Raw genomic sequence first — 72,089 nt, forward strand, 5'->3', positions numbered from 1 at the left:
ATAGCTTCACCTTAATGTGTTAATAATTATGCTATTTGAACGGCATTTGATCGTCGTGCTTTTCGATTTGAAAAGAACGCAATTAATTATCACCTGAAACATGTCTCTAGAGTTTCACTTAGTCTAGTCGATAAATCCATTGTCCGCGACTTCTCTTTGTAACGGACTTCTCTTTTTTCACAAAGAAAGTGTTGATAATGTACAACTTGTAGTGTATCTTTCTAATAGTTTTAGATCATCCGGGAATTAATTGTAAGCATATAACAAGTTGATCTTACCAACATCTATAAATAAATGTGTTATTAACAATATTTTTTTGGAATATTTAACAAAGCTTCCATTGTTATACTGGAGTCATCCTATGTGTACAAGGGGCTACTTCCTTTCCTTGCCGGGGTTTCGGATTTATTTGTTGTAGTTATTATTATTTTATTTTTTTATACGGAAACTTCCAAGGTACGCATCCGTGTATACACCGTCGTATACTTCTGTCATTTATGATCAACAAAAAAACACGCTTCTCTGTCAACAAATCATAGAACTTTGGGTTGTTGTTTTTTTTACATGGAAATCAAAATGATCAATTCCTCATCTCGTCGCATTAAACTGACGGTATATACATGCTTTGATTACTAGTTTTTGTTCAAACTTTTATTCAAATAATTATGAACCTGTTTGAATGGCCTGAAATATTACAAATTTCAAGTTTATTTGATTCCATATTATGTTAAGCTTCATGACTTTGAAGTGAACTGTCATCAAACTTAAACGGGATTGTTTATCACCTGTATACACCTTAACAGGTATATTTATGTAAGCACTTTAACAGGTGAATCTGACTAAAGTGTCGCTTAGTGCCTCGGTAGCGCAGTAGGTAGCGCGTCAGTCTCATAATCAATGATCACAGAGCGATCTGAAGGTCGTGAGTTCGATCCTCACCCGAGGCATACTTTTGTATTGTTTACTTCGTTGCAGGGCATAGATCATAACACTTCCAAATATCTGCATCCCTCCTCCACCTGAAGCTATAGATTGCAAGCATAGGGAAACTTTCTAATTATGCCCAATAGCCTTAAAATTGACATCTTTTATTAAGTTATGCCATAACGCAATAACAGAAAAGAAATGATATCCTAATGTTTTATTAATCTCGCATTTCACAACAAAGGCAAAATCAATTAATGTAATTGGCATGACATATAAGAACTGCTACATACGGTTATATTTCATAAGATTGAATCAGCATTGCAAAGTTGGTCATTATTTGTTAAGGGCTTGAATCGGCATCATTTTCCATGTCTTAAACAAAACATCGAAGAAATTCTAAATGTGTAGAAGTTGGAAATGAATTATAAGCAGAGGCCATGCAAACGTCTAATTTAGGTAAAATAAGGTATTTCCGTTGGTCGTAAAGTTGCAATACTTGTTATAACCATGAGCTATATATGCTTAGTTGAAACAAATCGGTTCTGATCAGTTCGGACAGTTTATGCACAGTCAATTGTAAGCACAGCCCCAAAGTCCGGGCAACAGCGGGGACTTTGACTTTCAGCCAGCCAAACCCAGGTTTAATCCCTGGCCTGCGGAGACGAACTGCTGCTAAAATCCCCGCCTAATGCCCCCGCACCCTAGGGACCCTAGGTAAAGCCCATTCCCTGGTATTTTTTGCGCTAAGAGAAAAAACACAGCATTCAACCGGCACTGCGGGGCCACCTGGAAGTAGACCTGGAAGGTAAAAACACGGCACATTTCCTCGGCTATGCCCGGTATACCCCCCGGACCTTGAGGGCGATTTTACAAATGACTGGTGCATTAAAAGCTACAAACATTTTAAACATTTTTATTTAATGTACACTTGTGTGCAATTGTGATTCCTGATGATCCAACAGAATTCTTAAGTACTGTGAAATCATTAATGTTCGTGGGCATGAAATTTCGTGGTTTGCCGAAAAAAACCAATTTCGTGGGTACTTAAATTCGTGGATTTTCATTTTTGAAAAAAAAAAATCGAAGATGCGATCGTCCTAGATCGTCTGCATAATATCCACGCGCTGGCCCGTGATTTCCGTCTTCTACGTCACTCGGTTTATGACACTCGCTAATGTGGTACGACATGCCAATTAGTGCATATACCCATGTCACTTATCGATTTAATTGGGAATAAAGGTAATAAAAGAAGATGTACCCTGATCATAAGTACAGATAGGGGAAGCCGTTTAATGCCAATTAAGAATTTTGCAAACTGTGAAAACACCGAAAAGGTGCGTATATTGTCACGTTCGGTGCTTAGTAACCTTCAATGTACTAGTAATCGATTAATTATTTCATTAAATAAAAAAATCGAGTACAGACACTCATCACGCACATCTTGTAAACTTGGAGATTTTCATTAACAGCACACGTTTAAACACGTGCTTATAACTGTCATTTGCTGCATAAAACACATTTAATTGATTTGGTTCATTATTTGTTAAAGGCAGTTATAATATATTAACAGAGTAATTATCGTAAGTTATACAGTGATACAGGTTTTAACACTGTATACTGCGACCTCTGTAAATAATACATGTATACTAGAGTATGTACGTAACAAGGCAATTGAAAAAGTGAATAAAGGGTTTATATTTCGTGGGATCTTGAATTCGTGGATCACCTAACCCACGAAAACCACGAACATTAATGCCCCACGAACATTAATGATTTCACAGTTTAAATATATGTTCTCAACTATGCTTGAGAAGAAAGTCTTATCAACTTATGGTTAGTCACTCTCGTTTGTCCGATAATGTTCGAAACATGATTTTAGCTTTTTGGTAAATCAAGTTTTCGGAGTAAAGCCACATGTCCTTCTTGGTGAATACAAATCAACTACACATTGGCGGGAAGTCGAATCCAGGCCGCATTTAAGTGAGTTGCGGATTGCAAGCTTTACATGCGGAAGGGCACGAGTTCGTTGCACGGCAGCGTCATACCAACTGACGTTAAATTGTTTGGCATCAGAAGCTTCCCTGCCTGTCTCTCGGCAAAGGGAGTCGAACTGGGATAAATGTATTTACATGGGTGAGATTGAGCGTGCATTAGATAGTGTAAGCGGCGAGTAAACTGGTGTTTCAGTGAATCCGTGTTTTACTGCTACTAGGCGTTAACTCCATCGTTTATTGAGAAAGCTATTTTGATGCGTGTGTGCTCTGGGTTCAAACAATGATACAATGTATTCTTTTAAGTGAAGCTTAATTTGCCAGAAAAAGTTTATCAAATGACATTTCTCTTTTTTTGTATGTTTGCAGAGTATACAACTCTCCAAATACCACGGTCACTTTATTTCCTATTTTATGGTTTAAATAATGCTTTTATATAAAGTAAAAATAATATTTCTTTAAACGTGTAATTTATTCATATAACTGTTGGTTTGTACATTGTGCGCATGTTAGAATTCAGGAAAAACCTACAAATAACACGTTTTCATAAACACGGTAAAATGAAACTTTATACGTTCGTTGTCATAGTAAAGTAGGATAAGGAAAACTATTTCATTGTTGTATTCATGATATCAAAGATCTGCCTTTATTTATCACCAGGAAAAAAGATAAGTACAACAAAACAGCAATTGTATTACTTGTATCTGATCAATAGAAAGGTAATATAAGTCGTTTTGACAAAGGTTGTGGTAACGGGCAAACTTCCCTGGCATAGTTTGATTGTAGCAGACTTTTGAAAAAATTGATTATACTATACCTTAATGTAACTCTGCGTCAAAAAAACTTAAAACATATATTTTCTTGTAACAAGATAAATAACGTTATATCCAAACACTTTCTTGAATTGTCTCTGAATGGCTGTTTGAAACTGGTTGACTAAGTTTAAGATATTCGTCACAAAATGTTGTAGTATTTCATCAGTTCGTTCGTTTATTGGTTTGAATACCATTTAGTTTATCTAAACATTAGAATACCGCTTACACCGGTGCGATGTTAGGGCTTGACTGTGTTACACTGAACATAACATTGCTCTCGTTGAAAAGACTGGATCATACAGAGGCTGATTTTGTTTACAATTTGATAGATTATTCATAGCAACTGTTCCTTCGAACGATATTTCGCTAGCAATGTTTTTATAGCTTCTATGCTCAGTAACTCAATGGAGTTTATATGGTGCTTTATGAAATGTAAGGAAATAGAACGTATACATTTGTATAATCAAAACGAAACTAATAGTGTGTGACAAATATAATCCTGCTTTAAATAGCATTTATTTAAATATAGTGACCAAGTTAGAGTATACAAAAACTATTGACTAACAAACAAGCACATGGAGAAATATTAAAATAGACACAAGAAAAATGTATAATGGTACGTATGTAGTTCAGATACAATTGATAAGACCACCTCAGCTTATATGATATATCGCGTCTGTAAATTGAAAACAGATATTGAGGTCACACCCTTAAAGTCGTTATCAATAATGCAAAGACTATCGGGGTTTTGAAATGGTTGAACGCATGCGTCGCGAGTCCGGTGTATAAGAGGCATGGAGTTAATAATGCACTCCCAAATAATACAACTGTTTAAATATACCAAAAATGATGAATAAATGTAAAACAACATGGTTCTTATGAAAGACAGCGAGCTAGATCTGAAAGAAATGTGTGGAAAACACGGTTCTCTATCTAATGAGACGATATTAGATCACAGTAAATATTTTAGCACAAACCAATCTTTTAATATTTTTGCGTTTTCAGCAGTGTTAAATTCACGGTTACAATCTTGTTATCAGTAAAAAAGTCCATAAATGAATTATTTATTAAATTGTTAAAGATTTATCACTTCACATATAGGTTTGTTATACATATGTTTTAATTTTGAATATTTTAAAGATAAGTGTCATTCCTAGCGGATCAAAGGTACAAAAACCAAACCTTGATATATCTGACGTTCCTGTTTGGCTCCGGTGTGTACGAGGCGCGAACTTAAAGATAGGTGTCATTCCTAGAGGATCCCAGGTATAAGAATCCAACCTTGATATTACAGACGTTCCTGTTTGGCTCCGGTGTATACGAGGACCGAACTTAAAGATAGGTGTCATTCCTAGCGGATCCCAGGTATAAGAATCCAACATTGATATATCTGACGTTCCTGTTTGGCTCCGGTGTGTACGAGGCGCGAACTTGAAGATAAGTACATTCCTAGTAGATCCCAGATACAGAATAAACTTTGATATATCTGACGTTCCTGTTTGGCTCCGGTGTTAACAAGGCGCGAACTTAAAGATAAGTGTCATTCCTAAAAGATCCCAGGTATAAGAATACAACCTTGATATTACCGACGTTCCTGTTTGGCTCCGGTGTTTATAAGGCGAACGCTTAAAGATAAGCGTCATTCCTAGCGGATCCCAGGTATAAGAATCAAACCTTGATATATCTAACGTATCTGTTTTGTTCCGGTGTTTACAACGAGCGAGTTTAAAGGTAAGTGTCATTCCTAGCGGACCCCAGGTATAAGAATCCATCCTTGAAACATCTGACGTTCCTGTTTGGCTCCGGTGTTTACAAGGAGCGAACTTAAAGATAAGTGTCATTCCTAGCGGATCCCAGGTATAAAAATCTATCCATGATATATCTGACGTTCCAGTTTGGCTCCGGTGTTTACAAGGAGCGAACTTAAAGATAAGTGTCATTCCTAGCGGATCCCAGGTATAAGAATCCATCCTTGATAAATCTGACGTTTCTGTTTTGCTCCGGTGTGTACAAGGCGCGAACTTAAAGATAAGTGTCATTCCTAGCGGATCCCAGGTATAAGAATCCATCCTTGATAAATCTGACGTTTCTGTTTTGCTCCGGTGTGTACAAGGAGCGAACTTAAAGATAAGTGTCATTCCTAGCGGATCCCAGGTATAAGAATCCATCCTTGATAAATCTGACGTTTCTGTTTGGCTCCAGTGTGTACAAGGCGCGAACTTAAAGATAAGTGTCATTCCTAGCGGATCCCAGGTATAAGAATCCAACATTGATATATCTAACGTTTCTGTTTTGCTCCGGTGTTTACAAGGAGTGAACTTAAAGATAAGTGTAATTCCTATCGGATCCCAGGTATAAGAATCCAACATTGATATATCTGACGTTCCTCTTTGGCTTCGGTGTTTAGAATGTGCGAACTTTAAGATAAATGTCATTCAAAGCGGATCCCAGGTATAAGAATTCAGCCTTGATACTTCTGGCGTTCCTTTTTGGCTCCGGGGTATACAAGGTAGTCTGAAGATAAGTATGATTCATGTCGCCACTTTCAATGGATGAACATAGGAACAGAAGTAATCACCAGGTGGCTGATCTTACATTGTTTAAACGTAAAGGTGAATTTAGTTTAACAAAAGAAGTCACATTTCGAATAAGGAGAACATAACAAAGAAACAGGTTTATTTTGTAGATAAAAAACAATGTCTCGGCAAGTAAACATATAGTTTTATATTGTATGTGTTTCTCTCCTCACGATGTTTATCAAGCTGATAACAGTAACAGTGGTCCTTTGTTGTCTTCGAATGTCAAATGAAACCCACAAGCAGAACTTGTCATAAAGCTTCTTTGTCAGTCGTGTCCATTCCTGTTTAAACATTGTACCACTTACAAAATATAGGAAAAAGTTGAAAGTGAAGTTACAATACAACAGGAGCACACATATAGTCTCGTACAAATTTATTCTTGCTTTATCTCTTGGAGACTGTACCGCGATGTTTGGTTTAAGCACAGCGAATATTGTGAAAGGCAAGGTTGTTATCATAAAAAACCCAGACACTACTAAAAGCATTTTCGTTGTGGACTTTTTCCTGTTACCTATAACACTAGGTAGGTTAGAGACGGGATTCACTCTACGCATGTGTCGTCTTTTAATAACAATAGTTGCAACTATGTTAATATTTCCTACAATTATGATAATTACAGGAATAATATTCAGTACTACCAAAATGAGCAGGTTCCAAGTAACTTCATAAAAACTGTCAAAGGCATCGATTGTAACGCAGCGATGATAAACGTCTATGACTTTGCTATCGTTTCCATACTTGAATCGTGTTTCTAGATGTCTTCCAAACAAATAATGAGACGAAAACAACAGGCACGCTGCTAATAGAATACAAGAGGCAATGATTGCTTTTTTGGTGGAAAGTGTTGTCCTTGCAATGATGGGCGACTTGGTAAGAAACAGTCTTTCTGCGGTCATAAACACAAGGAGCCAAACGGAATATCCACCTGAAGCATGGACTATCAAGTATCGAACCTTGCAACTAAAGTTGGACAAATCCTCCATGCGTGTACCACTGATTTCCAGCTTAACCTCTGGGAAGGTTGAAGACCACAAGAAGACGATATCTGTAACAGCTAAAGATAACAAATAAACGCTGGTTGAGAATTTTCGTATTTTTGGCCGGGAGAGGACGATGATATTCAAGATGTTACCAGATGTTCCAACCGCAATCTGAATAACTGGAACAATCAACCACAGCCAATGATTAATGTGGCATTCAATGAAGTTGTACGGCTCGCACCAGTTCCCCATGTTTTTGTTGTTGTGGTCTCGTATCCTGATTGTGATTATTGTCCCGAGCGTGACGTTGAGTGTTGAAGTTCAGAACAGATTCGTCGGCGCATACCCTTTTCGCATTTAGCTGTCTAACATTATTTTCAAGATTGTCCTTAATTCAGATGCTACCATAAAAAGTATGTTGCATCGAAACACACACTTTTTTTAAACATACCACATTTATATACAACAACTTACCTACGAGTTTCAAAAACTAGAATTGTAATTATAAAACTGCTTGTCTATATCCTTTGATAATTCATTGGCCACAATCAGATGATATTTTGCTTTGATATCTTGTGATACGACCAATTCCTGAAGTAATCAGCTTAACTATATGTCATATTCTCGTTACAAAAATGTTACCATGTCATTTGTTTTTGATAAACCAGAGTCAGATGAACTGATAATTCCTAATAATTATATTCATTAACTATGAAAATATTTATAATGATTGTATAACATTTTGTTTATCCGTGTCATTTTCACCTTTCTCCTAGGTCTCATCACTGATAGCATTTCTACCTTTCAGGAATTGTTGGCTCGTTTAGTTAATTAAAACATTTTTCATACAAATTGTTCAGTTTTATGGGTATAACCCTTTTCTTTTCTTTGACCGCGTCACAACACTCTATTTCGTTAATAACGCAAAATCGGTGGCACTGTTTGTCCTTTCTAATTTTCAATTTCTGTTCTTTTTTCAAATACAACATTTCTCATATTTTCTCAACAGTTTTACATGTTAGTTCAAGTTCTTTATAATATATGTCCGCTTAACCATTCACGTAATTTTGTCACTATTGTTGTTCTAATGACCGCTATGTGGATGTAAAATGCTGAACGTTAATGCTTATATAGTGACAAAGAAGCGTTTATATATAAAACCAATACCAGCTCTATCGGAAAACTATACCTGCATGGTGACAACTAAGAAACTGGCTGAGTTCCACAAGTAAACTGCTAGTATTAAATTGAAGGTTAGACCTTCTACCATTAGACCGGCTAAACTACAAACACTTCCGGGTCAAAGGCAATCTTTCTATGCAACTAAAAAAGGCGCCAAAAATATCATCGACATAAGACATCACCACGCAACCAATTACTTTTCGACCGATCCTAATAAAAACATAATAACACTTGACTCTTTATAATACGGAAGGTCTGGATGCATGCGGCAAAATGTATATACCATTGGATATATTATTTACAATTTTTCCTTTTACTAGTTCGCACAAACAAAAGCATTGACTAGTTGTTTCTTATTGACTGCAGCATCAATAAGGTAGCTTAGTTAAGAAGTTCATGGGTTTATCTTTGTTGTTTTGCATATTTGAATGATAGTAACTATTGGATAATTATTCATCAATCAGTATACAAGGTGGTTGACTTTAACCTAACCCCCAAAAATTCCATCATAATTTACGATATATTCTTCGTTGGAACTCTTAATACATGCAAGCTGTATTTATGTTTGAGTAGGATTGGTGTAGTTTGATTGAATCCACCGCATTAACAAGCTTAGGTGCTTAATTGTTACATTTATGTAGATATAAGTTACCCTGAATATTGTTTAAACGTCTAAACTAGGCTAGCAAACGATCTAGAAGCTTTAATCGCCTTTACAGTGTTTTAGCCTCGCGTTCGCCATGCATGTAGGTATTTAGATCATTAATGGAGTTAAATTTCGGTTTCTAATTAAAGGAAATTACTTATGAACACATGGTTCTCCTTGATCTTTACCCAAATATATCATTGATATGAAGATGGTCGTCCGGCCGTCCATACTATTTGCTAGAAATAACTTGCCTAGCCGAACAAAAAACAAAAACATTTTTTGGGAAAATCTCTATTCAACGTTCAATAATGTACGTTGATTTTTACTTATTTGAATCAATGACACATATTACCATTACTCGTTTTTAATGTTAAAATTCCGCAAACTAGAGTTTTCATTGACACTCTCACGGGCGGCTTCAGGATTTAACGCGAGAGGGAGCGTAACTTGGGGGCGTAACTTGGGAACTTGCGCCCTTCCTTGAAATATGTAAAAACAGGTTGAAAGTGTTGGCGGGAGGGGGTTGGGGAGTACTCCATCAAGACGATTTTTAACACTTTCTAGTCCGAAATGGTGCATTTTGGGCATTGGTTTTACTATTGTTATCTTATATTGAAATAAAAGTAGACTTTGACGATTTCACTCCACACCCCTGGACCCGCTAGTGACTCTGATGTCAGGTCGACTTGTGCACATTATGCATCTAAGTCAGTTCCTTCGTTAAGTCACGTTCCTAATTAAAGTAACGCATTGAACATATAACTTAAAAAACTCAATAATTTCTAAAATTCATTACCTTCATTTACCCTTAGCTTTGGCAGCTGACTTATCTGATTGAAGGCTGTCAACAAATTCCTAGGGAAAATGATGTGTGACGCCGCCTGTTAAAGGGCACACAATGTGAAAAAATCACAATTTCAATTTTTAACAATACCCGAAGCAGGACAACCTTGGGAGCGTTTCAGCGGAAAGAAAGTCAGAATATCTCAACTCTTGGCGTTGCTAAAGAAATTTTCGCTAAGGTTTTTTACATGAAAACTAGCATGAAAAAATGGCAAAACCAAGGTTTTTATACACAAAAAAATAGATGATGTTTCAGATTTTTTCCGAATAATTTTCAAACAAGGGCATTCATTTTGAAGTTTTGCAATACTGATTATGAATTGTATTGGCGGTGTTGATGCGTTGTACGTGGGATGGCGTGTTTGAGGTTATTGGACAGGGCTTGTTTAACCACATGATTTGACACTTGTGTCATAAATGGAGAGCTAGATTGAAGCCTGGTTTTAAGCGTCGATGAACGAGTTGCCCCGGTCTACCGGTACCATGCCGAACAGCAGCCACGCCGCGACCGTCACATGCGGCCATTCAACAAACATGCCTGGGTAGGGAAACAATCTCCGGTTAGGGATCGTGTATGTTTTGCATCTTCACACAAATATCGCGTATTTATCATAGGAAGGAGTAAACCACTTTGCCTCCACAGTACAAAATAGATTGAAAGAGGAACAATATACTGTAGGTTGATGCAAAAGAAACTCTTTTTTAATTTTAATGTTAATTATGTTAAACTCATTCGCCTTTAATGATCAAAACAAAAAAGTAATATAGTTTGTGTACAGATAAAAATATATAAGCCTTTGTAAATAGAGTTTCTTAATAGCTACGTGGCCACAAAATCATCATCATCATCACATAAACATCATCATCATCATCATCATCATCATCATCATCATCATCATCATCATCACCACCACCACCACAACATCATCATCATCATCTTCATCATCATCATCATCATCATCATCATCATCATCATCATCATCACATTAACATCATCATCATCATCATCATCATCATCGTCATCGTCGTCGTCGTCGTCGTCGTCGTCGTCGTCATCATCATCGTCATCGTCGTCATCGTCGTCGTCGTCGCTGTCATCATCATCATCATCATCATCATCATCATCATCATCATATGACATCATCACCATTATCATCATCATCATCATTGTCATAACCACCACCACAACCATCGTCTTCAGCTTTCCCCTTATAAGTCTTACTAACTCGGCGGGCGACCAAAGGTTATGCCTGAATTATTTTCAATAAACTGATTAAGATGGGGTAATATTTGGCATTCACATTAATTATGGACGGGTTACCTTAACTTCAATGTTTTATTAAATTACAGCTATAAATACTTTGCAAATTAAAGTTCTTTTTGTAAACCACTGCACTCAAAATCATGCAACCAACAGAGCTAATGACGCTTTTTCAGGCATTGAATTTCAATATTATTTTGTTTAATTATGTAAGTTTATATAGCGTTACAAAGTGAATAAGAGCATTCACATTATCAGAGGGCAATGACTTAACAAATACAGCACACATATTTATGTTTCCTGTGCACTGCACGTCTCCACAATGAGATCAATAAAAAATAACTATGAAAATTAACAAAGGACATTAACTTTAACATTAACAAATACTGTACCCAGAGTTATGGCTCTTTTACACTGCACTTATCCTCAATGAGATATATCTGTATATCAAGTTTGAAATTAATACCTTAGAGTCTGATACCCCAGATATGATCCGGAAAACATATAAGTATGAACATTAACCAAGGGCAATAACTGAAAAGTACTGCACCAAGAGTTATGGTTCCCATGAACTGCTTTTCTTTTCAATAAGATATATCTGTATATGAAGTTTAAAGCAAATACCTTAAAGGCCTTTTTTATTGTATTCCGGACAAAAAATGTGAAAGTTAACAAAGAGCAATAACAAAAATAAATACTGCACCAAGAGTTATGGACCTTCTCCTTAATGAGATATATCTGTAAATGAAGTCTGAAGTTAATTCCTTAAAAGGCCTTTCAAGTAAGGTTATGGCCAAAAACGTATGAAAAATCAACAAAAGGCAATCGCTAAAGATAACTGCCCCCAGTATGGTGGATTCTGTGCACTGCACATATCCTCACTGAAATCTATCTGTATTTGAGGTTTGAGGTCAATACCTTAAAGGCTTCTTGAGTATAGAATAGAACAGTTTATTCGGATTTAAACATACAGTTCAGTTCATCATCCATCAACATGGTTAGACATATATTCAATAGTCAATGTACCAATCAGTGTATAACATCTAGGACGCACTACAAACATATCAAATATATGATATTATTAAGGAGAACATTTATCATAGAAAATGTTATACTTGTATCATTTTTTTACAAATATTCAATTTTCAGACATAAAGCATAGTTTTACGTCCTACTTTTATGAAACATACAAAATACAAATAAAACAGCATTGAGTTAACAAATTAGTTCGAATTCCACTCTTTATGAAAGTCATTTATTTCATTATTAGTGTCTGATTAATTGTGTTAATACACTCACAAATTTTATCATGTTAGGTAATTCAATAAAGTATAAATGTAAGTATCGCTTGCGTATAACATTAAAGTGATTACATAAGCACAAGAAGTGAAACTCATGTCAACAGTAGCACTTTAGTAGTCAACAGTATTTTAGATTTCTGTCAATGCGATTTCTTCCATACCATGTGATGTTAAAAAATGTAAACCGAGTTTTCTATTTTACTTCATTTAATTTCTTCTCATCTAACTGAGCCAGCAGATCCAACAGGTGATCTATCTCCGCCGCCGTATACCCACCGTCCGCTCCTCCGTCCGCTCTTTCGTCGACGATGTTGTCCGGCAATGCAGTATCAAGTGTTAGAGATCGTACCGTGGTATCTACCGGGCCTTCGGTTGTAGATATTTCCGGGGTTCCTACCAAGCGTTCTGTCGGGGTTTCTTCATTCACTTCCCGGGTACGATCCCTCAGGAAAAGGCCAATGTCGAGTTTTGGTATCTCAGAACATTTAACTTGCTCATTTCCATGGCTGAAAAAAATTGAGTCAAATATAACTATAATGTCTTGTCACAAATCCCTGTGACATAATAAGATTGAACATATATCTATATGTATAATTTCGAGCATAATATTGTTTAGACACTGGTATAAGGCTTTTCCGAAGGCAATGCGCGTTTCCATACAACAACCGTGTCGATTAATGATTAATGTATGGATTAAACCAACAGTCAAAAAGGTGATATGTTTGAGTTGTATGGTGGTCTGTAAAACACGTAGAGATTGGTCTGTTGCAAATATTCTGTAAACAGTACAAAGCGATGCGCGGTTGCATTTTCCTGCAACAACTTGACACCGCGCAGGTGTGTCGCCAATTGGTATACTTGTGGTCAGTACAAGTAGATAGACCATGGTCCCTGTAAACTATGTCTGTGCTACAAAAGCGCCAAGGTACTGGGACTAGGGTTGAAATCCCGTCAAAAGTTAAAAGAGAGCGTACATGACCCGCCTGACCCTCCTGTGCAAGCTTTTACAGGACTTTCATTATTTGCGCCCACACACATTAATTTTAGTTTTTCTTCTCGGGCTCAAAAATAGAGCCATGTTTCATCTAACTCAACAATCTCTTATAACCGCCGAGGATTCTGGCCAAGCCAGATTTATGCTTCGTTCAACGGATATGCTGCACCAGAGTTTATTGTTTTATGTGATCGCACCTATTCTTCACCGCTAATCGATGTTTTTGTGATCATTTTCCTTTTTAGAGGGATAAAAAACTTACTTCCACGAATTTTACAAGAGAAAATAAATTTTGCAGAGCAAATATTTTGATCGTTTAATGTTTGTTAAGCTTGTCCGAACGACTCTCTGTTGGCCAAAATGCTTTTATCTGATTATAGTCATCATTATCCCGGCTAGAATTTGACATTTGGACCTCGATGATGTAGAGGTGTCCTACACTGTTTCATTGTTTGCTTAAAATGATATTTGAAAGTAATTGGTTAAAATTAACAATTTTCAAATAATATCTGAATGCAAATTCTGCGGTTTTCAGGCGACTCGAAGTCGATCTCTTAGCTGCGGAGGCTCATTGTTCCAGCGACTCTGGTTCGATTTCCTGGCTGCGGTGGATCATTGTTCTAGCGACTCTGGTTCGATCTCCTGGCTGCGGTGGCTCATTGTTCCAGCGACTCTGGTTCGAACTCCTGGCTGCGGTGGCTCATTGTTCTAGCGACTCGAGGTCGATCTCCTGGCTGCGGTGGCTCATTGTTCCAGCGACTCTGGTTCGATCTCTTGGCTGCAATGGCTCATTGTTCTAGCGACTCGAGGTCGATCTCCTGGCTGCGGTGGATCATTGTTCCAGCGACTCTGGTTCGATCTCCTTGCTGCGGTGGATCATTGTTCTAGCGACTCGGGGTCGATCTCCTGGCTGCAATGGCTCATTGTTCCAGCGACTCGGGGTCGATCTCCTGGCTGCGGTGGCTCATTGTTCTAGCGACTCTGGTTCGATCTCCTGGCTGCGGTTGATCATTGTTCCAGCGACTCTGGTTCGATCCCCTGGCTGCGGTGGCTCATTGTTCTAGCGACTCGAGGTCGATCTCCTGGCTGCGGTGGCTCATTGTTCTAGCGACTCGAGGTCGATCTCCTTGATGCAGTGGCTCATTGTTCTAGCGACTCTGGTTCGATCCCCTGGCTGCGGTGGCTCATTATTCTAGCGACTCGGGGTCGATCTCCTGGCTGCGGTGGCTCATTGTTCTAGCGACTCGAGGTCGATCTCCTTGATGCGGTGGCTCATTGTTCTAGCGACTCTGGTTCGATCCCCTGGCTGCGGTGGCTCATTGTTCTAGCGACTCGAGGTCGACCTCATGGCTGCGGTTTCTTATTGTTCTAGCGACTCTGGTTCGATCTCCTGGCTGCGGTTGAACATTGTTCCAACGACTCGGGGTCGATCTCCTGGCTGCGGTGGCTCATTGTTCTAGCGACTCGAAGTCGATCTCCTGGCTGCGGTGACTTATTGTTCTAGCGACTCGAGGTCGATCTCCTGGCTGCGGTGGATCATTGTTCTAGCGACTCGAGGTCGATCTCCTGGCTGCGGTGGCTTATTGTTCTAGCGACTCTGGTTCGATCTCCTGGCTGCGGTTGATCATTGTTCTAGCGACTCTGGTTCAATCTCCTGGCTACAATTGCTCATTGTTCCAGCGACTCGAGGTCGATCTCCTGGCTGCGGTGGCTCATTGTTCTAGCGACTCTGGTTCGATCCCCTGGCTGCGGTGGCTCATTGTTCTAGCGACTCGAAGTCGATCTCCTGGCTGCGGTGGCTCATTGTTCCAGCGACTCTGGTTCGATCTCCTGGCTGCGGTGGCTCATTGTTCTAGCGACTCGAGGTCGATCTCCTGGCTGCGGTAGCTCATTGTTTCAGCGACTTTTGTTCGATCTCCTGGCTGCGGTGGCTCATTGTTCTAGCGACTCGAGGTCGATCTCCTGGCTGCGGTGGCTCATTGTTCTAGCGACTCTGGTTCGATCTCCTGGCTGCGGTTGATCATTGTTCTAGCGACTCAGGGTCGATCTCCTGGCTGCGGTGGCTTATTGTTCTAGCGACTCTAGTTCGATCCCCTAGCTGCGGCGGCTCATTGTTCCAGCGACTCGGGGTCGATCTCCTGGCTGCAATGGCTCATTGTTCCAGCGAATCGGGGTCGATTTCCTGGCTGCAGTGGCTCATTGTTCCAGCGCCTCGGGGTCGATCTCCTGGCTGCGGTGGCTCATTGTTCTAGCGACTCTAGTTCGATCCCCTGGCTGCGGCGGCTCATTGTTCCAGCGACTCGGGGTCGATCTCTTGGCTGCAATGGCTCATTGTTCCAGCGAATCGGGGTCGATTTCCTGGCTGCAGTGGCTCATTGTTCCAGCGCCTCGGGGTCGATCTCCTGGCTGCGGTGGCTCATTGTTCTAGCGACTCGGGGTCGATCTCCTGGCTGCGGTGGATCATTGTTCTAGCGACTTTGGTTCGATCCCCTGGCTGCGGTGGCTCATTGTTCTAGCGACTCTGGTTCGATCCCCTGTCTGCGGTGGCTCATTGTTCCAGCGACTCGGGGTCGATCTCCTGGCTGCAGTGGCTCATTGTTCTAGCGACTCGGGGTCGATCTCCTGGCTGCGGTTGATCATTGTTCTAGCGACTCGGGGTCGATCCCCTGGCTGCGGTGGATCATTGTTCTAGCGACTCGAAGTCGATCTCCTGGCTGCGGTGGCTCATTGTTCTAGCGACTCGGGTTCGAACTCCTGGCTGCGGTGGCTCATTGTTCTAGCGACTCGGGGTCGATCTCCTGGCTGCGGTGGATCATTGTTCCAGCGACTCTGGTTCGATCCCCTAGCTGCGGTGGCTCATTGTTCTAGCGACTCGAAGTCGATCTCCTGGCTGCGGTGGCTTATTTTTCTAGCGACTCTGGTTCGATCCCCTGGCTGCAATGGCTCATTGTTCTAGCGACTCGAAGTCGAATCTCTTGGCTGCAATGGCTCATTGTTCTAGCGACTCGAGGTCGATCTCCTGGCTGCGGTGGCTTATTGTTCCAGCGACTCTGGTTCGATCCCCTGGCTGCGGTGGCTCATTGTTCTAGCGACTCGGGGTCGATCTTCTGGCTGCGGTGGCTCATTGTTCCAGCGACTCGGGGTCGATCTCCTGGCTGCGGTGGCTCATTGTTCTAGCGACTCGAGGTCGATCTCCTGGCTGCGGTGGCTCATTGTTCCAGCGACTCTGGTTCGATCCCCTGGCTGCGGTGACTCATTGTTCTAGCGACTCTGGTTCGATCTCCTGGCTGCGGTGGCTCATTGTTCTAGCGACTCGAGGTCGATCTCCTGGCTGCGGTGGCTCATTGTTCTAGCGACTCGAGGTCGATCTCCTGGCTGCGGTTGCTGATTTTTCTGGCGACTCTGGTTCGATCTCCTGGCTGCGGTTGATCATTGTTCTAGCGACTCGAAGTCGATCTCCTGGCTGCGGTGGCTCATTGTTCTAGCGACTCTGGTTCGATCCCCTGGCTGCAATGGCTCATTGTTTTTGCGACTCGAGGTCGATCTCCTGGCTGCAATGGCTCATTGTTCTAGCGACTCGAGGTCGATCTCCTGGCTGCGGTGGCTCATTGTTCTAGCGACTCGAGGTCGATCCCCTGGGTGCGGTGGCGCATTTCTTTTGGCGTGTTTGTTTACCATTTGTTCGGATAGTATAGGGATAACTGTTTAATTTGTTTGTTACGATGTACTTACCCCGCAGTATTGAAGGCGTCAGACTGAATTTCGTCGTCGGGTGTGAGCACATTGGCACATATGATACTTGACAAGGTAATCTGGCGTATCGCATTCTTTTGATCTGAAAAAATAGAATGTATTGATGTGTTTAAAATGAATCATACAGTTGTCCAAGAATAAAGAAAACATATATTTTACACAATGCACAATGCGTACCCTATAATCGTGGTAATACTGACGAAGAAAAAAATATGATTTGTGTAAGATTTCATTGACCTCTTTTTATCTGTCGGATAAGGGGTTATGAACGAGAATAATAAGAAAGGTCTTTGGCGGTCTTTCAGTTAAAGCTGCACTCTCACAGATTGAACGTTTGGACAACTTTTTGTGTTTTGTCTTGGAACGAGCCAATTTTTGCGAAAATCCATGGAAAACAGTTAAATAAGACTGCTGACAAAAAATTAGATCGCATATTTGTATTTAAGTTAAAAAATGATGTTTTTCTTAAACCGTTAGTAACGGTTTAGGCTATAAAACATTAATTTTCGAACGGAAATATGAAACTCTACGATCTGATTTTTTGTCGGCAATCTTATATCATTGGTTTGTAGAAATTGACGCAAAATTTTGCTCTTTCCAAGACAAAAAATAAAAAAGTTGTAAAAATGGTAAATCTGTGAGAGTGCAGCTTTTATATAATGGTAGATATTCTAATTTGACAAAAATGACTGCAGTATTTTTCGAAAAACACGACGTTTAATGTTCATATTGATGGACGTGTTCATCGTACGTATTGGTCGCGCAAAACTCAATAAATGTTTGTACAAACCTTCGAAAAACAATTGCCTAAACGTTTTGATAACACAGAAATATCGATGTTTTCATTTAGTTATATTTTGAGCAGTCATAAAATTTTCTCGACAATTGGATTATCGTAATTAAAAACGAAACAACAACCAGTCAGAATTACCATCATCCAATCCAGCTCGCGAAAATTCAAACCAGAACCGATCTCCTAGTTTAAGTTTCTTGAACATGTCCGCCTGGATGTAGTTGAGCGTTTCAGGGATCCGGGAATCAGATTGTTGGGGGAGGTTTGTCCTAGTGTTCAAAGGACGTTCTGCCACTATTGCCGTGAACAAGTCGATGTCGCATATGCAGCTGCGGAAATAAACGGACACTGAGATTAGCATAGCGGTAACCAAACAGTACGTGCCCACATAATTGCACGTGAATCTAAATATTATAGTCGATCTTTATATATTTTGCAAAAAATATGTCACAAATACCTCGAGTTATCGTCGGTTTATTGTTGAAATGTTTGTCTTACCCGGCACAGCTAACTAGCATGTACCTCGACTTATCGCCGGTTTATTGTTGATATGTTTGGCTAACCCGGCACAGCTAACTAGCATGTACCTCGACTTATCGCCGGTTTATTGTTGATATGTTTGGCTAACCCGGCACAGCTAACTAGCATGTACCTCGACTTATCGCCGGTTTATTGTTGATGTGTTTGGCTTACCCGGCACAGCTAACCAACATGTACCTCGAGTTATCGTCGGTTTACTGTTGATTTGTTTGGCTTACCCGGCACAGCTAACTAGCATGTACCTCGAGTTATCGCTGGTTTATTGTTGAAATGTTTGGCTTTCCCGGCACAGCTAACTAGCATGTACCTGGAGTTATCGCCGGTTGATTTATAAAATACCCCTAACAACCTTCTAGCACGAAATATTTCTTAAACCCTATAGAGCCTACTAGCATGTACCTCGAGTAATGCCCGACTTACTGTTGAAATGTTTGGCCCACCTGTTACAACCTACGATCGTGTACCACGATTAATCGCCTTTATACAGCTGGTATGGTTGACGTTTTCGTTTACTATAAATTTCAACCAGTTATCCCATGTTTACAGCTTAAATCCGTTACATCCTACAAGTAGTCTCGAGTTATCACTGGTTAACTGTTGAAATGGTTGCCTTTCTCGTTCGAGTATAGTATTACATACCTCAAACTATCACCGGTTAAGTATGTGAGTTTCAGCCGTTTGGTTTAAGTGTTATTTATGTCTTCGTATTAGACTTTCTCTGGGCATCGCCGCATTGCTGAATGAGCGAGAAAATGATTGACTTACTCGTAAGTACGTTCCAACAAGGCGATCGTTTCCGCGGAGAAGAGCTGCATGCTCTCCGCTTCCTGGAAGGTGGTCGGCACTCTGAGACCGAGCGCCTTCCGCGTGTCGCAGTATGAGACGCCATGGTCACGACCACGCTGGATGTTCAGGGCCGCCAGGTCTAAGGCGTTCCTCGCGTCGCTCCGGAAAAGGTTCTCTGTGACGTCACTCTCCATGATCCTATCCGAAAAATAATGAGGATGAACGTCAATATAAGTTGATATATTCGATTTGATGATATTTTTCTTGCATATCTAAAATTATCAATTTGTGTCAAAATTGATGTATAAGTCGCACTTTTGTACATTTCACAAAAAATCGCGTGCGACGTTGTTTCCTGGCGCCATCAAGCGCAGTAATTTTAAATCACTATTGACGTCAAATAGTTCGTCTAAAAATGGCGTTTAACGATTATTTTTTTTCTTTATATATTTCATTGCGCTTTATTGAAATTGCATAATATACTTTTCATGAACCATACAATAAAAGAAATTAGAAATAGCGCGTTGTTGCGGGGGTGTAATACGGGGTTTCTAGCATTGGTAACTTGACCGAAAACACTCGTCCGGTATACAAGAAAAAGAACTTGTTCTTCCCTCGAAACGGATTTGATGGTAATATCAGCTTTCATCTATCTTAACACCGAGCTAGTTCATGTATTAACTAGATTAAGCATGCCCGTACTTGTCGCTCTCTGGACACCTGGCGGTATACAGGTTCTTAATGAAGAGGTCCGATCCGTTTATATGGATGTGTGTAGGCCTGAAAAAGTTGTCCTTCAGCTCCCATCCAGCATTATTCGACGCCTCTTCCCCAATCATGTGGCTATTGATCCAGGTATGACCCATCCTGGTAGGAATAGATATTTGAAATCAGATTGTCGCATTTAATGAAGTCATTGGCTAAAGGAGTTAACTCTTAGTACACATCTCTTTCAACACATCATATATGTATATTAATTATTCTCAATGAACGCTTTCCCTTACCTATGTATACAATGTGCGTATACCACGTGATAAATTACGTCATAAATGCTCCGTCGGAAGGTAATATTTTGCTTCAAATGAAGACTTTAAACAAAGATAGCTAGTTCTTCACCATATTAATTGAAACATAGCACAGTCTTCGCCGCTTTCAGAGTCCCGCATTCGGTCTTTTACCAGAGTTTGATTGAGAGTTTAGTTTCTTAAAACACTTCGACAAACCTTTTCACAAAACGGCCGTCTGACGGAGCACTGTCAAAACATTAGTTTGGAAACATGATTCTTGAAGTGTTTGATGAAACTAATTACCTTATCAAACTCCGGTAATAAAACGAAGGCGGTGCACTTTAAGCGACATAGACTGCCCTGTGTTTCATTACAAATGTTGAAGATAAACAAAAGTTATCTTTGATTATAGTCATCATTCGAAGCAAAATATTGCCTACCGACGTAGCATTTATGACGTAATTCATGGCGTGGTATACGCACAAGGTATGCGGAACGCAAGAACGTGGTTCCCAGTACGTACCTAAAAAATGTTTGGTACCAAGACTCTCCATTCGTTACGTGTGACTATGATAGAAAGTCATTTAAGGAGTATTCAGTTCAGAGGGAGGAGTAATTAGAACCTTATGTTTAAGTATTTTGACCTGTTAGCTATTCCCCACTCGTTGGTGATGGACGGGTTGATGCTAGGGTCGTATATACTAGACCCATCACTGACAGAATTCAGGTTAAACTCATCGAAGATGCTCGCGTCCATGAAGGAGCGTAGATATCCGTTGTACACGATATTCTGAAAATATAGACACGTGACTGGTATATATATGGGTGACTGGTGAGCATTGTTATCCCACCTTTACACGGTCTTTGGAATTCTATTTACAAGCACGGGTATATAAAACCATATGTCCGTTCTACAAGAAACATGTATTACATTTACATTTTCGTCCAAATCTAGTGGAATGTTGTCAACTATAAGTGTAATCTGATATTTAGCTAGCCTTTATTGTGAAATGTGAATGTCTACCTAGTCTGGAATCTAGTCCTTACCCATACTAGCTGTAACACCGGTGCGAAACAGTGGCTCCAGCTCTCTAAGAGCCGTGTATAAAAAAGAGCCAATGACACTTCCGAGCTAGACCAAAAGAACGGATATCATCGTAAAACGTAAGTTTGACTCGTTATTTTATCTAATATCACAATTATGAGGGCTTATTTGAGAAATCGGGGAATGCAGTGCCATATTAATATGTTCAATCTTCACACGTATTTCGGTTATTCTGTTAACATATTGTTTATTGAGTTATAAAACCGATTCTCCCACCAAACACATGCATATTTACAAACGAAAGTAGAACATTTTCACCAATTTTTAGAGAGCTGGAACCACTGTTTCGCACCCGTGTATAATACCGAGCAAATTTCAAATCCACAACAAGTGAACTCTAAAATTTAAAGGAACTCATATATGTATAGTGAGGAAATCGTTAGCGAGATTTCGATGTTCTAGCCATAAATTGTTTATTGAGACTGGTCGACATTTGGGTATCGAAAGGAAAAAGATAAGGAAAAATGACTGTCAATAAGAAAACACAACTCTATAGATTTTATCTTTTTATATTGTATATGTTGTATTATTGGCCGGAGGCCTTTCTTTACAAATAAAAATTTGACTTGACTTGACTTGAAATGCTTTTCCTCCAATTCATTCAGAAGTATTATATATCTGTTTTGTACACTGTGCATGCATTTATGTATTTCATTGGACTGATTAAATGTGATTAACCAGTCCACTAGTCGCAAAAGTTGATACCCGGCTCGTCTCTTGACAAAGTAAATGTACCTGGTTATCGGCTCTTCTCTTGACAAATAAAATGTACCTGGTACCCGGCTCTTCTCTTGAAAAAGTAAATGTACCTGGTACCCGGCTCTTCTCTTGACTAAGTAAATGTACCTGGTACCCGGCTCTTCTCTTGACAAAGTAAAAGTACCTGGTACCCGGCTCTTCTCTTGACAAAGTAAATGTACCTGGTACCCGGCTCTTCTCTTGACAAAGTAACTGTACCTGGTACCCGGCACTTCTCTTGACAAAGTAACTGTACCTGGTACTCGGCTCTTCCCTTGACAAAGTAAATGTACCTGGTATTAGGCTCTTCTCTTGACAAAGTAAATGTACCTGGTACTCGGCTCTTCTCTTGACAAGGAATTTTTCCTGGTACTCGGCTCTTCTCTTGACAAAGTAAATGTACCTGGTACCCGGCTCTTCTCTTGACAAAGTAAATGTACCCGGCTCTTCTCTTGACAAAGTAAATGTACCTGGTACCCGGCTCTTCTCTTGACAAATAAAATGTAACTGGTACCCGGCTCTTCTCTTGACAAAGTAAATGTAACTGGTACCCGGCTCTTCTCTTGAAAAAGTAAATGTACCTGGTACCCGGCTCTTCTATTGACTAAGTAAATGTACCTGGTACCCGGCTCTTCTCTTGACAAAGTAAAAGCACCGGGTACCCGGCTCTTCTCTTGACAAAGTAAATGTACCTGGTACCCGGCTCTTCTCTTGACAAAGTAACTGTACCTGGTACCCGGCACTTCTCTTGACAAAGTAACTGTACCTGGTACTCGGCTCTTCTCTTGACAAAGTAAATGTACCTGGTACTCGGCTCTTCTCTTGACAAAGTAAATGTACCTGGTACTCGGCTCTTCTCTTGACAAGGAATTTTTCCTGGTACTCGGCTCTTCTCTTGACAAAGTAAATGTACCTGGTACCCGGCTCTTCTCTTGACAAAGTAAATGTACCCGGCTCTTCTCTTGACAAAGTAAATGTACCTGGTACCCGGCTCTTCTCTTGACAAAGTAAATGTAACTGGTACCCGGCTCTTCTCTTGACAAAGTAAATGTAACTGGTACCCGGCTCTTCTCTTGACAAAGTAAATGTACCTGGTACCCGGCTCTTCTCTTGACAAAGTAAATGTACCTGGTACCCGGCTCTGCTCTTGACAAAGTAACTGTACCTGGTACTCGGCGACGACGATGCGCCGTGCGGCTTGGTAAAGCTCGTTACTTCTCCTCGCCTTGTTGTCCCTGTATCCGCAGCTCTCCACGAGCTCCCGGGCCACGCGGTTGTGTTCACGGACCCAGAGGGTGTGCATGCTGGTCAGGCCGGGCTGCTCGTTCACGCGGAAATCACCTGTGGTCACGGAGAACGCAACTGTTCGCAATCATGATGTGCGTAGACAAGAAGGAGTGATATTATGACATTACCTTGAGATAAATGGTAACTATTTTGATAGGTATATATATTCTAATTCGTAAAGTGAAATTTAATGTATTATAATATAGCCGAACAGATTGTAAGTTGATGGTAACGCTATGTTACAATGAATGCAGTCCTGCCAACGTTTCTCTTGAGAAAACTGTTACCCGCTACACGGCAGGGGAAGTTTTCGTCTCCACCATTGTTACAGGCCGCCTCCCCCGTCCCGGCTACCGTCGAGATCGGCAACTCCGGATGGATCGGGCCATCGGTCGTCGCTAGAAAACCTTTATGAATGATACAATGTTAATAAATGAATTAAAGTACCTAGAATAATAACTGATTAACGTCGTGATTACCGGGGCGTTTATTGAGAATTGAACAGTACATGAGATGGTTTGTTAATGCTGATCACTTACACGGCATCACGTTCATGTCGTCACTAATAAACAGTAGCCTGATAATTGATAATTTTCAAAATATCTTTATTACTTAATCCATGTCCGCATATTGGGCACAAAATGTCATAACAATTGGGTTAATTTTTAATATAATGAAAAAAGAGATGTGCGTATGCGCAAAACAATACACAAGGGAACTGCGCATGCGCATAATATACACACGAAGATACGTGCATACCTTTGTCAAGGAAACAACAATCACTTACCTCGCAAGTGTCCGTCATGCACGCGGAGCTCATCTGCCTCGTCCTGCTCGGAGCCATAGATGTTGGAGCCATCCACGTACGCCGTCAGAGTGTTCAGCTGCTCGCGGTTACCTGGGTAATGGGCGAACATCTATACTAACTAGTGTGATGTTGTTGCGTGTATGTCTCGGTACTTGTGTACGCAATTGCTTATACGAGCAAATCTTGGAATCAAGAATGTTTTTATTTATTGATGGCATTATTTGAATTCACATTTTTAACATGAACGTTTCAGATTCGTATCTAAATTTTCTCATTTATTATTGCGATTTATTTCAATATACCTTCTCGGGATTATAATTATCTTGTCGATTTAAATAAGTATTATATTATCGCAAAACCCTCGCGCCGGTGCCGTTACCAGTCGGTCACATTTTTTAGGCTATACAGCTTTTGTAATGACTACATGGTAATTTGATCAGGCTGGAAACGCCGCATCACTCATCTCAGTACGAGGCCAAGTAGTTTTCAAACTTATGAAGGAAAATCTAAATACGTTAAGGTTGATCTTGTTTAAATGTTCATCGGCAGCGTTTTTCATCAATAAATGTTGAATGATCTACTTTTTTGTTTTCAAGTTTAATTATATGTCTACATAAAATAAAAGGTTCATACGAAGGTCGCGTAGATTGTTTTCGGCGTTGCACTCGAGGGTTGCAGACGAACGGACAAACGCAAAGCAATCGAATTTGTCCGAGGGAAACGCGCCTTGTTGTCCGCTCGAATCCGTCTTCTCCGTGATGTTGATGTTGAAACAGAATCGGCTCTCCCTGTGGCGAGAATTAGACAGTTAAAGCTGTACAAGGATGAACGCAACACTACCCGAGTTGACAACATTCCCATTCCAAACAATGGCATTTTGTACCGTCAAGCTGTTGATATCGAGTATCGACATCCCGTCAATATAAGTTTCTTACCTTAGCCCTTCAATGCTTACGATTGCAAAATACATTTGTTTTCAAAATTCGTTCTAAAATCGTACATTTTTCATAAACGAACTTCTTAGGACGATTCGCCACTGTAATAGCGCATTTTATTTTTACATGCCAAACTGGGTTAACCCGGTTGGCTCGAACTCCCAGGGACCGGCGAAAATACCTCGAGCATAGAGAATTTCGATCCAAGCGGGAAATTTTACAGTCTGTAGAAAATGATCGGTCCTTCACATATTGTTTCAGACAAGGAAGAAATCGAGCCCCGTGAGTTTGTGACAATGGGGTTCGACTGTACATGCAAATAATGAACATTCAATGTCCGACCCCGAACAAAGTGAGAGTGTCCTAAACATATCCTACGACACTTACGCCTCTGCTGTGTCGATGTAGGAACCATTCACGCAGCGGCAGTTGATGTGGCCGGATTCTCCTGAAGAAAACAAAGATGCTGTAGTGTCTATTGTCTTGTACTGAACTGTATCAAATGATTATAAAGAGAACATTTTTCAATCCATTCAGAAATCATTTTAAGGGACTACTTCATGGTTTGTAGAATGAACGTTGACATATGCGTAATCTTATTATGAATTCTCGTTTGCGAGTGGGTATGGAATCAGTTGTCTATTTTATATCTTGGCTGCAATAACGAAGGCCCCCCCCTATACAACTAGGGTTTTTTATACTTTAATTGTATTCTAAACGGAAACAAAAACATGCCAAATTCTAGATAAATCGTGTTACATTTAAGTCCATTGTAATTTCACACATTGCCATTTTTATTTGCCGAAGACAAAAACGACATTTGTTTGTTACATTTTCGCATTTTTTTCTTTCAAGTGTAAATTACTTTGTATAAGAAAATTTTTGTGTTTTCATATTAAGTTCCTTAAATGGATGCGATATTTGACATTTACTGAGGTGCATCTTTTATAATAAGTCGGTCTGGGGACAAAAACGCGATAAATTTCTTGTCTCACACGCGCATCTATTTTCATGGGTTTTCTAGAGGTGTTACTATATAAAATACTGTGTAAATTGAAAACAAATCCAACATTTCAGCGTACTCATATCGACGGTCTCACTTTCAAATGTCAAGCTACATAACACAAGTTTTCAGTAGCATATATATATACTTTTTGATCACACATTTTTTTTACAAAAACCGAAGTTAAAGATTTTGTAGTTACAATTTATGAAGACTATTTACTCGGCTGTAAGGTGCAGCTCGCCTTTATAATTTTAGGGATGTAAAAATTCCGAATGAGAAAATTGCAGTTTCGGCATTTTGAACTGAGACATTCGATATCGTGTTTTTTCTTGGACTTTTTTTAAAACTTATTCTTTAAATAAGGATTGTGAAAGAAGTTATAATAATGTGATATTAATCACAAACGTTTGCATTATGCTACGCGGGGGTTTTGTCTTGTGATGTAGGGATAACTGGAGAACCCGGATGAAGCCCAGCTTACCTGCTCAAACCCTGGTGAGCCTTGGTGTAAAGCGAGTGCTCTAAACAGATTGGCCGTCGTCCATCCACGAGACTTAACGGAATGCGTTGAGTAGTGAGTAGTGAGATGTATCCACACTGACGCCAATATAAACATGCATGTATCCACACTGACGCCAATATAAACATGCATGTATCCACACTGACGCCAATATAAACACGCATGTATCCACACTGATGTCAATATAAACATGCATGTATCCACACTGACGCCAATATAAACATGCATGTATCCACACTGACGCCAATATAAACATGCATGTATCCACACTGACGCCAATTTAAACATGCATGTATCCACACTGACGCCAATATAAACATGCATGTATCCACACTGACGCCAATATAAACATGCATGTATCCACACTGACGCCAATATAAACATGCATGTATCCACACTGACGTCAATATAAACATGCATGTATCCACACTGACGCCAATATAAACATGCATGTATCCACACTGACGCCAATATAAACATGCATGTATCCACACTGACGTCAATACAAACACGCATGTATCCACACTGACGTCAATACAAACACGCATGTATCCACACTGATGTCAATATAAACATGCATGTATCCACACTGACGCCAATATAAACATGCATGTATCCACACTGACGCCAATATAAACACGCATGTATCCACACTGATGTCAATATAAACACGCATGTATCCACACTGACACCAATATAAACATGCATGTATCCACACTGACGCCAATATAAACATGCATGTATCCACACTGACGTCAATATAAACATGCATGTATCCACACTGATGCCAATATAAACATGCATGTATCCACACTGACGCCAATATAAACATGCATGTATCCACACTGACGCCAATACAAACACGCATGTATCCACACTGATGTCAATATAAACACGCATGTATCCACACTGACGCCAATATAAACATGCATGTATCCACACTGACGCCAATATAAACACGCATGTATCCACACTGACGCCAATATAAACATGCATGTATCCACACTGACGCCAATATAAACATGCATGTATCCACACTGACGCCAATATAAACATGCATGTATCCACACTGATGTCAATATAAACATGCATGTATCTGACGCCAATATAAACATGCATGTATCCACACTGACGTCAATACAAACACGCATGTATCCACACTGATGCCAGTATAAACATGCATGTATCCACACTGACGTAAATATAAACATCTCGTTTTTAAATTTGCCTAATGGGTATCTTTTAATTCTAAAAAATGAATAAATGATTACTTGTATTAACGCGCCTAGCAACAGGATGGTTTACAGCGTTAAAGTTGGCCTGTAGAGATATCTGTCTCACCGCCCGTAGCAACAGGGTAGATTACTGCGTTTCAGTTTGCCTGCTTACGTACCTGTCTCACCGGGCGTTGCAATAAGGTCATGGTCCACGAACTGACCCATCTGCATGACGGCCATAGTGAGTTTATCACTCCATATGGTGTTAGCCCCAATGTTCGTGTGGATCGCCAGGCTCACGTCACGCGCTGTCGGTAGAGGCCGCCCTGTCAGTGACGTCTTACGCGGCGTTGCCCACTGCTCTAGATAAAAGAAAGGCATTGATATTAAGTGATGATTTTACTAATAAAGATGAAATTTAACTCATTATTTTCTTAGTTTCAAGCAGTATCTTTGAAAATTGAACATATATATAGTTTAAAAGCCCACTTCCATAGATACATACTTAGATCAAACATCCACTGTGCATGCTTTGGATTCGACTCGCCACCATCCAAGGAACGGACAATGACGTCATTGGGCCGGAAGAAGCCCGTCCCTTCCGGAATCAAGAAAAGATCAATCATCGCATTCTTCCCCACCTCGTTTCCGGCCCCCGCGTACACACGATTACTGATGGCGGATACCCAGAATGACCTAAAGTCACATAGAGGATTTCAAGAAACCGATAAGTGAAACTTGTTTATGAAGTTAACATATACATTCAAGATTAAACAACGACTTTAACTACAATGAATGAAAACCTACGAGAAATCTGTGTGTGATTGTCCACTGCCGTCCAAGAAATCCACGTGCGGCACTGCCGCTGTCTTCTCTACCGTCACCTCCACTGCAGATTCATGTCCGCGCCGGAAGCTGATTACGACCTCCCCCACAGTGATATCATTAATGCTACGGGTCGCACGGAACGTCACCGTCAATTTCTCAGCTGTTTACAAAACAAAGCGTTCATTGGTCTATGGCATCAATATCTAGTATTTCTCCACCTTAAATGAACAAGCGGTATCACATCTTGTTGTTCTGTGGAGAAAATCGATATATTTGGAATTGTTTATAACGTAGTTTTAAAAAAAAAACTTATATAGTAAGCAATACATTGCCAATTGCTGAACCGAAAAGTGATACATTTCAAATGAAATCAATGTTTGTAGATCATTAAAAAATACTTAAAGTTCACCACAAACCTGTATCCTTGTTTTCGAATTCGATCTCATGCTTGTTGTCAAGTTGACAGAAAGCTCCCGGCGTACGTAGGCCAAACCTGACAACGAGGCTCTCAAACAGGAAGGGGAGACTGGCGAGCGACTGGGGCCGCTCTGGTTCCGTCTCAAGGATGATTCGGTCGTCTAAAGGAAGAAGAGGCAGAAAATTAAGTCCTGCATTATGCAGTGATATTAAGTAAAACCTGTTTTATCTCACGCGCAAAGAAAGTGCCGGCTAGCCTATATTTCCTGAGAGGTCCGTGCTCTGTTTCCAACGCAATTAGGTTATAGGGAGTGGGAAGAGGAAGGAAATTTAGCCATGTTAAAAAAACCGACCTGCATAAATGAGAAAAACAACAACATTGAACACGATCTCTTTCACAATAACAAGTTATTCGGTTAATACGGTTTAAGTAAAGGAACCGGACTTTTTGCGCAACTCATTAAACATCTCCGATTCAATGATCTGCTATGCTTCGTTGTGTATCGTGGGCGATTTGGCTAGGAAAATATTGTTATCATGAACACATAATAAGGCAGTTTCATTAGCACCAATACAGAAGTAAGCCAACTACTCATACTAATATTTTCCCGTAGGAAATGAATGGATTTAAACTCGGTCGGCATTGTCACATCAAATTCTTATCAGTGGCCTCTAGACCACTCGCCTGTCGAGACAACAAATGTTACTGAGGAGTATTTTATTGTGAAGAGCGAATTCATTGGGAGAAGAATTGTCTCCCTTGCCTCATAATTAATAAAACAAGATTCTGTCATTGAATTGTCCAACGGTATTTTTAAGAGAAGCGAGATCAAGTACTTTTAAATTACTTGTCGACGATGCTAATGGCTAATCTACCCTGTTGCTACGTGAGACAACTATCTTGAATTGCTTTAGATGAGGTGATGGAAGACTGCTTAAGTTTTGGGGTTTACGGTGGCATAGAGGTGAAATACGTGTGTATGAGTGGGAGGGGATTGGGGCGTTCATCTTTAAAGGAGATAAGTAAGTCCATTTTACAGAGATACTTAGTCATTTTAACGCGATACGTTAGTCGTTAAAACGAGTAACTTAGTCGTTTTAACGAATTATTAAGGCAAGTCATTTACGTCGTTTTAACGAGAGGTAAGAACGTGTATGTCACGTGTATGCCGCCGTGTGTTGCTGTTGTGTTCAAACATTATATAACCAATCCGTGTATAGAGTGTTTTCTTATACTATCATTCTTCTTTTGATCTAGTGGTTGCCGGAACAAAAAACCAAAACGACATTCGAAGTTGTTGTCATGTTCTTTTTAGTAGCATTTACTGACTGGGGTTTTGCGATTTCTTTTATTTTTGAGAAATAAATTCCCGAAACTTACAAACTGGAAACTGGGCGGTAAGCTTGTTGGGCTGGCCAGCAGATATTGAAATCGCATGCCTGCAAAAGACAACACTTAGTTAGCAGCATTAGTATCAAACAGTGTAAAATATTCCTTTATTACCGAAGCATATACAAAGGACAACCTTTGGCTCATTCATTTCGAGAACGGCACAAACATTATGACTATACCCATGCAAGTAACCAATCAAATATCTTATTTTTGGTTTTACGAATTACTGTCATGTTCACCTTTCACTGAATACTCCCCTTCCACCGATGTCATAAAGTTAATGCTGTATTATTTAATTGCTGTACGACACGGTTTTGTGTTCCTTAGTTCTAATAAACTCCCTGAATCGAAGCAACTAAATTAAAAACATCGGATCTGTGGTTCAAACCTCGATAACTATAAGACAATACGGTGTTTGTGCGTACCTGGTATTTTGAATTTCTTGTGCAAGACCGGGGTCCGTCGCGCCCTCCAGTATCACCGTCCGCTCGTCACACTCGCTACCCGACCCAACCTGACAGGCAGTGAAATGATAGTAACAAAGCGAATTCAGTGGTTATTGATATACACAAAGGCCTTGCTTATAAAATCAAAATTACAGGGCATAAAAATTGGGATTAGGTGAAATCTAAAATCATGTATTTTCCTCAAAGTTACTTTACTAGTATCACCAATTAACTATGCAGTACGAATATGTTCGACCATTTAAATGGTAGAGCTGTCAAAAAAGTGACAAAAAACCCTACACATGGACACATGGATGGCAAACTTTCATCACCAGGAAATTGTTCTTGCAAAATAGATTAACAAAGGGGCCATAACTCGGACAAACATAGGTGGATTGTTACCGCAGACTTAATTTTCCTTATTGACAGAATTAAACCAGTGTACTTAGAATTGTTTAAATACATGGTACATGTATGTCAAAAGCTATCGTCACCGTTTTTGTTGTTGTTGTTGTTGTTCTTTTTGGGGTTTTTTGTTGTTATTTTTTTTTTTTTTGGGGGGGGGGGTGGGCGAATTTTTAATTGAAAAGGGGACATAACTCTAGTTGTATTAGTTGATTGTTATGTAATTAAAACTTATTATTGCGTTAAACATGTGTACAATCTTGATTCAAACCCGTCCACTCTTTCATGGGTTATCATCCGGTTACCGTTAACAACAGATCAACAGATAAAATTTATCTTGAAAAGGGGCTATAACTCTGCCCAATAGTTGCAAGTTGGTAATAGTATTTGAGCTTTACCCGTATTTCATGGTGTATGAAAACGTATTTAACTCCGATTGACCGACTAACCGATCAAAAAATGGACCAGCCGACCAACAGAACCACCGACCGACTATTGCTAATTATCGTATACACGCCCACCGTACCAGCTTTGTTCTGTTGGGTTTAAAAAAACTAAAACATGCGTTATGGTGCTTTACCTGAAGTTTATCGTTTTGAATGCGCACCCAGAACGTTTGAAACCCAGTGGCATCATACATTTTCGTAGTACTTGAGTATGTGTCCACAACTTCGTTATTAATCTGAGGAAAAAAGAAATACCATTTCAATCGTAGTTTGACTTTGGTCATTCAGTTATGGTCAAAAACTGTCAATGCAATAAGTATTCGCTAGCATTTCCGATAAGCTCAGCCTGATATAAATCCATGTCGAGTCCGCAAGTCCGCAAACTGCGGTTTGTTTTTTTTATGTTAAAATAATCTTGGCGATTCAAATTTAAAAAGAACAAACATCATAACTTAGCATTATACTAGAAACAATTAATATCAAGTACAGCATTCGATTGTCAACACACGTACAGCACTCGATTGTCAACACACGTACAGCACTCGATTGTCAACACAAGTACAGCACTCGATTGTCAACACAAGTACAGCACTCGATTGTCAACACAAGTACAGCACTCGATTGTCAACACAAATACAGCAATCGATTGTCAACACAAGTACAGCACTCGATTGTCAACACAAGTACAGCAATCGATTCAGGTAAAGACCTACGTACCGTCAATTTACTTGCTGCACGTATTCGGGGAAACAATTCGATCACGACTGAAACAAAAAAAAATCAGTATGAACACATTTCAATAATATTGTCATATATGTGACCGCGAAAGATATTTTGAGTTTTGTTGTAAAGACAATGGTCTTATCTTAGTGTACACATTTTTTTCAATTTTTTTAGCTATCGTTTATTTAAGAGATGACATGTGGGATTGATCTCATTATCAGGGTTTAAACGCACATGGGCTGGTTCAAGTATGTGGAGGACAGCCCAACTGCGTTCATATCCCCGATAATGACAATAACCACGCAACTCATTACTAATATTTATACCAGTGATTTCATTTTCAAGAATCGTGAAAGTATACTTCATTTCATTTAAGAAAACCTTTCAATATTTTTTTCACCAAATCTGTAAATAGAACGACCCGACCGAAACAAAAAGCAGTTTATCAAACTACGTCACAATAACGCGAGAAACAATCAATCACTTCAAATCACTTTTAAATGTAAACTTGCAACAATACAGTTAACATATCATAACTTGAAGTTGGAAAATACGTCTTCTCAGTAGATATTGTTTCTACTTGGTCTAAAGCATAATCATGTTCATTTGTTGCAAGACATTGACATGTTCAGCACAAAGGCATGTGACGGTGTTTGTCTTATCCCTATATATATTTTAATGCAACTTAAAATAATGACTTTGTGTTGATAGGTGTAAGTCTTATTGTTAATATATATGTACAAAGAAGCAGACCTTAAGTAGTTATGTTTTGATATCCATGGCTTTAAAGCATACGCGTGCAAAAGAACTTGCCTTATTCGTATAGTTTGCTGACAGTTGCATTTTAGCACATGTGTTCAAAGGCGCTGGCTTTATAAGTATCGTTTGCTAACACTGGCTTTATTGAATATTTGCACAAAAGAGCTGGCTTTATTTGTTTATTTTGCTAACATTGGCTTTATTGAATATTTGCACAAAAGAGCTGGCTTTATTTGTATATTTTGCTAACATTGGCTTTTAAGCAAACGTGTACAAAAGCGCTGCCCTACTGATATGATTGGGTACCTACAGGCTGTGACACATCTGTGGGTCCAACGATGCAGGCCTTATTGGTAAACTTGAATCTTACTAGCTATCATGCATATTTGTATGTGTTCAAATGCGCTGCCGTTAAAGATAAGGTATGTTCATACTAGTTTTAACGCACATTGTGACGTAATACGTTAAAAACGTTATAGTTAAGATATAATTAAGATTTAATTAAATGGATATGTGTCTACATACTGTATGTTTAGTAATGTAGGGCATATTTGATTGTCATTTGAATATGGAAGTGGTTGACAGCCGACCTGGTACAAATGTACAAAATAGTCATGTGAATTACAAAAACGTGTATTCCTCGGGTTGTAAAGCTGTCATATTTATACAACAAAATAGTACTTAAGAGAGATGATTTTCGATGTGAAGACAGCAGGGTTAGAGAAGGCAAGGAACGCGGCCTTGGGTCCTTAATGGACGGCAGTTAGGATGTGGGATTACCTTAAATGTCATGCTGTATTATATACTGATTAATATACTTAGTATGAACGTGGAACAATAAAGAACTAACATTCGATCGGTTGCTGTTTAATAGCTTAAACAAGACTTCCAACAAGTTAAGTGAACAGTAGCATTACGTGACAACATGTGTTCATTGGTTGGAGTTGGTCTTATACGAACTATGGTCGTCACTCACAGTGTAGATAGTTCTAATGCACCAGTCAATTGTTACCACGCTCCCCTCCCCCACCCCACCCCCACCAAGGTCCGCGGAATAGCGGGGATTTTGACTTTAGGTCTAGCCAATCCCAGGTAAAATCCCCGCCAAATGCCCTCCTACCTGGGATATCTAGGTATGGCCAATTTTAAAGCATACATTGTGATCTCGTTAAACTCCGGGAAAACCTTTGGCTTAAACTCGGACATTTCCCTTTAAAGAACGGACATTTCCCGACACTAAGCCACGGCCCATTCCCCGCTATTCTCGGGCAAGAAAACAAAACCACCTCATTCACTCGGCATTGCGGGGCCATCTGGAAGGTATAAACACGCCCCCCCAAAAAAAATCCCTGGTATACCCCCGGATCGGGAGGACGTGGTAAACAAAGGCATTTCTCTATAGTAAATGTTCTCACTTTCCTCAACAAACATGTGTTCAAATGTGCTAGTTATGTCGTTATAGTTTATTCTTGTTAGTATTAACTGAAACGTATTCAAAGTTGCCGACGCTTTCGTTTTAGTCAGTTATAACCAGCCTTGGTGCATATGTGTTTAAATGGGCTGGCCGTATCGTTAATGGTAGTTATTACTATTTTGGCGTTATATCTATGCATATGTGTTGAAAGGCACTAGCTATATTGTTATAGTTCTTTGCTAGCTTGAACGCATATGTGTTTATGTGGCTGTAGCGCATGTGTTTCGAACGCCATAGGCCGTATCGCTATTAGTTGTTCTTAGTAAAAGTGAATTAACGTTCAGAATAGAGCTTTACCATTATTTAGATTTTTTTTTCTCAACTGCCCACAGGCAGAAGTGAACTTTTTTAATTTGACGGCTTGTTACCCTTACCCTATTCCATTATCATATTTGTGCTCCAAAGGCACATGCTTTGTCATGATGTATTCCAATTTTCGTTTATAGCTTTTCTTGAGAGATATCACCTATTGTCTTACCATAAAAGGGTTGGTAACAGATGGTGGCTCTTTTACATGTGTCCCCACTGGCGGAGTAACGACTACCATCAAAGTCCACTTCGCACCCGTCTCTCTGTTGAAAAAAGGATGAAATAATTGTTATGTGAATACTCGATCAAAAACAAATTGCCATGATTGCTGAACAAAATAATTTAAGAATGCAACCATTAAGCATATATATTTCCAATCTAACAAAATAATTAAACATTCATAATGTCAAGCACAATTTTTATATCATTGAAGCAATGTGCATATTTCCTTTTTTCCTTCTTTTGCAAAAAAAACTCGAAATAGAAATGTACAGCATACGTTGCCTAAAGTTTGAAACCAAAATTCATTATATTTCTGTTAACATCTTATATATATATATATATATATATATATATATATATATATATATATATATATATATATATATATATGAATATATAAACGAATCTAAGTACAACCCATCTTTTGAACTTAGTGTATAATCCAATTAAACAACCTTTGTAATTCAAAGACATTGATTTTAATAGCGGTTTTACGCTTTTGACAAACTAAAACAATGCCTAGGTTGAAGCGTACTGCTTCACGTCACACGAAACTAAATTATTTCATGTGCATTCTGTCACACGCATTTTCTATGAATCATTGAGGAATTGCTGCTGTTTATAAATATGCGTTTACAAAGAACAATTTTATCTTGAAAGGTATGTAGATTTCCAACGGAATTGGTACATTGTTCTTAATAGACGGAGCACAGTTCATTTTTCCCCGCCGAACACAACCTGATAAACGCCACTTACGTTGGGGATTGCACTAGCAATAATGCCGTCGACAAAGCCCTGCTTTTTACTCTTCACGTTTACTCTCTGACAAACCGGCTCTGCCGTCCCCGGGTTCGTCACTGAAATCATTCCAGGTTTAAATGCGTATAATATAGGTTCATGCAAAATATAGAAGTGATATTTTGGCGCTTTTTCAACCGGAAAATGTGTGGTCAAGTTACTTTTAATTAAAAAAAAATAATTTTGAAGCCTAACATATCTGAACACAAATTATATTTTTCTTTTTCTTTCTTTATCATTTAAATCAAATGAGTTAAACATTATACTGCATTCAAATAAAAATAAATCCATCAACCTTTATGGTTCCCCAATTGTGCTCCTTGTGTATATAACGTGTTGCATAACCCCTTTATTGTTCCCCTATTGTGCCCCTTGTGTATATAACGTGTTACATAACCCCTTTATTGTTCCCCAATTGTGCCCCTTGTGTATGTAACGTGTTACATAAGCCCTTTATTGTTCCCCTATTGTGCCCCGTGTGTATATAACGTGTTACATAACTCCTTTAGTGTTCCCCAATTGTGCCCCTTGTGTATATAACGTGTTACATAAGCCCTTTATTGTTCCCCTATTGTGCCCCTTGTGAATACCATGTGTAACATAATCCCTTTATTGTTCCCCTTGTGTATATAACGTGTTACATAAGCCCTTTATTGTTCCCCTATTGTGCCCCGTGTGTATATAATGTGTAACATAACCCCTTTATTGTTCCCCAATTGCACCCCTTGTGTTTATCATGTGTAACATACCCATTTATTGTTCCCGTATTGCATCCCTTGTTTATTCATGTGTCACATAACCCCTTGTCCCCTATTGTACCCCTTGTGTATATAATGAGCAACATAACCCCTTTATTGTTCCCCAATTGCACCCCTTGTGTTTATCATGTGTAACATAACCCCTTTATTGTTCCCGTATTGCATCCCTTGTGTATTCATGTGTCACATAACCCCTTATACCCTATTGTGCCCCTTTTGTAGAAAATGTGTAACATAACCCCTTTTTTATTTCCCTATTGTGCCCCTTTTGTAGATAATGTGTAACATTATCCCTTTATTGTTCCCCTATTGTGCCCCTTGTGTATATTATGTGTAACATAACCCCTTTATTATTCCCTTATTGTGTCCCTTTTGTATATAATGTGTCACATAACCCCCATTATTAATCCCCTCTTGTGCCCCTTTTGTATACAATGTGTAACATAACCCCTTTACCATCCCCTATTGTGCCCCTTTTGTATATAATGTGTCACATAACCCCCATTATTATTCCCCTCTAGTGCCCCTTTTGTATATAATGTGTCACATAACCCGTTTATTGTTCCCCTATTGTGTTCCTTTTGTGTATAATGTGTCACATAACCCCTTGTTATTCCCCTATTGTGCCCCTTTGGTTAATAATGTGTCACATAACCCCTTTATTGTGCCCCCTTTTGCGCACCTTGTGTATATCATGTGTAACATAACCCTTTGAAGAACCTTCGTATAAAGCTTCGTTTGTTTCGGATCAAAGGCATATAACGATAACAGTTCAATTGAAATTTTCTTTAAGATACAAGGACAATCTCGACAATGAACATATCGCATGATCACGTTTTGATGACGTATTTTAAGAAATCAAGTGGAAGTTCAAATGGGCTTTGTTATACAGTTCTAAACCTTAAAAAGTTACCGAGTATTAACCACAGTCTTAAATTTTCCTACAGAACGCAAGCGTTTTTATGCGGTTAACAAATTCTTCGAAAATGACCGGGAAGTATGTTACAAGTGGTGAAGTACCTGCGAGCGTGAATCTGTTAGTTCCTTGTAGGTTAAAGATGAGTGGAATGTTGGGTAAAAGCTGGACGCCCCGGGAGTCCACGGGAGTCATGTAATCGGGCAAAGGGTCGAACACCACCAACCCAACTGCAACACATTTAATAAGTTCTAAGGTCGAACACCACCAACCCAACTGCAACACATTTAATAAGTTCTAAGGTCGAACACCACCAACCCAACTGCAACACATTTAATAAGTTCTAAGGTCGAACACCACCAACCCAACTGCAACACATTTAATAAGTTCTAAGGTCGAACACCACCAACCTATAACTGCACTCTCACAGATTGAATGTTTTGACACCATTTTTTTGTCTTGAAACGAGCCAATTTATGCAAAGATGCATGGAAATAGTGGTATGTGACTGCTGACAAAAATACAGATCACAGAATTTCATATTGAAGGTCAAAAAATTGTTTTATGCATTTTTCTTAAACCGTTAATAACGCTTTAAGCCATGAAATATTAATATTTGAAAGGAAAAATGAAAATCTGCGATCTGATCTTTTGTCAGCAGTTTTAAATCACTGGTTTGCAGATATTCACGCACAAATTGGCACATTCCAAGACAAAGAATAAAAAAAAAGTTGTCAAAACGGTAAATCTGTGAGAGTGCTGCTTTAAGAAAATATCAATGCGGTTTATCTCTATCTGTGTTTTTTTTATCGAAATTTACAATCCAGTTCAAAAGAGGTTATACAAGTACCACCTTTATTTATAATGCATTCAATACCAGTACGCCATGAGTAAACAACAAATGTTACATTCAAGTGATGTGGCTCGATACATATGCGTGTACGTTCGTCACAAAAGAGGAACAACAATCGTTGTTAACTGATAAGGAGATTATTCGCATCACACCAATGCGTTTGAATGTCAAGCAATCATGTCTAAGTGTGATTGAACTATTAAGTACTAACGTTAGTATGAACTTACCGTTTTCCCAGAATGCTGGTGCCAGTCTAAGTTGGGCTATTTTTGGCGTCCCCCACCGCGGGTGTTCTATGTTGTTACAGATGCCGGTTATGGGTCGCCAGAGGCTCCCACGGTCCGCCCGGGTACACTCTTCGAAATCATCTTGCAGAACAAGATTAAATTGATGAAAATAAATAATATAGTAAGTTTTTGTATATTATCATATCTAAAAATACAGAACATCACCAGTCAGTACTACAGGCATTCAGAACTCCTCGGCCATTTTTATCGGGAACAACCTCGGATGTATTTGGACGGTTTACATACTCAAAAAGTGGTGCGTTTAAGTCCGCTGCAAGTAGATCGCGTAGTAATTTTATTTAGCAGTTAAACTTTATGACTTAACTCTTGGGAATCATAATAATGTTTTCAAAAATATATTTCACTGGCAATCAACGTAAAATTAGATCAATAAATACAACTCTAAAACACTACAATTAATGAATGATATAATTAAAACACAACCGAACTACATCAACTGATGTACCGGCATACATCCGAGGTTGTTTTCGATAAAAATGGCCGAGGTGTTCCGAATTTACTATAGGTATTGGTTACATGGACAACAATTTCAATGTGCCCATTCTTAATTGGTTCGTCGAACTCTTCTAAGACAAATCTAAGGCTATCGTCGATTGTTTTCTTTGCAAAACAGACGAGCCTAATATAAAACTGTTATCTGACACCTGTAATGTCCTTGAGAGGGCAGATGCCGTTGATCCGAGCGACAACAGTATCCAGCTGTGTCCTGAAATTGTCATAACTCATCAGGTCTTCGATCGTCGGCACGCTGGAAAAGAAAAGAAAGGCATTAACGTATATGATTGTAATAGTTAGGTTTCGGTCGCGACTTTACATAAGTATTCATATATTTATTCATATTCAACCTTCCGGATCAAATCGCAGTACTTATAACCCTATTATTCGATTATCTTAGTTTAATATAGTTCCAGTTAATACGTTTTTTAAATGCGCATTTCCGTGTCAGAATAAGTTATGTCAATCTAAGACCGTTTTATCATTTAATTGGACTGATGTATTGGAAAGCGCGGTATAAGTTAATTTCCCCTGCCCCCTGTGTTATCTCTGCGGGGTAACATGTGTATATATGACACGCGATAGGACGTTGGGAGTGATATCATCATGGTAACCATAACTATTGTTTGCACCAATTTTAAGGCTTTTCATAAGTTAAAATGTTGGATTGTATTTAATTTGGCGATTATCCCGTAATTTACTTTCTCATAAAAAAGAATTTGTTTTTCAAGAATTGGAACTTTCATAGCTTTTTTCAATATTTGATAATTGACTTTTTCGCATCTTTTACTATTGCTTAATTAAAATATGTGCCCATTTTGTACTTGAGTATAGCTTATTAAATGCATTTTGTGTTAATGGTAAATCGTTGAATAGTGATATTCCCTTATCTTTATAAAATAAATGATAAATAAAAAAGTGGCATAACAGCGTATCGATGGTCAATGCCCAATAGTTAAATGTGCTTAATGTAACGAACGTTTTGATTGGTCGACGATGATAACAGAAACATGATCTACTTAATATTATCATTGTTATGCACACAATTGTGCAGTCTAGAGTTATCATTATCAAACCTCTGATGAAGAAGAATGCTTATTTAGCACAGGATGTAATTGCATAGCGAAGGTTTTGCGTGTCATGTTCCGGTTTAAATTGTTCGTAGGCGAAATTGAAATGCACTCAAATGCATTTCATTCAAATATTTATAGCTCCGATGTAAACTGATCTGAATAAACTTTTTATCCTGTCAAGAAGGAAATGAAATAATAATGAAATTAAGAAAAAAAAAAGATTTTGTTAGCGGTTTTGTTTTCGCGCAGATGGTTATAGCGTGCACGAGGTTGATTTTGCTAGTCGTTTTCCGGATTCATTTTTTTTAGCAGAAATCTTATCTGCATTCTCTTCATTGTATCTATTCATAAGAAAATTAGATTTTGGGTGAAAATTGACATGTATACACAAGATAAATACTTCTCAAGGACGCAATATAATGATAAGGTTGCCATAACCTTCAAAGTTCCTAACTTAATGTGTTTTATACATACGATTCGTAGCCATATAAAGCCATCGAGACTTTAAATATAGACCTTTGAAATACTAAACTGAATAATTTAAGAGACCTTTTTCAACATACGTCATGTGAAATTTGATGTAAAACAGGTATTTTAATATACGATTTAAAATACTAAACTGGATAATTTAAGAGACCTTCTTTACCATACGTCATGTAAAATTATTTGTGAAAAACAAAAATATCAAAAGTAAAAAGTTAATTAAAATTTAAAAACCATACTATCTTAGTGAACAACGAGAAATTTTCGAAGGGACACCATACATCGGGAAGTTATACTTCACTCAACTGGTCATGTTCTTTCGGGCCCCTAAGAAAATAGTATTAACTCCTGAATATTGACTTAGGAAAGCCAGAGTGGTCGTATTTGAGAATGTGTTATATACTAGCCCCACGTACTTGAGGAAGATGGCAAGCAGGTTCACGAAGTTGGCGGCGTCTGCAATGGCCGACGAGGCGAGTCCGGTCTCGTGCACCGCCTGTAGAAAGAAGTCCGCCCGGTTGTCGTACACTAGAACACAAAGTGGAACAAAATATAAGATCGGTGCCAATTGAAACATCTTAAACAAAACATTAGAATATATATAATATTTAGATGGAATCATTTACAACATAGATTTTCTCCATGAAAAGACTGGATAATACTAATAATTCAGCTTGGCTGTTGATATTAAGGATACAACTATACAATGAAAGTATTAACTAACGCCTTATGTCTGACTGAGAAGCAAGCCTCCAAACTGCTAGTTTAATATAAATGAGGAACTAGCAGAGTGTTGACGATGAACATTGCTGAATAGTTAACAAATATTAGTTTTACATAAAGTCCTTAACCTACTGCTGACGGGTTTATATGACTTTACAGACAAACCCCGTTGGCTCGAACTCCCGGGGACCGACAAAATACATCGAGCCTCGGGAAATTCGAGCCAAGCGGAAATGCTTACATTGAGTACAAAGTAATCGGTCCTTTACATGCACTTCGAACCAACGAGGAAATCGAGCCAAGCGAGTTCGAGCCAACGGGTTTTGACAGCAATTGAGTACGGTTTAAAAAGTATCTTTCTGAATCAAACACGTTGTTCAATATCTTTAATCTAATTTTGTCATAGTAATAGTCATTTGATTTCCAAATACAAACCATTTCATACGACCCCTGTACTATACTGGGCAAAGGTACATCACATTAGTGTTTTAAGCTAATAACTTGTAATTTGTATTACTACGTTCGAATTGATTCACGGTATAGAGTATTATTGCATAAATGATTAATTAAAAGATTTTTGTGAGTTAATTTTTAAGGCTTAACTGGTATATCAAAACTACTACGCGATATATTTGCAGCGTAGTTATATGTGAAGAATTCTGACATTGTAAACCGTCCGTATACATCCAAGGATGATTTCGACGTAAAATGACCAAGGTGCTTCGATTTAATGATGAAATACTGATTATAATATTGAATTGGCGGTGTTGATGCAGTTTGCGTGGGATGGGATTTTTTGGGTTGGAGGGTCATTGGTCAGGGGGTGTATAATCACATTTTTTGACACTAGTGTCATCATTGATGAGGTCGTTTGAAGCCTGGTTGTAGGCGTCGATGAACGAGTTGCCCCGGGCGACCGGTACCATGCTGAACAGCAGCCACGTCGCGACCGTCACATGCAGCCATTCAACAAGCATCTTGTCGCGTGCCTGGGTAGGGAAACAACTTCCGGTTAGTGTGCATGTACATATTGCATCTACACGATACTATATCGGGTATTTATCACAGGAAGATGATATGCCAACCTGTACCTTATTCATACTACGTTTACCACTCAGCCACCACATTACGAAGTAGCTGAAGTAGAAGTAACAGGAACAATATACGTTGATGCAAAATAAAGTTTATTAAAATTAAACTCATTTGATTTTAATGATCAAAACCAGAAATGCATATATTTGTGTACAGATGAAAATATATTGATTTTCTTAATAACTACGTGGCCACAAAAAGCAAAAAAATCGCTTATACTTACATACATCGTCTGCTTTTTGTTTTAATTTGGAAATAAAATGAATTCAACATAATACTTCATAAAAAATAAAAAATATTTGAATCAGCCTATATACTGTGCCGCTTTAAGAGGACGAAAACACTGAATGTTACGAAATGAGGTGTTTTTAATGTGACTTCAGTATTTAACGAGCATAATGATACATGGTTAGGTATTTTGAGAGCTAATTAAATTTCACTTCAAAAGATTAATTCTAAAAATTTACATTTTATCGAATACAAAAAGCATTGTTATTGCCACATAGAGATCCGACACAAAAAAACTCGACCACACATAGAGCTCCGACACATCAAGTTAGCCGACACACATAGAGCTCCGACACATCAAGTTAGCCGACACACATAGAGCTCCGACACATAAATAGTTCGACACATTAAGCTGCCGATGCCCACGACGCATAGAGCTCCCGACCTTCCAAACAGAAAGAACACATTAAGCTCATAGAGTAAGTCCATATGTCAAGACGACACTCATATAGCTCCCAAAACTGCCCTCAAGTAACTCGATTTATCAGGACGCAACACATTGAGCTTCCCCTCACCTCCCTTCCCGCCTCCTTGTAGCTTTCTATGTCAGAAAGCAACATATTGAGCTCCCCCTCCCTTCCTATCCCCGCCTCCGTGTAGCTTTCTTTAACAGAACACAACACATTGAGCTTCCCCCTCCCCTCCCTTCCCCGCCTCCGTGTAGCTTTCTATGTCAGAACGCAACACATTGAGCTCCCCCTCCCCCTCTTCCCCGCCTCCGTGTACTTTCTATGTCAGAACGCAACACATTAAGCTCACTCTCCCCTCCTTTCCCCGCCTCCGTGTAGCGTTCTTTAACAGAACGCAACACATTGAGCTCCCCCTCCCCTCCTTTCCCCGCCTCCGTGTAGCTTTCTTTAACAGAACGCAACAGATTGAGCTCCCCTTCCCCTCCTTTCCCCGCACCCGTGTAGATTTCTATGTCAGAACGCAACACATTGAGCTCCCCTCCCCTCCTTTCCCTGCCTCCTAGTAGCTTACTTCAACAGAACGCAACACATTGAGCTCCCCTCCCCTCATTCCCCGCCTCCGTGTAGCTTTCTTTAGCAGAATGCATCACATTGAGCTCCCCTCCCCTGCCCTCCTTTCCCCGCCTCCGAGTAGCTTTCTATGTCAGAACAGAACACATTGAGCTCCCCTCCCCTCCTTTCCCCGCCCCCGGGTAGCTTTCTATGTCAGAACGCATCACATTGAGCTCCCCTCCCCTCCTTTCCCCGCCTCCGAGTATCTTTCTATGTCAGAATGCAACATATTGAGCTTCCCCTCCCCTCCCTTCCCCGCCTCCGTGTAGCTTTCTTTAGCGGAACGCATCACATTGAGCTCCCCTCCCCTCCCTTCACTGCCTCCGAGTAGATCTATGTCAGAATGCAACATATTGAGCTTCCCCTCCCCTCCCTTCCCCGCCTCCGTGTAGCTTTCTTTAGCGGAACGCATCACATTGAGCTCCACTCCCCTCCCTTCCCCGCCTCCGAGTAGCTTTCTATGTCAGAACGCAACACTTTGAGCTTCCCCTCCACTCCCTTTCCCGCTTCCATGTAGTTTTCTATGCCAGAACGCGCCATATTGAGCCCCCCCCCCCCTACCCTACCTTGGCGCCATCGAGTAATTTTCTGTATCAGAACGCAACACATTGAGCTTCCCCCACCCCGGAGTAGCGTTCTGTTTCAAATAGCAACACATTTAGCTCCCTCAGCCCGGAGTAGCGTTCTGTGTCAGATTGCAACACATTGAGCTCCCCCACACACACACCCCGGAGTAGCGTTCTGTGTCAGATTGCAACACATTTAGCTCCTCCCCCCACACCCCGGAGTAGCGTTATGTGTCAGATGCAACACGTTAAGCTCCCTCACCTCGGAGTAGCTTTCTGTGACAGATTACAAAACATTGAGTTCTCCCCACACCGGAGTACGTAGTAACGTTCTGTGTCATATAGCAACACTTGACCCTTCCTCCCCCCAGCCCGATGTAGCGTTCTGTGTCAGATTGCAACACATTGAGCTACCCCCACCCGGGAGTAGCTTTCTGCGTCAGATAGCAAAACATTGAGCACCTCATCCCCCTCCCCCCTCCGCCCGGAGTAGCGTTCTGTGTAAGATTGCAACACATTGAGCCCCCCCCCCCCCGCCCGGAGTAGCGTTCTGTGTAAGATTGCAACACATTGAGCCCCCCCCCCCCGCCCGGAGTAGCGTTCTGAGTAAGATTGCAACACTTTGAGCCCCCCCCCGCCCGGAGTAGCGTTCTCAGTAAGATTGCAACACATTGAGCCCCCCCCCCGCCCGGAGTAGCGTTCTGTGTAAGATTGCAACACTTTGAGCCCCCCCCGCCCGGAGTAGAGTTCTGAGTAAGATTGAAACACATTGAGCCCCCCCCCCGCCGGAGTAGCGTTCTGTGTAAGATTGCAACACATTGAGCCCCCCCCCCCCCCGCCCGGAGTAGCGTTCTGTGTAAGATTGCAACACTTTGAGCCCCCCCCCCCCGCCCGGAGTAGCGTTCTTTGTAAGATTGCAACACATTGAGCCCCCCCCCCCCGCCCGGAGTAGCGTTCTGTGTAAGATTGCAACACATTGAGTCCCCCCCCCCGCCCGGAGTAGCGTTCTGAGTAAGATTGCAACACATTGAGCCCCCCCCCCCCCGCCCGGAGTAGCGTTCTGTGTAAGATTGCAACACTTTAAGCCCCCCCCCCCGCCCGGAGTAGCGTTCTGAGTAAGATTGCAACACATTGAGCCCCCACCCCGCCCGGAGTAGCGTTCTGAGTAAGATTGCAACACATTGAGCCCCCCCGCCCGGAGTAGCGTTCTGTGTAAGATTGCAACACATTGAGCCCCCCCCCCCCGCCCGGAGTAGCGTTCTGTGTAAGATTGCAACACATTGAGCCCCCCCCCCGCCCGGAGTAGCGTTCTGAGTAAGATTGCAACACATTGAGCCCCCCCCCCCGCCCGGAGTAGCGTTCTGTGTAAGATTGCAACACATTGAGCCCCCCCCCCCGCCCGGAGTAGCGTTCTTTGTAAGATTGCAACACATTGAGCCCCCCCCCGCCCGGAGTAGCGTTCTGTGTAAGATTGCAACACATTGAGCCCCCCCCCCCGCCCGGAGTAGCGTTCTGAGTAAGATTGCAACACATTGAGCCCCCCCCCCCCCCGCCCGGAGTAGCGTTCTGTGTAAGATTGCAACACATTGAGCCCCCCCCCCCCCCGCCCGGAGTAGCGTTCTTTGTAAGATTGCAACACATTGAGCCCCCCCCCCCGCCCGGAGTAGCGTTCTGTGTAAGATTGCAACACATTGAGCCCCCCCCCCCGCCCGGAGTAGCGTTCTGAGTAAGATTGCAACACATTGAGCCCCCCCCCCGCCCGGAGTAGCGTTCTGAGTAAGATTGCAACACTTTGAGCCCCCCCCCCCCGCCCGGAGTAGCGTTCTGTGTAAGATTGCAACACATTGAGCCCCCCCCCCCGCCCGGAGTAGCGTTCTGTGTAAGATTGCAACACATTGAGCTCCCCCCCCCGCCCGGAGTAGCGTTCTGAGTAAGATTGCAACACTTTAACCCCCCCCCCCCGCCCGGAGTAGCGTTCTGTGTAAGATTGCAACACATTGAGCCCCCCCCCCGCCCGGAGTAGCGTTCTGTGTAAGATTGCAACACATTGAGCCCCCCCCCGCCCGGAGTAGCGTTCTGTGTAAGATTGCAACACATTGAGCCCCCCCCCCGCCCGGAGTAGCGTTCTGAGTAAGATTGCAACACATTGAGCCCCCCCGCCCGGAGTAGCGTTCTGAGTAAGATTGCAACACTTTGAGCCCCCCCGCCCGGAGTAGCGTTCTGTGTAAGATTGCAACACATTGAGCCCCCCCCCGCCCGGAGTAGCGTTCTGTGTAAGATTGCAAGACTTAGAGCCCCCCCCCCCGCCCGGAGTAGCGTTCTGAGTAAGATTGCAACACATTGAGCCCCCCCCCCCGCCCGCCCGGAGTAGCGTTCTGTGTAAGATTGCAACACTTTGAGCCCCCCCCCCGCCCGGAGTAGCGTTCTGTGTAAGATTGCAACACATTGAGCCCCCCCCCCCCCCGCCCGGAGTAGCGTTCTGAGTAAGATTGCAACACATTGAGCCCCCCCCCCCCGCCCGGAGTAGCGTTCTGTGTAAGATTGCAACACTTTGAGCCCCCCCCCCCGCCCGGAGTAGCGTTCTGTGTAAGATTGCAACACATTGAGCCCCCCCCCCCCCGCCCGGAGTAGCATTCTGAGTAAGATTGCAACACTTTGAGCTCCCCCTGCCCCGAGTAGCGTCAGATAGCAACACATTGAGTCCGACCCCTTTGAATCAAATTGATATTTTCATTGCTTGAAACGGTGAAAATATCAAGATATATTCATCTGATATATCTCTATTATAAACCGAAAAGCATAATACAAACTGTTATAATGCCTGCAATGCCCTAGAAATTTTTTTAAAAGAAAATCTAAATCTGAATTTTTAATTGAAAAATTGAATTTTATCTTACGAATTATTTCCAAATCCAAATTTAGTGTAAGTCACTCCACAGCCGCGCACGAGTCTGTGAGACGGTTTGAACAGTTGATGTATAAGAAGTCTTTGATACGCACTATTTACGCCAGTTCCGGGTAGATACCCGTATATGTTTTTAAAGTGCAACTCTGTAGTTGGTCGTGGTATGTGTTCGCCTTAACTAATAAAAACATGATTTCAAGATGGTTGAATCCGGCCTCTAAATACTTAGCTATGTATACGAAATGATGACCGAGTTACCTTATTCAATAAGCATAAAGACTGAAATATTCAAACTTTTGTTTCAATGTTAATTCTAAATTGTTTTAATAACACGATGGAAACACAAGGAATCGCCGTGTAGTCAAACATTCAAAAGTAAACACTGTTTAAATGCACAAGGCAGGGGCCCAAACGACTCAAACCTCTATGTATAATATAAGATAAGATAAGATAAGATAAGATAAGATAAGATCAATACTATTTATAATCATGGATCATGTCACGTGAGTCACAGTTTACAAAATGCAGGAACTAAATTATAATAGTAAGGTACCATATTCAAAGTTAACGTAAATATGGCTTCATTTGGATTTGTTAAAACACAAATAGCATAAACTCACTTGGAAACGTGTTTCCAAATTTGTTTTTATGCTTTACTTATTTGAATGCTTTAATTGATATGTTTTAAATAGTTCAGTTCTGTGAACTAAACTATTGGTTGTCATTTTTATGTTAAAACCTGATAATAGTTTTAATCCTAGTTCAACTGTGAATCTTGTATGTCACATCCGATTCGAAAACATGAATTTTCAAATTTAATAAAAAAAAGTCAATTATAACACTCATATCGACAAAAAGAGTATATAAAATAGACATGCAGTTCTGAGTCTGATACCGGGCTGATTATTGTTTTATTGTTTAGGTTTATATCATCACATTGATAATTAAAGACTATATGGTGATAATATTCGAAAGTTCACACATAAAGTTGAACCCCGTTGCCTCGAACTCCAAGGGAAATAACTCGAGCCTCGAAAAATTCGAGACAAGCGGGATAGTTAACCTTCAGTATAAAGAATCAGACATTTGCTTCTAGTTCGAGCCAACGAGTAATTCGAGCCAAGGGAGTTCGCGCGAACGGGGTTCGACTTGTATGTGTTAACTTTCGAATAAAAGATAAATATGTATGTCTCTTTATTCATTTTCTTAATACTGCTGCAATGGGCCTTTATACTTCTGCAATTTGATATTATTATTTATGGCTTCTGTCAAAATTTGCTGAAAATGCATTTTTTGCGTGGGTACCCAATTCATAAAAAACAAGATACACATCAAAATTGTATAATAAGCGATTACCAGGATGACCCATTGTAATAAATAGGGGAATATAGGGGGATTTAACAGCGCACTCAACTTACCCACCTTGCAAACAAACCAAGGTTGTACATAAAAGCACTTTTTATACATAAAGCAATGGTCCTATTGTGTTTAAATGATTCAAATAAGGATAATGGAGTCGGGTGTTTGATATCTGATATTTCAAAACGTCAGAGATGTTCTATTATGATAGTTGATAGTTAAACTGAACAAATACTGCACCGAGAGTTAGATCTATGCATTGCACTTCTTCTGAATGAGGTACATCTGTATAAACAATTTGAAGTGAATACATCAAAAAAATGTCACGTCATGCTCTAGACAAAAAAAACATGAAACTAAACAAAGGACAATGACTAAAATAAAAACTGTATCCAGAGTTACGGTTCCTCTGCACTGCACTTTTCTTCAATGAGTTTTATATATATAAAAGTTTGAAGTCAATACCTCAAATACTTTGCAAGAAATGTTCCGGACAATACTTCCGCCGCCCCCCCCCCCTTTCCACACACACACAGGAACACAAACACACACACGCGCGCATGCGCGCACACACGCGCGCGCGACACACGCACGCACGCATACACACACACATACACGCACGGACACAAACACACGCACACACACACACACACACACACACACACACATACACGCGCACTCGCGCGTACCATTATTATATCCCCTAACGCAATTTGCTTACGCATATGAGCATTACACAGTAAAAAACGGTATAGAATGTGCTGTGCTTTGACAAATATACACCGCATGGTGAGAATGAGACTACTGTAAAACGAACAATGAATTATCATGATGATCTCAAATCACGTCATATCAAACAATCATAAGATCTGTTTACTGATTCGGAAACAAAATGTGTGACATGTGGAGCTTATTAACTGGGGATCTTTTACCCGCTAGCTTTTTATGTGATGCATTAAAAACATGCATCAACCAAAATATGTTAGGTATTTGCAGTTAATTTGAAGAAATTGAAATTAATAAAATGGGTTTATACTTGGCAACCACATTAACTATGGACTGGATACCTTCATTAACTGAATATCCTTTATATAAGTGCATTGTCATCACCGCACCTGTAAATGCTTCGCAAATGATCGTTACTGTATTTTTCTTGGTATACCACTTCTTTCATATTCATAGAAAGGGCATAGAAATGACCCTGCACCAGGCATTGAATTTCACAATATTACGCAATTGACTGACGGATATGAAGTTTGGGAAGGTATGGCGTTACACAATGAAACGCATGAGGTGGAATGTGACGCATGTTGACAAATAAACTGCTTGCTGTGAATAAGATGAGTTATTAGTCGGCCCCCTGCTGACTAGATTTGATATTGTCCCAATAGGGACAAGTTTATCAATAGTAGAAGAATGCTTTTGATATTTTTCACGTTGCACAATAATTGTGAAGTAAAGGATGTTTAAAAACTGTATACTTTAATTGATAACGATGTCTTAAATTATAACGGCCCATTGTTTCCTGAAAATATTGATTTAAAATACCAATTTTCCCCTAAATATATGAAGGTTACACGGTAATATAACAATCTTCTTTATGTATCTCGATCTTCTACGTAGTAATCTCCCTTGGCAGGCAGCGACAAAGGGAGTTTGAAGCTTAATTGTCTTCTTTTTTTTTGAAAATGCCATTTAAAATAACAAATTCCAGATTATTCCCTCATAATGTAAAGTCTTTTTAATCCCCGTTCAATTTACTCATAGCACTAAAGCGCAAAAACAAATACAATTGTTACTTTTTTAACAACAACACTGTTTTTCGGACGTACTTAACATGTTGTCATTGAAGTTAATAGCAAATTTCCCACATGCATGTTTTTTCGTCCTTTTTTAGCGCCGAATTGATGCTAAAAAAGTATGCATCATTTTCTTGCTTGTAGACGATTGTACTATTTTTAGGACTCGCCCATGATTTAAAGCAGCAAACATGAGAAATCTCTTCAAAATTCACCTAAATCAGTAACTAGAACTAAATCTACACAAATAGGTGGTATAACATGACGTTTGTTTCTAGTAGCACTAATGTCCATCTTTGGGGTGCAACCTAGGAAGAGCGAACATCAAGGGTTTGGCGTAAGAGGGGACTTACTTAGGACGTGCGGTCGTCTAGGAGTTGGCGTTAGAGGGGACATACTTACGACGTGCGGCAGTGTAGGAATTGACCTACTCAGGACGTGCGGCCGTGTAGAAGTTGCCGTTAGAGGGAACGTTCACAGGACTTGCGGTCGTCTAGGAGTTGGCGTTAGAGTGGACGTACTTAGGACATGCGGCCGTCTAGGAATTGGCGTTAGAGGGGACGTACTCAGGAAGTGCGGCCCTCTAGGAGTTGGATTTAGAGGGGGACGTACTCAGGACATGCGGCCGTCTAGGAGTTGGCGTTAGAGGGGACGTACTAAGCACGAGCGACCGTCTAGGAATTGACGTTAGAGGGGACATACTCAGGACATGCGTCCGTCTAGGAGTTGGCGTTAGAGGGAACGTACTCAGGACGAGCGACCGTCTAGGAATTGACGTTAGAGGGGACATACTCAGGACACGCGGACGTCTAGGAGTTGGCGTTAGAGGGGACGTACTAAGGACGAGCGACCGTCTAGGCATTGACGTTAGAGGGGACATATTCAGGACATGCACCCGTCTAGGAGTTGGCGTTAGAGGGAACGTACTCAGGACGTGCTGCCGTCTAGGAGTTGGCGTTAGAGGGGACGTACTAAGGACGTGCAGTCGTCTAGGAGTTGGCGTTAGAGGGAACGTACTTAGGACGTGCGGCCGTCTATGAGTTGGCGTTAGAGGGTACGTACTTAGGACGTGCGGCCGTCTAGGAGCTGGCGTTAGTGGGGACGTACTTAGGACATGCGGCCGTCTAGGAGTTGGTGTTAGCGGGGACGTACTGAGTGCGTGCGGTCGTCTAGGAGTTGGTGTTAGGCGGCCGTCTAGGAGCTGGTATTAGAGCGGACGTACTCAGGAAATGCGGCCGTCTAGGAGTTGGTGTTAAAGGGAACGTACTCAGGAAGTGCGACCGTCTAGGAGTTGGTGTTAGAGGGGACGTACTCAGGACGTGTGGCCGTCTAGGAGTTGGTGTTAGAGGGGACGTACTGAGTGCGTGCGGTCGTTTAGGATTTGGCGTAAGAGGGGACGTACTGAGTGCGTGCGATCGTCTAGGAGTTGGTGTTAGAGGAGACGTACTGAGTACGTGCGGTCGTCTATGAGTTGGCGTCAGAGGGACGTACTGAGTGCGTGCCCTCGTGTAAGAGTTGGCGTTATATGGGAAGTTCTGAGTGCGTGCGGTCGTCTAGGAGTTGGTGTTAGAAGGGACGTTCTGAGTGCGTGCGGTCGTCTAGGAGTTGGTGTTAGAGGGGACGTACTGAGTGGGTGCGGTCGTCTAGGAGTTGGTGTTAGAGGGGACTTATTGAGTGCGTGCGGTCGTCTATTTGTTGGTGTTAGGCGGCCGTCTATGAGTTGGTGTTAGAGGGGATGTACTCAGGAAGTGCGGCCGTTTAGGAGTTGGTGTTAGAGGGGACGTACTTAATTGTCAGTAAATTGTTTGTGTGCTATTTTTACACGTGCTAAGGAACGACAAACATTTTTTTTTTCTTTACAATGTTCTTAATTTTTTTTCAAAAAATGTCATCGTAAAATTTTAACAAAAATGTTTGATAATTTTAACGATTTTTATTAAATTTATTAATGTCGAGCCCGAGAGATGCGATTCATTTAGGTCGCCCCCTCCAGGAGGGCGCCAACAATATCTGCATTATGTTTGTGTATATGGGCTGTCGATTAAGGCAATTTCGAATTAAGGGCTTTTTGCACATTTTTACAGAATTATAGTTCAGATATAATAATTTTATTCTGGGTACAACAATTCTGTTCTGGCTGGCAAATACCCATGCCATTTCGACAACTATGATAGCATTTTGTATCAGCTATCATCTTTGAAGCAAAATATTGTGCGTCGATCTAATTCAATATAAAAACACTGTGATTAAAATTTGTGAGTAATCATAAATCACTTTAGTCGTCACATCTTATAAATTTAATTCTAACGTATGAATTTAAAATCTAAAAAATGTAATACATCAAATGAATGTGTGTATATCCAAATGGGAAATATCATACAATTACTGGGAACCGGGGACATTCAACTGCATTGTGTTCAGAAGAAACATATCTTTGATTACCTCAGATCTCTTGGTTTAGCTGTGTACGCTTAAAAAAAAATTCTTTATTCAAATGTTGAACATACTTCAAAATGTTCTCTGTTTTTAAACCTTTAAAATTAATTATAACGGTTCAACACATGAAAGCAAATCAAAATAACAATTCAAAGTCCAAGCAAGAACCGAACCTATTTATATAACAATATTATACATTATCGTTAATATGATCACTGAAATCCTATAACAACAAACCGGCATTGTATTCATATGCAAATAGCTATTAGTTTGTTCCAACCTGTAACCATGCGCTGCACCATTATACAATGAGCCATCATCTAGGACAACTTTTCTACCTTTCCAACAGTACACATCTTTCCACTGCTGGACGCCACCTTTAACAGCCTACGTACCTGCTCGCCCCCACTATCGAATCCCAAACATCCTGTGAAGGTGCCGCCTTTATATGGTTTTCCCCCAGGGTGCCGCCTTTATATGGTTTTCCCCGAGACGAATGGTGCCGCCTTTATATGGTTTTCCCCGAGACGAATGGTGCCGCCTTTATACGGTTTTCCCCGAGACGAATGGTGCCGCCTTTATATGGTTTTCCCCTAGACGAATGGTGCCGCCTTTATACGGTTTTCCCCGAGACGAATGGTGCCGCCTTTATACGGTTTTCCCCGAGACGAATGGTGCCGCCTTTATACGGTTTTCGCCGAGACGAATGGTGCCGCCTTTATATGTTTTTTCCCGGTGGTGGTGTTAGTAGTTTATACTCCGGGTCCCGGCGTGAGCACATTGAAGGGTCCCAGAGTGACAGTTCGACCACCGCACACCTATCCTGGGCAGAACCAGTACTAGGTGCTTTCACCTCTGCAAGGAACTGACAACTTCTGTACATGCCATGGGGAGTGGTACAGTGCGAATGGTCGTAGAAAGGATTTCATAACCAATCACAACAGAAGTGACCTGGCCCGCCCGGGAATCGAACCCGGGTTGTCCGATTCAGAGTCCAACGCTCTACCGATTGAGCTAACCGGGCGGACCCCTGGTTTTCCCCGGGAGGAATGGTGCCGCCTTTATACGGTTTTCCCCAAGACGAATGGTGCCGCCTTTATATGGTTTTCCCCGAGACGAGAGGAATGGTGCCGCCTTTATATGGTTTTCCCCGAGACGAATAGTGCCGCCTTTATATGGTTTTCCCCGAGACGAATGGTGTCCCTAAAGGTAGGATAGAGAGGCCAAGGGAGATTTGTATTATCAGTGATGAAATGAATATAACAACTTGGTATTAATTTGCCATACTCAATTCTGGGTAGTTCAATGCTTTGACAGTCAACAAATTTACCTTTTTCTGCGTGCTTAATGAAACACACGTGACACATGAAGATGCGATTGTACGTGCTTATTAGTACGTTAAAAAGTATGACAATGGTTTCAGATATGCCTAAAACGTTTTAAAAACAACGTCATGATTAGAAGAAAATACAGAATATAACAACACCGCTTGCTTTTTTCTTTATAATATGTAAAGAAAGGCATGGAGCAAGGCATTTTACATTTACAGAACCAAACACGTTTGCGTGGACAGGGGTCCGGCTTCAACAATCACAAATACAGAAAAGCCATGGTACCCTGTCATTCTTAACATTTTGAAATTACTGTTGTCAAATCATTTAGAAATACTTCATAATAAAATTGAGAATGAATTACATTTTATTATAAGATGTACTCGCTTAGATGACCTCCGATCAATTTCTATTAAAAAGTATTTTTATGTAAAACCCAGCAAGTTTAAATTTACTAAACTAGTGAGTAGTAAAAACAAAGCAACTATTGTAAATTTATGTAAATTCGTGGTGCAGGCGATTAATGAAAAAAAAAACTTTTTAAATCAATGGTGGTTTTGATGTTTTGATCGTATCTTAACTGTTGTCATCACTAACCACCCGCATTTCCATATTATACCTAATTATCTAGCTATTCAACTTTATATATATATATATATATATATATATATATATATATATATATATATATATATATATATGTTCACAACACTGCTACACATGAACATTCTCCATATTTCTTAAGCTATACTTGAATTGCTATTGACATTTGCTACTTTGTTACGATGGTCACATCCATGAATAATTGTTTTTCGTCCCCAAAACATGAATGTCACTTATAAATGACGTGCGTCATGTCGATGTCGCAACGCATACATGTGCACTATGTACTAGCACATCTGTCATTGGAAAAGAACATTGATCGCACATATTATGCTGGAGTTTGACACTTCGGCACCAATGTCTTGCAATAGTGTTTATTACATATCTGTTTACGCTGTGAAAACACGCTGTATACTATACATGGACGGGCGTTTGGGTGAAGAACCCTAAGATATTGAAATCTGTCATCACAAAGCGCACGCGAGTTCCATTTGCTCTCTTCAAACATGTAAACTAAGGTCTTAATGTGGCTCTTCCAATTTGATTTTGATGGCAGCTTTGATGGATTAACAATCACATCGTTAACAGTTGTCTGTAAACCATTTTTACATATAACCAAGGTTACCAAGGTCGTCACAGAAATAATTACCGTCAATACTAGGTTTCATGCGGGTTTTGGAACACAAACGGTTTCAGTCGGAATGAAATGTCGGAAAATTATCAAATATTGATCAATTAAATCTTGACATTGTATGTATAGCAGAAACACATTTAAAGAACGATGAAATTTTAAACGTCGAAGGATATACATGGATTGGACATAATCGAACTAATTTACACAGAAGGACACCAAAAGGAAGTGGAGGCATCGGTGTTCTTATTCGGAATACATTTTTAAATGCGTTTACTGTGAACAAGTTAAATGATGAACATGAAGGAATTTTATGGATATCATTAACGAATAAAATAACTAAAGAACGACTTCGAATCGGTGTGTGTTACTTACCCCCGGCAAACTAAACACGCAACATTCAAATTAACGAATTCTTAGAAACACCTCTTTCACAAGTAAAGGAGTATCAAAGGGACTCATTAGTTTCGATCGTCGGAGACTTTAACATTCGTGTCGGAAACAACGACGATTACATCGCTGGAGTTGACTGTATACCGGAAAGAGATATAATTGACTATCACATATCGCCATATTGCGATGCTTTCTTGGACTTTCTTCTTAGTGCTAATTTATGTATTTTAAACGGCAGATATTGTATTTAAAATGATTATACAAGCATCTCAACAAAGGGTTGCGCAGTTGTCGACTATTGCCTAGTCCCATACGAACAGTTAAACCGTTATGAACATTTTTACGTAATAAGAGCAACATATCTTTTACAAAAAAAAAGCGCCGGTATAAACACACTAGACCGAATTACAATTCCCGACCATTCAGTGTTACAGTGGACTTTGTCTATGACAAATTTTAAGAATGTTGATAGTATTAACACAAGTGTTGTTAATGGCAAGTTAAACAAAAGCAAGATAATACACGACCGACAGAATATTCCAGAAGTTTTTATGAACAAGCATGATATGTATGAACTTCTTAAGGAAAAGATAAACCTGCTAGAGGCCGACAGAGATAAACAAGAACATATTGACAATTCTTATACTGAATTTCTGGATATACTTACCTCGCAGATGAAGACGCACTTAAACCCAAGGGAGATAAATCTCAATGTAAACAACACGAAAAATAAACGAGTTAACAAACTTTGGTGGAACGAGGATTTGAGCGTTGAGTGGAAGGGTGTTTGCGTAAGCGAAAAATTATGGCTCAACTGTAAGATCAGATCTCAGAAAAACTTATTAAAAGCAATATTTATAAACAAAATAAAACTATTTGACAAAAATGTTAAACGGAGAAAAGGGCACACTGGCATGATGAACAAAGTAAATTATTAAAAGCTTGTGAAAACACAAGTAAGAGCGATTTTTGGAAAGACTTAGGGAAGATTGGTATCGGGTCCGAGCGAAATAAATCTATTCCGATTGAAGTCTTGCTAGCGGACGGTTCGGTATCAACATAACCTCAAGACGTCTTAAACAAATGGAAGAACTCTTTTGAAAAGCTATACAATGTACCAAATATTAATAACGAGCCTGTAGTTATACAAAATAACATGAAAACACTTTGAACACTCACTCACTGAACGATGGAATTCATATTTTGGAGATTGACAAGGCTGCGAACTCGTTAAACAAGAATAAAGCCCCCGGGAATGACGGTATACCAGCCGAGATGTTAAACAATCAATTGACTGTGTACTACTTACATGCCTTATTTAACGTCTGTTTTGACACAGGGGCTGTTTCTAAAGCATGGACATACGGACTTATTACCCCAATCTTGAAAAAGAAAGACTCAGATAAACGTGACCCAGTTAACTACCGTGGAATTACAGTGACACCGGCAATTTACAAAGTATATTACTCTGTATTAAATGATAGACTTACTAAATGGAGCGAACTAAACAATGCAGTATCTGACACTCAAAATGGTTTTCGGAAAAACAGAAGTACGATCGACCAGTTATCAACTTTAACTAGTATAATCGACGCTAGAAAGAAGACAAAGAAGGATACCTTTGTTGCATACGTCGACTTTTCCACACCCTATGACCAGATTAATAGAAGTAAGCTATGGGCTAGATTGGAAGTGAACTTCGGAATACACGGCAAAATGTTGACTGCTCTGAAGTCGTTTTCCAAATCGGTCAAATGTGCCGTGCGTGTGAACAACTACACAACCGATTGGTTTGACGTATCCACTGGCCTGAAACAGGGCCGTCTGGTTTCCACGACAATGTTCAACTTTTTTTTAAATGATTGCAGCGAACTGATTGAGCATTCAAATAAAGGTGTTTTATTTAACGGCATGATAATAAGTCACCTATTTTATGCGGATGATTTAGTGTTAATTGCCGAAAATGAAAACAATCTTCAATATTTGCTAGACATACTATCGCGATGGTGTTGCACAAACGACATGACCGTTAATATTGAGAAGAGCATGGTTATGCACTTTAGAAATCCGTCTAGACAGAAAACACAGTTTAACATCACTGCAAAATACGTTGCCCAGTCAGCTACACGAGTCCTTGGACTTATTATATCAAAATTTAAAGCCATAGGAGGCATGCCATTTAACGTATTTACGAAACTTTACGACACAGTAGTCTGGCCAACCATCAGCTACGGTGCTGCGATATGGGGAACACGGGAATACGCCTGCATCAATGCCGTCCAGCACAGAGCCAGTCGCTTCTTCCTTGGATTAGGAAAATATACACCAAACGCCGCTGTGAATTGGATGGACCCCACCTCTTGTTAAACAATGGAAAGTTGTCATTTCCCATTGGGTCCGATTAGCTAGTATAGACAGTAATCGACTGAATAACTTTGTATTTAAAGCAATATCTGGTTATAAGAAGTGTTGGACTCGTACTGTAATGAATAAAGTGAAAGATATAGCTGACTATAACTTAGATATAATCGTTAAAAATCGTAGATCTGAACACTTTAGATTAATAGATAAGTGTCATACAACTATGCTTGACCAAATTCACCATCAATGGCGTAATGTTATAAATGTAAATACAAGCATACGACAGATAAATGGAGGCAACAAACTGCGGCTAAACAGAACTTTTAAGCAAACATATAAAACAGAATACTATGTTCAGAGCCCATCTATTACCCGCCTTTACAGAAGTGCGTTAGCTAAATTTAGATGTGGAGTGGCGCCATTAAAACTCGAAACAGGCGGCTAGAAATCACTCATGTTGAAAAAAGAACCGGTTTTAACTGTCATAACATAGTAGAAGATGAATGTCATGTTTTATTACATTGTCCTTTTTTATAATCTACGACATTTACTGTTGTTAAAAGTTATTGATATTAATGATAATTTCAATTCATTATCGGATAACGAAAAACTTTCATTCCTTCTTTCAAATGAAACTATCGTTAAACACAGTGCCAAAACCTGTCATGATATCCTAAAACTCCGACGTCAGTATCTGTATAACAAGTAATTTAGTGTTTGTATGTTTTATTGCATGTTTTGTACAATAATGATTATTCTCACCTTATCTTTATTACTGAATATTTTAAGTTATATTGCATGTTTTAAAGTATATTATATATATTATATATATTTTATTGTTTTTTATTGAGCAAATAGTCTCTCATAACTCCATGAGGAGTGGTTTTATACATTATTATTGCATGTTTTATCTGTATTTATGCCATGAATGTATAAAAGTGAGACTTGAATAAATTTTCTGTCTGTCTGTCTGTCTATAATTCAACATATATCAGTTACAAAACCATACATGTGAGTTACAAACTGTGACTGATATAATAGACACCTACAAATAAACAGATTCCTGCAAATGCAGTGGACATTTATGTTTAGGAGTTTGTGCAAAAACAGAAGCTTTCTGATTTCAATGTCACAACTAAGTTTATGCAAGCCAACTATCGCTTCACATATATCAGATCTAGTCAGTTTTGTAAACCCCAGTTTCTTTTTTACAATCAAGTGTTGAAACCTATTGACTAAGTTAGCATTTGTCGTAGACATATTACACCAAAGCTCACACCATATAATGCTATTGGTTTGACAATTTTCTGACAAAATGACTTCTCATCCATAAAATAGCTATCATATATTAATTGTTTAATTTGCTTTATGTCTGTGTTAAATTATGCTAATAGTGTTTATACGAAAGTATTGCCGTACAACTCAATATGTACCAGCAGAGTATACTAACCTAGGTTTCTGCATTTATTAATTGAAAGTTTTGTCCCAAACTAGCACAATGATGTTAGTAATTTCTCAAGGGTTAAACACAAAAAAAAACATTATTAAATACAGAAATGTACCCACATCCGGAAATTCTATTTCAGTATAAGATTGCTATTCCCAGATTTCAAACAATTAACTAAACATGGAATTAGGTAGATATGAAAATACTCCACAAGATGAAGGACTTTGTAAATATTGTCTAAATCAAAATTTAACAGTTATCGATTGTGAACATCATACATTCTTTCAGTATCCTGAATTTGATATTATTCTTAGACAATAATTTCTTAACTGTTTTCACCTGGAAATAATTTAAATATTTTTACTCGTTAATGTCTACTGAAAATGATAATAAAAACATAAAGTAAACAATCTACTTTGACAAACTGTTAAACATGATAAATACTTAAACTTATGTTGCAACTCCAATTCAATGTGTCTTGTAAATTTTGTGTATTTTGGGCCGGTGGCCTCTGTTTACTTGTATTAACAATTTACAACTTTGTTTCCAATTCAAATATGAGTGAACGGATATTTAAAAAAATAATATTATGAAGATTAAAAATAAGAATAATACGAACTGTAACCTTACCAACAAAAAAATGGCTCATCATAATAACCACTGTATGTGTATGGTTAAAATTCAAAACTTATCTAATAGCTGCAATATTTTGCTTATTCAGCGTTACCTAATACTAAACATAATAAAGATAACAGTTCCATGCGATTGAATATCTACGGTATATAAAACTAAGCTTATCTCTTTATTACCTATAAGGTTTCAGACACCCACGACATTTGGAGTCATATTTATATACACCATTGTGTCATTTGCAATTTTAATGTATTGACGTTTTTGAGATGAAATGCAATAAGCCATTTCATGTCTGTTTAACAGATTTGCTTTGCTGATTTTTACACATAAGTTCAAAAAGTAATACACTAACAGTAGCCTGATATATAAGAATGTAACCACGACATGCAAGCGTGGGTTAAGCCTCTAATGATGAGTATTGAACTCCTCCAAATGCCTGATTTTTCGACTGCATTTTAATTGTTGAAACCTCTGAATACATTGCATTGGATATGTGCTAGTCTTGTGCAACTAGTTCGGTCTTGTGCAACTTGTTCAGTCTTGTGCAATTTGTTCATTGTGCAACTAGTTCAGTCTTGTGCAACTTGTTCAGTCTTGGGCAACTTGTTCAGTCTTGTGCAACTTGTTCAATCTTGTGCAACTTGTTCAGTCTTGGGCAACTTGTTCAGTCTTGTGCAACTTGTTCAGTCTTGTGCAACTTGTTCAGTCTTGGGTAACTTGTTCAGTCTTGTGCAACTTGTTCAATCTTGTGCAACTTGTTCATTGTGCAACTTGTTTATTGTGCAATTAGTTCAGTCTTGTGCAACTTGTTCAGTCTTGTGTAATTTGTTCAGTCGTGTGCAACTTGTTAAGTCTTGTGCAGACTTGTTTATTCTCTTTAATGTTTACGATTCATTAGTTTAGGAAATTTATGCAAAAGCAGGTTTTGCGATGAGATCTAGTCTGTCAATAGCAGTATTTCGCATGAAATGCACAGATCGTAGGCTAAATGTGTGGTTCTAACCTCCTTACGTTTTAACGTTTGCAATAAGATTTGACTTTATCATAATTGTATATTCGTTACAAGTGTAAATTCTGCTTGCCACGACTGCAAGGTGAAATGATTGTTACCCATTCAGGACGGTTTTGTGTTCGTTATGATACTATTTGAAAACTGGTGTCGTCGTGTAGATTTTATTGTATTACTGATACATGATGTCTGCAATAAACTTCATCATATTTAATTGTGCATGCAACAGATGTGGATAATGTTTCAACATGTAGGTCCGATATACAACTGGTAAGGCCATTGTTTTAGACTGTCCATCTCACAGCGTGGAAGATTGTAAGTTAACAGATGAATAAATATGTTACATTAAAGCTATTTGGCAGAAAAGCGTGTGTGATCTGTTCGTATTTTTATGTGTGTGTATTTTCATTTATTTACTTTACAGATATTCGATAAGCAGGCAATACCCCTTCGAATAAAAACAAAATGTTATTGATCACAGGTAATCAGTAATTAACATAATCGATAGCTGTACACTGGATACAATATTCAACGTATGTGTTACTACATTAATATACGTATATGTTATACCACCGTCATCATTATGAATTGTGGAGTCTGTTTGTACATGTGAAACATCAGCTCCGCGAAATCAATGATAAAATAAATAATATAGAATCGAAGCATTCAACAATTGAACACATTGTCAGCTTAAAGATAAACACCATAGTCTTCACAAGATACTGGAAAATTGACAAATGTCACCTGGTTTTCATTTTAACCCGGTCACCGATAAAGATATTAAAAATATATATTAATAGAACAAATCCGAAACAGCAACCGTAAAAGATCTGGTTCCTCCCAAATGCATCATTGCTGGAAATCATTGTTTATCGTTTCACGCACTAAAGGATCATTAATTAAATCAATAACTTGCTTCACAATCGTTGGAATATAAATACGTTTAAATCTAAATTAAATTAATTGAATCAATAATGATGCAATAAAACATATGCATATGATACTGGTAGCTATACTATTGCGTTAGTAATGATTTTTTTTGGATGAAAATCGGAGTGATGAACAATGACTCAATGACGTATTATTTGATTCAAGTCAAGTGACCAGAATTTTGACGCCGATGCTGAAGAAGACAGCTTCACTTTACAGGAACATGGTTCATTGTTTGGTCCAAATTGATGTTAGAAAGTCATTTTTGAACAAAGTCTGACAATACAGCTGTTTTGAACAAATCCATTTTCATTAATAACGATATAAACACTGGTGCGGATAGACCAAAAAATAGGGAAGCCTTAATTTCAATTTTGATTACATCATTACTCGGGATTATAATAACATTTCACTGACCAAAAAAGTTCTCTGAACATACCCTCGTACTTTTCATTTCAATAATCACATGCCATTGCATATACTGTGAAAATCAAAACGAAATTAAGTCAAGAAATTTAAATGTATATGGAGTCTGATGATGCCAGTGTAAAACATCATTTTTAAATATCCAAAATCAATCTTAATGAATTACAATTGCAAAGGATGTTAAAGTGATTCAGGTTGATTTATATAAGTCGTTTCAAACATGGTTTATCCATAGCATGTGTTTACTAAAGAGGTTCTGTTCAAGATTGCATTAAAATGGGTTTAAGGGCAATTTTATTGAACGGTCTTTTTTATTTATATTGATTATATGAACAAAAATCTCTTTTCACTTGCTTCGTGTTTTATGAAAACTAACAACATTGTATTATTTTTCGCCCGCTCGATCCAATTTTCATTGGCAAAAATCCGAGGAACGAAGCATTAAAAATATAAATATATTTTATCCTTTGTATCCACGGGAAAAGAATTTGTTTTCAGTAGTATTGCATACACCCACTAGGCAAGATGTGGCAATCCAATACGAGAAAAGATTTTAGCGTACATTTTAAATATGAATGAAATTGATCAAATTATATAACAGGGGCTAATATCTATTCATGATGTTTCAAATATATGAATCATTAAAATCTTTCAAACACAGACAACTACTTGTTTGGTTTTGTTAAGGTGTTACGATTTGGCATTTTCAATTTATATTTTTACACAGTAGTAGGTGCTGATATTGTTAGCACGATGTTTGGTCAGAGGATTGAAAGTTATCTGTAGGTAGGGATTGACCCAATCATTGAAATAACCATTCCTTTGAATGTCACTGTTTCTGATAACTTCAGCAAAATCTAGTAGTATTAAAGTACATGATGAATGAAGTAACTCCTCTTAGCAATACTTTATTTTTTCTAGCAAGCTATATTAACTAAAACATTTTTACCAACTACACATCACTTTACCATGCATATCATGTTACAAACAAACGTTGTCCCAGTTCTGACATCATCAATAATTTAGAACAGAATATGTTCGATTGTAACATTAGTGCAGCAAATATCATGCCATGAAATAATTATTTTTAATCAAAAAAGTTGTTTGATACGAAATGTAAAACATTTAAAACTAAAGTATCAATGGGTCTTCGTCGATTTATGGCTTAAAAATAAGCATGTGTTTCATATAAATAATGAACTCAATAATCATTTAACAGCTATAAGTCACATAATATACCTGTTCGCACCAACGGAAGATCTTACATTGAATTAGGTGTGCCAAAGCTGGTTGACGTCTTTAAAAGTCATAACGACAGTTGGAAAACCATTTGAATACTAAACACACTGTGAAAGTAAATAGCAGTCACATATATTACGGTACAGCAGTAATATAACCATTTTAAGGGTTGTTTTATCACGACTTGCCGGACGTAGAACCAACAAGAACAATTGCACTAAAAATCAGACAGTGATATCAAATCATCAATTCAAAACATGTAAATAAAAGATACTGATCTACTTGATGTCATTAGATCGTTGAAATTTTATAAGGCAACAGCGGGTTTACTAAATGCAAATCACTGTAATCGCAGTATTAAGCATACGTATATAGGTTTCTTTTAATCGCATATACTCATCGGATGACATTCCTGAACAATGGACAACGACAATGATGATACCTATACACAACAAAGGAGCTAGAGATGTTTCCGATTATTGTAAGGGAATATCCTTAATATAATTTAGAAAATATGAATTTACAAGTTTGACCTTTAATTGTGAAGCAATGAACAAAATAGCTGAATCACAGGCGGGTTTCAGAGCAAATTGTTCGACCGTTCCTAATGTTTTTTATAATAAATAATGTCGTATCAAATACCAAAGATGGTTATGAACTTAGTGAATTGTTCAATTTCACTCAGAGGTATCAAATACCAAAGATGGTTATGAACTTAGTGAATTGTTCAATTGCACTCAGAGCTTGCGTCATGGTTGCACATTAAGTCAGTTTGTGTATTCATGATTTGTGTGACTTTCTAGAGCCAAATAGATTTCTTTGCAAAATACAGCTTTCACCTTTATGTTTTAGGATTTTATTTGCCAATGATGTACTTATGTCTAAAACAATTAAACGTTTACAATTACACCTTATAATATCGTATGAATATTGTGAAAGTTGGAGACTAACTGTAAATGTAAACAAAACAAATATTGCTGGTTTTTTTTTAATAGTGGTTGTCTATCTTGATCCGAACATTAGTATTATGATAATGAAATTTATAAATGCGTACATGATTTATGTTGAGATTTACTTCTACTTTGTCACGGAATAAAAATGCTTTTAAAGGCAAACGAGTTCATGTACCATTGTTAAATTTCTTGTTTTACCTAATGCCTTTACAAAACATTGTTATTTCAAATTGGTAACACAAAAGTTGTACCTTCATTGTTGTTTGGTTATGATATTTGGGGATTGCATAGACATGCCAGTAAAACGTTTCTTTCTGTTCCTCAGTTTACATGTAATGCGCAAGTTTAAGAGGACTGTCGGCGATTCTCATTGTAACTCTTTTCTTGTAAGCTTGTCATATGCTTTTGGTTAAAAGTCATATGTATACCAATTTATTTATATATGTATACTACTATGTGGTGTTAAGATCCTTTGATTGTAGTGGTTGTGTTAATTGGGTAACCCACTTAAGTAACATTCATTATCAAATCCGTGTTGCTATGTTTGGGAAGCTCAGTTGAAAACTAATAAAAAAGCTTCATGTCAACATACCTACAGCGACTTAAAGATCAATTTGTTCTTTTATGGCGTAGCAAATGTACGTTAAGCAGTGAGAAATTGTACCCGTCTCTAGGCTTTCAATCCAATCTTCAGACTGAAGTGTATGTTAAATTTCTTCGTGTTAGGTAGTTTTGGAACGTGTATCCACGTTTCCGAGCTTCGGCTCGTTCCCTAGCAATATAACGTGGCTATACAAATATAAAAATACAACAAAGCTTTTGTCCTCATTGTAAAGATGTCACAGAAACAGAATGTCACTTTCTTTAAGCGTGTCCTTTGTATGATAATATCAGACAACAATACATAGATAGAACATATATTATGAGAGCACAATTATATAATAAAATATAGTATAGTGATATCTTTTAATACCGAACATGTTATGTACTTGAAAAATTGAATACTAAGCTTTTGTAGAGAAATACTTTTTTGATTATAAATTTTATGTGCTGCTTGTTACAATCTATGACTTTAAGTATTTTGTATTGTATACCATGTATATCGATGTAAGTTTATTGAAATGAACTTAAATTACAACCTATGGTTTGACCGATGCTATTATTTTATCGATGCTCACTAGTTTGCACTTGTTTTTTTTTTCAAATGTAAGTACTGTATGATGTTTGCATGGGCTGGTGGACGTCCTTCAAAATAAATTGTTCGTTGGTTTTTGTTTGTCCTCGCGGTGACTATTTTTCAGCTTCTTTTCGGGCCTGTGTGTTAGATTAAGCCTTCATATTTTACTACAGTACTGGTCTGGTCACTGAAGAAACGAAAGTGCATATCCAGATTTTAAATGTTCTCCTCACAGTAGTTTCCATTGCTTTTTTCTACCAGACCTTGTTCTCATGTTTAAGGGAATAAATACATATTTATTTAGAAATGCCTTATAATTACAATGTTACATAATACTAATTACAACTGTAGTTTTGAGCATATTTAAGTAAACTGTTTGACAAAACAAAGTAAAAAAACTACATGTTTCAGTTCAATATAAGATTAAATGCAACACAGGCTGAAATTTGACAAGTCAATACTTAAACAAGTTGAGACAAGAATTAAAACACATGGTATATATTTATTAAAAACAAAAATAGCCACTTCGGTCAAACGAAAAGCCGAAAACGTTTGAACAACTATTACTTATTGATACATTGAAATAAATTCAAACAAGAAAACTGTTCGCAGTAGATTTCAATGGTGTCTAAAAAGTATTGCCATAAAACTTTCGAGCCTATCCTTTATTTTTTTTCCATGCAGAGCAAGATTTTTTTATTAATAAAAACTGGCTTAGTTTTGTTTTTTTTCTGGTTTGTTATTGTTTGTGTTCTTTGTCCTTGGCGTTTACCCTGAGCCATTAAGCGTTTTTTTTTGTTTTAACTTCCGACTACTGAGCTGTAGTTTTTCATATAAATAGTTAAACAACAAGGTCAAACTAAAATGCATGAATTTGTCAAGAATCTGCAAAACAATATACCATTAGTGATCTTGTGTTCATAGAGGGTCAAAACACAATATCCACGATTAATGTTTGTATTTCATATATCAAATGACTACATGATGCATAACAAATCTTTACCAAAAATTGAATTGTTTTGACTTTAAAATAGGCAAAAAACAGACACAGAATAAAACTACCATCTACCACTGTGAAAGTATGTAAAACGCCTGTTAACGATCGTTTGATGCATACACAAACCTATATGTAAACATAAATTTGATTAACAGTGCTGAATTCATGAATTCAAATAATTTTCAGATCAAGCTTATGTTTGAGATTTAAATAATTTAAAGAATAAACCCCATTATTCAACAACAAATAAGCAATTTAGAGAGTCTGCATCGAACAACACATACTAGGAATCCATTCTTACTTTAAAACCATATCCTATTTTTGTCCTTGAAAGTTCCTCCAAAGCTTCAAGATTTAGGCTTGCATTTTTGTTTTTTTTACAGAATTTTTGGATGTTAAGTGTACTGAGAAAAATGGCTCTTAAGGTAACATTCACATTTTTTATCCCATGTGGATTGAAAAATCTCAAGTAATTTAATCTAAAAAAATAAAGAAATGAGTAAGTGAGTGAGTGGACGAACGAGTGAGCGGGTTGGCGGGCGGTCGGGCGTGCGTGCGAGCGCGCGAGCGAGCGAGTGAGCGGATAAGTGACCTACTTTTATCGCTCACTCCGAGGATAAGGTCGATTATCACGGGAATAATATAAATGTTTGCGTGGGAAAAAACGACAGTGGCGATGAGTGGGGTAACGTGTGTAGAATTTGGAACTTTCGTGGAAGTATTGCAAATAAGCTCTTCCTTCTTGACGTTGCCCTACAATTTTTTCTTGTTTAATGTATGCATTAAATTCACCAAATGTCCATTCCAAATTGCGAAACAAATATGAAATCAATATTTACTTAAATACCAATCAAATCATTGTCGCTGATTATGCTTTGACTGCTCTACTGCAGTTTGTAGTTTTGCAGGCTGCCAATAATTATAATGAGGTTTCATTAAAAACAATAGTGCTGTAATGAATGTTCACCGCATACTTAGAAATATTTGAGTTTTGAAGCAGAATATGGGAGTTGACAAAGCAGTAGAAATACGCCACATTTTATTATGCTTTCAGTAACTTTCATGCCAACATAAACAATATAACATTGTCCTAGAATGGTCTGTTAACTGTTGAACAAAAGTAAGACAGAAAATCATGTTTTAAATAGTCCAATGTAACATTGTCTTCAAACTATTTCATCGCTGGACGTTTCCGTGTTTTTTTTAAATAAATCTCACGAACAATAAAAACAATTATTGATATTTTGAAGACTATGCACTATGTAATGTCGGTGAAGGGTACACACTTTGCCTTATATATACATTTTATCTGAAATGTGTGAAAAATAAGTTTTACGCCGGTACTTATTAAGTGCACTTGATTATTGGTGCATGTATTTGGTTTTTCATAACTGAAGGACCTAAAAATGTATAAAAAAAATGCAATAATCGTGACATCCAGATTTTTATTCATCGTGGACACATTTGAGAAAGTATATTTGATTGAAAACATGTAGATCATCGCCCATAAATAATATTTCCGCTATTTGCTAAAGGGTGCACATATTGTACAGTTAGATGCTTGTATTGTATACGTTAACTCTATTCAGAGTTATTGCCATAGAAACGACCCAAATAGCTGGAGAGGTATGTCATTACCCCGACCACCTTTACCTGGCATTTTGACAGCCTCTCATAGATAGTGCTTTGAAGATGCAACAACGCTGGTATGTTGAATGTAGTCATGTAATACGCACACAATTGGCAATGGTCATGTATTACAAATGTATATTATCACGGTGGAGAACCCACGTGACTTATATCAGCAGTTATATCTATTGGTTCTGATGGCTGGGCTTGATTCTCTAAAGGTAAGTCCCTGATCGGGCTGACTGGTCGGATGCTCGGCGCCACTGACTGTTGTAATGCTGCTGCTACCAGGTCGAACTTTGGCGATAGAATAGATGTCGGCTTCCTGAAGGTCTGCTTCGCTGAGGTCGGCTTTACTGCAGAGGTGTGCTTCAGCAACATGTGGATAATATTTTTGATCTGGCAGAGCAACTTACGTCTCAAATTATATGCATTCCGCTCCGGAAGGTCAATCAGAACTTCGGCAATCTTCATAACAGTCATTATCCATGGCTGGAACTGGGATGAATTCTGGTCCATTTGACATTTTGGTCTAGAGGCTTCATTGTTGTCAACTTTAACTTCAACGAACAGTGAATGACAATAACTGAGCTACTCGCCTTATATACTTTCGAAAGGTGTCTTCTCAGAGGTCCGTGCCTACGTCACAGCACAAAAAAAAATGAAAATTAAAATATTTCGAAATCTTCAAAAACTCTGTTTGTTTGTGTATTCATAAACATCATTTAATTGCTATTGCAATTGCGAGCTTTTAAGGCTTATAAGGCGCACGTAAGGATTCAAAACGTTTTTTTTTTAAAATAGAAAAAAAGGCCAAACGTCCGTCCCCTTACACCTACCGATTAAGGTTGCACCAAATGGGTACAATGTCCTCTCAGAAATAGAATACATGTATTTTAAAATACATCTATTCGAATATCTAAAAAGGCGCAAAAAGCGTCAAGTCCTTTTTTATCCTGATGAGAGGACAATCTACTAGAGACTCGACGCTCGACGCCTTTATAATTTACACGTTTATATTACGCATTTACGGTCTTGAAACACTGCAGTGTGTTAAAGAATCATAGCTCGGATAGAGTTCGATTGCTTTAAACACGTACGCACATATTATGTCGTTTCATCTTCGGTGCTCTAGTAGGGAGTTGCGTTTACAGCAACGATATACTTCAAATAAAAAATGGTTTTGCCTTATTAAATCATTAATCACAAAATGAATTGTATTCTCAAGAACATATTCTTACCATCGAAAGCCCTATTTATTAGACAAAAGTTGTAAAAAGAAACCATTTTCTCTGAAAGATCATTTGCATTTTGTACGTTTTATAACAGTGCATGACATTTTGAAATATGAACAAAACGATTCAGAAGACACACGGTCTCAAAATGAACCTATCGGCGAGTCATTTGTTCTATTAAAGACACCTGTTAGCTTACACGTGAAACTTTTAGAAACGAGGCCCTGAGCTACGCGGATAACATGAACGAGGCAACGCATCGGGATGAACATTTTCAGCTAGAAAGGACTAACACAGTCATGTACCGATTTCACGACGACCTATCATAGGCCAAACGATAGAATTAACCCCTTCTGTGGGTATTAAAACAATTGTAACCATAGGGACAAGACCAGTAGCCAAATATTTAACGAATACGTTGTTTAGAGGCACATGGTTCAGGTAATACAGACACTAAGTCACAGAATCAAGTGTCATGGTTACCGCATGGTTCAGGTAATACAGACACTAAGTCACAGAATCAAGTGTCATGGTTACCGCATGGTTCAGGTAATACAGACACTAAGTCACACAGAATCAAGTGTCATGGTTACCGCATGGTTCAGGTAATACAGACACTAAGTCACAGAATCAAGTGTCATGGTTACCGCATGGTTCAGGTAATACAGACACTAAGTCACAGAATCAAGTGTCATGGTTACCGCATGTTTCAGGTAATACAGACACTAAGTCACAGAATCAAGTGTCATGGTTACCGCATGGTTCAGGTAATACAGACACTAAGTCACAAAATCAAGTGTCATGGTTACCGCATGGTTCAGTAATACAGACACTAAGTCACACAGAATCAAGTGTCATGGTTCCCGCATGGTTCAGGTAATACAGACACTAAGTCACAGAATCAAGTGTCATGGTTACCGCATGGTTCAGTAATACAGACACTAAGTCACACAGAATCAAGTGTCATGGTTCCCGCATAGTTCAGGTAATACAGACACTAAGTCACACAGAATCAAGTGTCATGGTTACCGCATGGTTCAGGTAATACAGACACTAAGTCACACAGAATCAAGTGTCATGGTTCCCGCATAGTTCAGGTAATACAGATACTAAGTCACACAGAATCAAGTGTCATGGTTACCGCATAGTTCAGGTAATACAGACACTAAGTCACACAGAATCAAGTGTCATGGTTACCGCATGGTTCAGGTAATACAGACACTAAGTCACACAGAATCAAGTGTCATGGTTACCGCATGGTTCAGGTAATACAGACACTAAGTCACACAGAATCAAGTGTCATGGTTCCCGCATAGTTCAGGTAATACAGACACTAAGTCACACAGAATCAAGTGTCATGGTTACCGCATGGTTCAGGTAATACAGACACTAAGTCACACAGAATCAAGTGTCATGGTTCCCGCATAGTTCAGGTAATACAGATACTAAGTCACACAGAATCAAGTGTCATGGTTACCGCATAGTTCAGGTAATACAGACACTAAGTCACACAGAATCAAGTGTCATGGTTACCGCATGGTTCAGGTAATACAGACACTAAGTCACACAGAATCAAGTGTCATGGTTACCGCATAGTTCAGGTAATACAGACACTAAGTCACACAGAATCAAGTGTCATGGTTACCGCATAGTTCAGGTAATACAGACACTAAGTCACAGAATCAAGTGTCATGGTTACCGCATAGTTCAGGTAATACAGACACTAAGTCACACAGAATCAAGTGTCATGGTTACCGCATAGTTCAGGTAATACAGACACTA

General features: G+C 39.1%; 1 protein-coding gene and 2 non-coding genes across 3 annotated transcripts; 1 reads left to right on the forward strand and 2 right to left on the reverse strand.

Annotated features, from left to right (window-relative positions):
- The first annotated feature begins 856 nt into the window (after positions 1–856).
- Positions 857–947, forward strand: Trnam-cau (transfer RNA methionine (anticodon CAU)). The gene is given in 2 exon segments: positions 857–893; positions 912–947. It is a non-coding gene; the product is annotated as a tRNA-Met (tRNA).
- An 11,215-nt stretch (positions 948–12,162) lies between these two features.
- On the reverse strand, positions 12,163–47,862 carry LOC128240683 (uncharacterized). The gene is made up of 27 exons (XM_052957399.1): positions 47,712–47,862; positions 42,682–42,835; positions 41,540–41,651; positions 39,717–39,820; positions 38,992–39,132; positions 38,016–38,141; positions 36,196–36,296; positions 35,387–35,480; positions 32,670–32,716; positions 32,087–32,188; positions 31,081–31,169; positions 30,644–30,702; positions 29,262–29,423; positions 28,825–29,005; positions 28,523–28,713; positions 28,194–28,379; positions 25,662–25,722; positions 24,973–25,127; positions 24,319–24,429; positions 23,819–23,938; positions 23,410–23,585; positions 21,046–21,191; positions 20,097–20,261; positions 19,374–19,592; positions 18,207–18,397; positions 17,255–17,357; positions 12,163–13,034 (listed from the first exon to the last, which is right to left on the reverse strand). Exons 2-27 carry the CDS (start codon positions 42,821–42,823, stop codon positions 12,722–12,724), a joined length of 3,597 nt encoding a protein of 1,198 aa, XP_052813359.1. The 5' UTR covers positions 42,824–42,835; positions 47,712–47,862; the 3' UTR covers positions 12,163–12,721.
- Positions 47,863–54,265: 6,403 nt separating this feature from the next.
- Positions 54,266–54,342, reverse strand: Trnaq-cug (transfer RNA glutamine (anticodon CUG)). Its single transcript has one exon. It is a non-coding gene; the product is annotated as a tRNA-Gln (tRNA).
- Between the last annotated feature and the right edge of the window lie 17,747 nt (positions 54,343–72,089).

Source organism: Mya arenaria, chromosome 7 (genome assembly GCF_026914265.1).
Source record: "Mya arenaria isolate MELC-2E11 chromosome 7, ASM2691426v1".
NCBI classification, from domain to species: domain Eukaryota; kingdom Metazoa; phylum Mollusca; class Bivalvia; order Myida; family Myidae; genus Mya; species Mya arenaria.

Excerpts from the sequence above, each read along its gene's own strand:
- LOC128240683 (XM_052957399.1), bottom strand. The coding sequence starts at position 42,823 with ATGCTTGTTGAATGGCTGCATGTGACGGTCGCGACGTGGCTGCTGTTC. Across the intron at positions 38,142-38,991 it reads ACCAGCATTCTGGGAAAACG|TTGGGTTGGTGGTGTTCGAC; the intron begins GTAAGTTCATAC and ends AATGTGTTGCAG. Across the intron at positions 24,430-24,972 it reads AAACAATCTACGCGACCTTC|GTAACCGCGAGCAGCTGAAC; the intron begins GTATGAACCTTT and ends CCCATTACCCAG.